Raw genomic sequence first — 61,247 nt, 5'->3', positions numbered from 1 at the left:
GCAGGTTTCTAATCCTGCTCCCTGATGTGTGCTTTTACTCAACATGTGGCTATGTCTGACTTTCCCCTGTTTGGGGAGTTTCAGGAGGGCAGGGACCAGGTCTTAACCATGACCTCCTTAGACCCTGCAGTGACAGTCCATTACATTTGGATGAAATTCAAAATCCTTGCTATCTTTGTGATCTTAGGCAAGTTGCTTGGCCTCTCTGGCACTTAGTTTCCTTCTATTAATGGGAGATAATAACAGTACCCACAACACAGAGCTGTGCTCAGCTTTCGATGAGATAATAATTGATATAAAGCATTTCTCACGATACCTGGTGCAGAATGAATGTTAACTGCTATTGTCATCATCGTTATTGACACCATGGCATTGTCCCATCTCGCCTCAGCCTCTCTCCTGCCACCACTTTCCCTTGCTCACCAGGCCCAGAACCCACTGGTGTTCTATTCTTCCAACACACTAAGCACTTCCCAGCATCAGGACCTGTTTCCTCCCCATGAAATCTCCCTCCCCATGCTCGTCACCTGGTCGAGTCCTCCTAATCCTTCATGTCTCAGCTGATACATCACTCCCTTAGAGATGCCTTCTTTAACACACCAGTTTAAATTAGGTCTCTCTCTGGGACTTCCCTGGCAGTCCAGTGGTTAAGACTCTGCGCTTCCATTGCAGGGGGCATGGGTTTGATCCCTGGTTGGGGAACCAAGATCCCCGCATGCTGTGTGGCACAGCCAAAAAAAAAAAAAAAAAATAGGTCTCTATTATATATCTAACCTGCATTATTCAGTTATATATAATTTGTAATTGCATATATATGTAACTGTTTAATATCTATTTCCCCACCCAACTCTATAAGTCATGTTTTCTTATCTACTGTTCCATCTCCAGTTCCTGGCATGTTGTAGATGCTCACTAAATGTAGCTTGACTAGCTGAATGAATGAATAGACAGAGTACTTTATATAGCAGGTACTCAATAAATGTTTGGACTTTTTTTTTTCTTTTGGCTGCGTGGCTTGCGGGATCTTAGTTTCCTTGATCAGGTATAGAACCTGGACCCTTCACAGCGAAAGTGCTAAGTCCTAACCATTGGACCACCAGGGAATTCCCAGTAAATGTTTGAACTTTAATTCAAGTTAACCCTAGATCCTCTGCCATAGTAAACGCACTCAGACCTGGGCGTCAGAGGTGGGAACATGAGTTTGCAGAGATCACACCAAAATATAAAACCAAGAAAAACTCTGCACACGTAAAATAGGAGAAAGGAATAAAAATGTTCATAGGAAGGCTCTTCATGAGAGCAGAAACCATGATAGAAACAACCCAGATGTCCAGTGACAGGAGAATGAAGAACTGTGGTATAGTCACATATGGAATACTACACAGCCGTCAAAATGCATGAACTGCAGCAATATGAATCTTAGTAATATTAAGTAAAAATAATAAGCAGCCGAAAACTACATACAGCAGTATTCCTCTATAATAAGGTTAAAAAAAACTAAAAAAAAAAAAAAAATTGGAAATACATAAAGCTAAAGCTAAGATAAACTTGTAAAAAGAAAGAAGAATGGGGGATACCACCGGAGGAGGATGCATTTCAGTTACTGCCAAGGTCCTAGCTTTCATGTGGTAAGTTCTTATGACAGTACTATAATTAAATAAATGTGTCCTGTGCATAGGGCAATGAAAAGACTGTGCCATGAAACAAGGGTATGATTAATCTAATTCTGTGCACCTGACATCCATTAAAGGCAAGGGAGAGAAATTATGCCTACTTCCTCCAGGTAGCCTTATTTGTTGGGGGAGAGGGGGAAAAGTTTCTTCCTTCCTAACCCTCTCTGGGACTTTTCTCTAGGGACTGTCTCTAGGTTCTCCTCCTGGAGAGGTGAGCTGGTGGCACAGAGGTGGGGCAGCAGGGAGAGGAGTAATCCAGGGTTTAGCTACTTCAGGAAAAGGGCTCGAATTGGTGGAGTAGGAACCTGGAGGTGGGTCAGCTTCCATTACCATTCAGCTCCCCCCATTCCCTAGGCTAAGAACTACAGGGTGTGTAGTCTGTCGTTCATTTCCTGTTCTTCATTGAAGACCTCCGGATGGAGTGGAAAGAAGCCTAAGAGGTGGGTCCTGAGAGAATGGGACTGTGGCCACATGGTAGAGTGCTGTAAGCATTCTGGGTACTGGGGAGCTGGGTCCAGTGGAGGCCAAAACCACCATCTTCAAAATTCAGTTTGGGGACTTCCCTGGTGACGCAGTGGTTAAGAATCCACCTGCCAGTGCAGGGGACACGGGTTCGAGCCCTGGTCCGGGAAGATCCCACATGTCGCGGAGCAAATAAGCCCGTGCGCCACAACTACTGAGCCTGCAGTCTAGAGCCCACGAGCCACAACTACTGAAGCAGGTGCGCCGAGAGCCCGTGCTCCGCAACAAGAGAAGCCACTGCAATGAGTAGCCCCCGCTCGCCTCAACTAGAGAAAGCCCGCACACAGCAACAAAGACCCAATGCAGCCAAAAATAAATGAATTAATTTAAAAAAAAAAAATTCAGTTTGGAACTAGGGGGCCGCTGACTCACAACTTTTTACACTTTCCCTCTTTTCAGCCTGGCCCAGAACACGCCTGGGCCATCCTAAGCACCCCGTGCCCCTCATCTCCCAGTCTTCCCTGCCCTTTCCTTCTTCATCCTAACTATAACTCCTAATCCTGTACTCTCACCTCTACTTCCACCAATCCCCAAAATGAGACCCTACTTTGTGAAAAAAGGGACTGGGGGGAAGCTCTGGGAGGGCAGCTTCAAACTTTCCACCTTAGGGGAAGGGGCTTAAGGTCAGATTGAACTGGGCTGGGCTGGCTGGGCTGGCCTCTTACCTTTAAAAGGGGTTAGAGGTCAGGCTGGACTGGGCTACTGGTATAAAAGGGGCTGGAGATTGTGCTGGACTAGACTAGCAGTCCTAAGAAAGGGGCTGGAGGGCTTCCCTCCTGGCGCAGTGGTTAAGAATCTGCCTGCTAATGCAGGGGACACGGGTTCAAGCCCTGGTCCAGGAAGATCCCACAGGCCACGGAGCAACTAAGCCCGTGTGCCACAATTACTGAGCCTGAGCTCTAGAGCCCGAGAGCCACAACTACTGAAGCCCGTGCACCTAGAGCCCGTGCTCCGCAAGAAGAGAAGCCACCACAATGAGAAGCCCTCGCACCGCAATGAAGAGTAGCCCCTGCTCACCGCAACTAGAGAAAGCCCACATGCAGCAATGAAGACCCAATGCGGCCAAAAATAAATAAATAAAATAAATTAATTTAAAAAAAAAAAAAGAAAGGGGCTGGAGACCAGGCTGGATTGGACTGGGTTAGGAAACATGGGGAAGGAGCTGGGTTCAGGCTGAGCTGGGGGCCTGGGGATCAAGGCCTGGGCCTCTGCAGTGGGGCCCAGCCGGCATACACAGTTGGGCTGAAACAAGTTTTTCAGCATCATGCTGGGCCTGGGACTGGGCCCTCCCCTGCACCCTGAAACAGAGGACATGAGGGCTTTGAAGGGCTTACTTCCCCCACCCCAGAAATTCCTCCTGAACAAGGGCCTTCCCCAGAGGGGCCACTGGGGCAAACAGGGAGGAGCCAGATCTGGGGCTTCAGAGGAAGTCACTGGCCACCAGGTTTCCTGAGTTCAAAAAGTGGGTTCCCCTGTCTCTCTGGCCCATTCCTTTCCCCCAAGCAGGGCAGAGTCCAGGCCTAGCAATCTACCTCTCCCGTTGACCACCACCTCCCTTTCAGAAACATACACACACACACAATGTGAACCTGCAAATGCTGAAACCCAGTCACATGCCCGCCCTGGCAGCCCCATAACCCAACACAATCGTACTGCCAAGCCATGCATTCAACAACACATCCTCATTTATGTACTTTTTGCTGCCAACTCACACCCAGTGGTCATGCCCCCTCTGCCTTGTTCAGCACCACATCCCTAGCACCTGGAATTGGGGCTGGCACCTGGAATTGGGGCTGGCACCTGGAGAGGGCTCAATGAGTATTAGCTGAATGAATGAATCCACCAAGACATACATCATAAACAAATGCATATACAAGCCCACATGCCTATTAATACGTGTATACGTCCTTTACATACACATATCCAAGCCCTCTCTGAGGTCAGAAATCACTACATACACAAGCTCACACTCAGGCAAAAAGGCCAGATGTACACCTAGCGCCAGACACAAACACACTGCAGATAGGTGTTACCTAGGACTTCCAGGGCGAATTAGTGGTCACAGCTGGCTGGTAAATGTCCTTCAGTCAGATCAGGCCTGCAGAGGGGTGGGAAATGTGTGTGTGTACAAATGCAGGCCTTGGAGTTCTGAGGTCCTGGAGCAACGAGGAGCTGGGCTGGCAGCAGGGCAGGGCTGAGGTAACTGCATGGACTGGAAAGGGGGTGGGGTGGGCCATGCAGTCCTTTCCTCTGGTTTCCTCCTGCTAGCTTGGGAGGTGGGGGCAGAGGTGCAGGTCTATGAGGCCTTACTTGAGATCCAGAGACCTTAGTGAGGGAACAGTCTGAGGCCTCAGATTCCCCTGTCTGGGATGAAAATGAGGGAGACTTGGAATTCCCTGGCGCTTTTACTGCCGTGGCCCGGGGTTCAATCCCTGGTCAGGGAACTAAGATCCTGAAAGATGCGCAGCACAACCAAAAAACAAAAAGAAAAAGAAAAGGAGGGAGACTGGGTAGGGGGTTTTGCGGGTGCTAATACCCCTCCCCAACCCACTGCAGTGTCTCCCTATCTTGCCAATCTTCTATAATAGTGGGGAAGGAGGGGGAATCGGGGAGAATAACTACCTGGAAAGGAGTCTGAAAAGTGCCCTATTCCTCCTACCATCTCTCTGTGGAGCTTCAGGCTGTCCCCTAGCAATAGTGCTTAAGCATCCTCCTCTCTCTGTGCCTCAGCCCAAAGTCAGCAAGGAGACAACCCCACTACTCTCCCGCTTCCCCACCCAGGGACCTAACACCAGAGGAGACTAGTTCAGATCTCAGCTGGTCTGGTAAGCTAGAGGCCAGGTAGGGGTAGGAATCTGACAAAAACAGGACTGAGTCTCCCAAGCATTCTAACCACCCAAAGCTCCTCCAATCCAAACCCCCTCCTAGGCAAGGACCCCTTCCTCCACCCCTCCCCCAACAGCCTAATCCAGGGCTATCTATCCCAGGAACCCAGCCTCCAGAGGACCACCACCTGTCTGGCAGCCCCGTGACAGTTAGGGGTGAGGAACAATAGTCCTGGGAGGGGCTGGGAAGTCAACTTTTGAGGAATACAGAGCAGCCTGGGACACATCAAGAACACCACCAGAAGAGTGAGGGGAAATGTGAGATGGGAGTGAGGGGGAATTCACAAGCCCAATTCATGCCTCTTCCCCAATGACTGGTGTTAGGGACTGCAGGAAGGAGGGGGAAAAAGACTGCCTTGGACTGAGTCATTATAGGCATCAATGACCAACCAAGACACTCTCAAACCAAAAAGTCTCTTTATTGATCGGTACCATACATGACTCAAATGGCCCAAAAAAAAAAAAAGGCATTACAGCAGGCAGGGTGGGACATCCACCTTCCCTACCCCTTCCCTCAGCTCCTGACACAATATCCTTCCAAAAGTGGCAGCTGGAGTAGAGGAAACAGGATGTGGGGGACCCCAGAATCCAGAAGGAAGAGTGGGGAGAGAGGTGGTGCTAACACTTCTGGAACTGGCCACAGGAGAAGGCAGCGAAGCCACAGAGCTGGGCCCAGACTCATGGGACCCTGCTCTCGGCCTCACCCTGGGCCTGGAGCCTCCACATGCCCAATTGTGAAACAGAGCTGAGGATCCTGGCTGCCTCCCCTGTCCTTCTATGAAGAAGGGGAGAGAGGAGATATTGGGAAATGAAGAGCCTTTACTTCAGCTGGAGGACAAAAGCCTATTGCTCCCTGGTGGGCTCAGAGCTGGGGCACCCTCAGTGGCTTCTACCCATCCTTGAAGGGCAGGGGAGGACTAGATATGCAGTCTGAGGGGTTGGGGAAAGAGACTACTGGAGAGTGGATGAACCCCTCCTCCACCCATGCCTGCCCAACTGAGACAAAACAAAAAACACAGTGACAAACAAGGCTGCTCCCTTCCCTCCACACTCCCTAAGGGAGGGAGCCTCCCCCTCCCCCCATCCAAGACAGCTGCTCTAGTGGAGGACTTGTAAAGAATATACACACCGTGGAGGGAGGGGGTTGGGGGCTGGGATAGAAGGAGTCACAAGCACTAGGAGGGCAGGCCAGAGTCCTAGAGGATGGGGAGACAGAGACAACAGCAGGGGGCTGTCACAAAAGTGAGGCCATCAATGGCGTCCTACCCTCATGGCATGCCTTCCCCAACTCCAGTCACCCCAGAGGAAAAGGGAAGAGAGATGGCAAAGTCTCCTTGGTCTGAAGCTCTCAAACTGTATAAAATGGTAATGCATACCCCCCTACCTCCACATGGGCCCTAAGCTCCCCATCTGCCAGGCGTAGGGAGGTAGCTGGACCTTTAATAAGGGGAAATAGGGGACATGAGTGATTTTTTTTTTAAACTTACATTTTTAATAATATTATTTTTTAAAAAACTTGGAGCTGGGATAGGTGGCAGAAGGGAGGAGCCCAGAGCTTTACCCCTCTACTACCAGCCATCTAAGGGGAGGGTTTGGAGGAGGGGCATTCAACCAAGCCCCATAACTTTTAAGTCCCTAAGGGCTGTGGGCATAGACAACCCCAGGCTTGAAGAGGGTGGAGTCAGGAGGATGGGGGAACCCAGAACCTGGGGTGAGGATGGAGGCAAATGCCCTGGGAGGTGGTCAGGACATTTCTCAGAGGCTCAGGGCCCACACAGGCATCCACATGAGTACCCCCTTCCCCCAAAAGGCTCTGCAGAGGCCAGCCCCAGCCCAGGGCCACTGGGGGGCAAATCTTGGCACCTGCCCCCAGTGAGTCCAGTTCCTCCCTGAAGCAGGTGGATGAGGCTGCCCATCTTAGATGCTCAGTCTCTTCATTCTGTCTTCTGCTCCCTGGGGCTTCGAGGGGTGGGGCAGACAGGCAGAGCGCTGGGTGGCGGTGGCCGTGGCAAGGCCTTTACTGGGAGGCCTGTGACGTGGGGTTCTCCGATTTGCTCTCTTGGCTGGACGGAGGCTTGCTGTTCCAGGGGCTGTTGGCGCCCAGGGCAGGGGAGTTGTTAAAGCTGTCCTCGTCGTCAATGCCGTTGGCCGCGTCAAACTGGGTGTTCTCCAGCCGGGTGATGAGCCTCTCGTCCTCGTCCCCGAACTCCCCGCCCATCAGGGTGGGCTCCCCCACCACCATCACATCCTGAGAGTGGCGGAGGTCCCCAAACATAATCGGGGCAGGGGCTCGCCCAGCCCAGGGCAGCAGATACCCCCAGAGCCCCAACACCCACCCGGGAAACTCAACCCCACACCCCCCCACTCATACCCCAATTTAAAACCCCAACTCCTCTGATACCCTCCGCCCCTGGAATACTTCCCACTGAAGGACTGCAAAGCATCACAGCCTTTAACCTATATCCACTGGATTCTGGGAGAAGTCAGTCTACTCCTCTAGCTCCCTAGTCCATCTCTCCAAAATTTTAGGGGGCTCCTGAACTTCTGTCCAATGTAAGAGAGAGGGAGCAGATCAAAAACACCAGTGGGGAAATGTATGTGCGTGTGTATGTATTCTAGATTTGCACACATTCAAGTCTGTGTGTCCCTCTGTCAGTGTGTGTGTCTCTCTGGTGGTCTGTGTGCCCCTAAGCTGTCTGTCCTTTATGTCCATACGTTCCCATGGCTGTCTCCGTCCCTTGATGTCATACGTTGCTACGTCTGAGTCTGTGTGATCACAATCATGCATGTGACTGACAAGGACTGTCATCAGGGACAAGAGTCAGCCCACGATGGCAAAGTACACTGGGAAAAACTGTCTTTGTTTCTACGTCTGCTAGTGAGCTCAGGATGGGACAGGGTCAAGGGTCAGGGGCCAGCAGTGGGGCAGCCCAGAAGAGAGAAGAAAGCCGAGATGCTTACAGGTACCTGGCTGGAGAGGGCGAAGGTGCTGGCTGGGCTTTTCTTCTTGCTGTTGCTGTTGTTGGTGTTGCCGCCCCCCGAGCTCATGGTGCTGCCCCCTGACATCTTCCTTTTCCGCCGTTTGCTGGGCTGCTGCCGTGCAGGCTCCGCTGTGCCAGGGAAAGGAGACTCAGGTGGGGTAGGGCCCTGGGACCCTTATTCCCCATTCTGGCTCCTAAGGAGCCTGAGCCTACCCTGATCCCAATCTCGCAGACCCAGGAAAGAGGAAAGGGCTTTGTGAGGAGACAGCGATACAGCCTTGGGGAAGCAGCATCAGATACTGGTAAGAGCAGGTGCAGGTGCAAGGCACTCACCAGGGGGTGCTACCATGCGCTGCCACTTCTGGAAGAGGCAGGTCTTGAGACAGTCACGGGGGCTGAGGCTGTAGGTCTTGTGGCGGGACATGAGCTCCTGCATGGGCTCGAGTATCACACAGAGCTGGGGGGAGACCAGTTAGTGGCTTGTCAGGGGACAGACATGGAGTGGAGACCAAATGGGATGGGGCAGAAATTGGGTGACCAGGGACTCACTCGGAGGTAGTTGAGAGTGGAATTGGACAGCCCACACCGGGTGATGTTTTTGGAGAGCTGATCCAACATCTGGGGGTCCTGGGCCTAGAGGAGGAGAAAGGTAAGAATACTAGCACCTGGGTTGCATCTGCTCACCTGCCCTGTCATCTTAGCCTCGTGACACCCCTGAGAGAGAAGAGGGGCTACTATATAAAAACCCATTTTTCAGATGGATAAACTTCAACCCTGTGTCTAGGGCCACTGGCGGGTAATGGCAGACCTCGTTCCACCCTTCCCGCTGCCTGCCCTCAGCCTTGTGGCTTGGGTCCTGTGCACAACTCACATGCATGGCAAGGATGCTGCGGGGGATGAGCTCTCGGTGCTGTCGGATGCTGAAGTGCCACGTCTTTATCCGCATCATGTCGTCAAACATGAACTCCAGGTACAACCGGCCCTCCACACAAACCTGGAAACAAGCTTGTCACAAGTCTGCCCACCTCCCCACATACCCAAAAGTATACCGGTTCCCCTGTTTCCTCATGATTCTCCCACTGCATACACTCCTGCCACCTGAACAGAAATCTGGGCGCATAACTGACATGGACCATCTCCTCATATACCCACCACACTGGCCCTCACACACTCACATGCACACACACACACACAGTAGAAACGCTTAATAGATTCTTGTCCTCTCCTCTTGTAGCTAGTGATACACTCGTCGGCCATAAGCTCCATGAGGACAGGCTCTTGTTCACTGGTGTCTCCCTGTGGCCCAGAAAACTGTCATGTACAAACTCGATACATGCCTGCTGAATACTGCAGCATGCCTGCCCTCCCTGTGTATCTTGCCACTTCCCATTATGCCTCCCTGGGGAAAAGCCAAGTACATTTCTGGGAGCCAGAAGGGGAATCAAACCCAGGTACTTCAGTGTTCCACATCCAGCTGGGTGCTGACCTGGGTAAACATAGGTTTGCCATGCTGGGTCACCATGCTGCCCTGGTCACAGTCGAGGGAAACAAAGTTGCTGTGGAATGCCTCCTTGGGGTGCTTAAGTACATAGTAGAGCTCTGTAGCACCCCCCTCAAAGATGCTGCGGAAGTAGCGTGGGATCAGGGTCCGGCCAATGGCTGCAGAGATGGGACAAACTCTTCAGAACAGAAGGATCTCAAAAGTGGTCAGGCAGATACCACCCCTGCCAAGACAGACCCCCTGGGACAAATACCCACGCCCAGATCTTAGAAGGACACAGGAGATGTACGCTCTTACAGCAGCACTGGCAGGACCCCCAGAGGTCACTCACTATATCTCTTTGGTCCATCTTCCAGGCAGAAAGTGATGGTTAACATGGCATCATCCTCAAAGAACTCAGTTGTGAAAGCATCCCACCAGAGATTGTCACACTCCTAAGAAGCACAGGAAGGGGTGTGTGTGTCAGAAGACATGCCACAGGGGTGCCCAGATGGCCCTCTCCCTCCAAGCTCCTTTCCCCTGGCTATACCTCTGTCCAGTTTTGAAGCCGTTTGTTAAGCTCGAATATCCTGTAGTCAGTTTGGTTGCCATATGGTGTGTGCCTCCTGGGGGAAGTGAAGAAGGGAGATCAGTAGGAGCAGAGCCTCCCCACACCACCTCCGCCTTCACCCCTGTAATGGAAAGCACCAACCTCCCCACTGGGCTCCACTTACCCAATCCCAGGCTCCAGGTAGGTAGGCGGGTACATGGGAGTTGGGCTGTGTAAGGGAAGAGGCTATGAGAATGGGGGTGGAAGACAGGAATTATTGGGGGGTGTCACTCCCTCCCCTTTTCAGGCAGGATGCCATCTGGGGAAGGAACAGGAAGTGGACAAGAAACTCACCCCACATCCCGATCTAGCATGGTGCCGGGATGGAAGGGAGGAAAGGCGTTGCCGTTCGGAGGCTCCTTGGGCGAGTACAGCTTGAATGACTTTGAGGAACAACCTAGAAGGGAAAGAAAGAAGGGGTCTCCTGAGTCCCTCTTGGCAGTGCTCCTGGAAGTCTGCTAGACTGTATGCACAGGGACTGGTCTTCTGGAGCCCCCGAGTGCACTAGGGGAGGGAGACTACCCTAGGGAGCACCTATCCCAGCTTCTAAATCTGGCTCCAATCTTGTTTTATTAAGAAACTAGAAGTTCTCAGCCCTAATACCCAAGACCCCATTTCTTCATGTGGCTGAGCCCTGGATGACAGAATTGAACCTGGGAAGAAATGTCAATACCATAGGATAAATAAATATCTAAACATTAGAATCTAAAATTTTGATAAACTCCCTTTCCATCTACATTATTTTGTTTAATCACTATCACAACCTTGTGAGGTAGCAGAGTCGGGTGTAACATTCCCATTTTATAAATGAAGCAACTAAAAGTCCAAAGGGACTTATCAAGATCGTACAGCTACTAACTGGCAGAGTTAGGACTTGAGCCTAGTCTTCTGATTCCCATATCCTATAGTATTTCTACCCCTCTATTGCCCTCTGGAGACCAGGTTGGGGGAGGGTAAAGGGGGATTTTGCCAACTCCCTGCTCCTTCTCCACCCCCAGGGTCTCAGGAGGGCAGGGGATAGAAAGATAAAGGGGGGGGGGAGTGTTTGCTGGGTGCCGACCACCAGATAACCAGTTGGGCCTTCTGCCTCTCCCACCAACGGCCACTCCCTTATCAGCCCAGCCCCTCACACACACACCCACCGTGGGTCTAGTATTGTCTCCAAACCAGAAACCCAAAGCCTCAACCCCTTTTCTCTCCTTAGACTTGCAGTGGGGGAGGGAGGTAGACGGGCCTCCAATGGATCCCACTCTAGTTACAAAAAGAAAATACGAAGCCCCAGGGAAGGAGCCTAGGTTTCAGAGGCTCAGTCTAGGAGGCAAATGGTAACTAGACAGGGTCTCTGCTTGTGTGTATCTGTGCATGTGCTCATGTGTCCCCTCTCCACCTCACTCAGAAGCACTACACAGTTCTACTCCTGCTCTACTATTACCTGACTGGAAGAAGTGTTACATTCATAGCTAGGTAAGGGCCAGGTACCCCCACAATGCCACTTTTCCCCTCCCCACCAGACAGGAGGAGAACGTGAAGCAGAGTCCTAGTCACAGCTGCTTCCTCATGTCCCCCAAACTTGACTGCATTTGGAAGGGTAGCTGTATCAGCTGTGTCTGAGCCCCCTCTCCAATTTAGATACAAAATCTGTTTTGTTCCTTGGGAGGAAGAGACAAAGGAAGACCCTGTGCCAACATGTACCATTTAATTCTCTCCCCTGGGTCCCCTCCTCACAATATGGGCCAAAGGAGGGTCCCAGAGAGGCCTACCCTCCACTGTCCCCGAAGGTGCCAAGACTCAGAGCCTGTGTGTACCTGCACACGCGTGTGCCTCATCCTGCCTAGCAGGCTTGCACCCTCAGCTCGCCCCAACATGCCTACCAAGGGCTGGAACCCAGCAGCCCCAGGCAGGATCAGGGTGCCTGCAACAGGCCCTTGCCCCATGCATGAGCTCTCACAGGCCACATCCACATGCTCCCAGCACGACATACACAGCCTTCACATGCCAGTCAGGGCTGAATGAGGAGCATGTGTCTTCAGGAAAGAGACAGTCCCACCCAACCCCAAGTCCCCCAACTCCACAAACAGGTGGACAAGGCCATGTAGGAAGTCAAAGCTCACACTAGCAACCAGAAGCCAGGCCTGGGCAATGCACCCAGTAGTCTAGATTATTAGACCTGGCCCTCATCCCCTACCTAGGCCCTCCTTTCCCCAAAAGCATTACTGCCCCTGCCCCTCAGTTTCAGGGCCACTTGAAATGTATCAGCTCAAGACCCTAAAGAGAAGGGAGGCAAGACACCAGGGTTCCTAACTCTGAAAAAAGTTTCAGAGCTTCAATTTCTCACTTGAGAAATGACAGGCATTGCCTGGGGCTAGGTAACAGTACTGAGGAGCTAAAGCCCAAAGCTTTGGGACCTCTATTTACACGACCAGTAAATGGACACAAATAAACTCAGCATCTCTCCAGAGCCATAGCAACTCCCAGTAGCCCCAGCACAAGGGCTGGGGAGTGAGAAGAGAAGGGGAGGGAACATCACCCAGACCATCTGTCCCTGCTGCTGCCTGTCCCCAGCAGCAGGGGTAGAGGGAGCAACGTGGGGGTGGGGGTGAGGGGATGGATGTGTCATCCAGTCTTGGAGTCAGGCAGAGTCCCGTCTCCCACCTCTAGCAACCTGGGAGCCCTTAGGAAGGGGGAGGAGAGAGGAAGAGCCCTGAACTAGTAAAGTTTTCTCAGAATGGAAGCTGCATCCTGTGGCCTAGGGGGGCACCTCCAGCTGGGTATTTCCATGGTAACCAGCCTGACCCGAGGGCAGGCCCCCTCCCTTCGGGGGCTGACCAGAGGTCAGCAGGCCCGAGAGCTCTCTCCTCTATGAGCTGGGGCACCTCTCTCACAGCCAGCATACCAGGCCCGGGCCAGATGGAGGACCTTCCACCCACCCCCAACAGGCTTGCAGGGTGCCCAGACTTACTTACCTGGGAGAACTGAGGGGGCCAGGAGAGGTGCGGGGAGCGGCTGGGCGCCCAGAGGGGCCCTGGCAGGGGTGAGGCCTGAGGGGGGGCCAACTTCAGCCGCTCATGTCCCGAGTGGGACAGGCAGGCCTGGCTGGGAGTTCCACTCCGCGGGCTGCACAAAGACTCGCACGCACGGCCTCGGCCCGCCCCACGGCGGCCACAGCCCCGGGGGAAAGTTACAATGGCCACTGGGCTGGGGACCCGGGGCCAGGGGGCCGGCCTGGGGGGCGGGGGGGCCGCGGGGAGTCCGGAGCCTTCTTTGTTTGCAAGGTTTCCCTCAACAATGGCTGCTCCGCTCTTTCCTCTCCTCCTCCTCCTCCTCCTCTCCTCTCCCCGCCGCCGCCTCTGCCTCTGCCTCCAAGCAGCCCACCCGCCCTCCCCAGGCCAGCAGGCCCCTCCGCCGGGGCACCAGCAGAGGCAGGGCCCGGCACTCACACTCACTCACACTCGCACACGCACAGACACACGCAGCGCCCGCCGGCTCCCTTCCTTTTCTCCCTTTCTCTCCCTCCCTCCCCGCTGGCTCTCTCCGAGCCTCTCTCAGAATGAGGCCCCAGGGCGGGCGGAGGGTGGAGCTGCCCCCACCGGCCCCGCCCCCTCCCTGCGTGGAAAGAGGAAGAGGGAGAGAGGGGAGGGAGGGAGCTTGAGAGAGGGAGGCAGGCAGGGAGGACTGCTGAGAAAAACAAAAGAGAGACAGAGACTAGGAGAGACAGGGGACTGGCCGGAGAGAGGGAGACAGAAGACACTGGGTCTGGAGAGACCGGGATGGAGGGAAGGGCCGTGGGAGCCAGGAACTGGAATGCCGCTCCCAAGCCCCAAGCGGGGTGCTCAGGGGTGAGTTGGGGAGCCCAAGCCACAGGCAGGGATGGAGGAGGGCACTCTTCCTCTCTGGAGACTCCCAGTATCTTCTAACGGCCTCCCAAACATCCCCCAAATCTCTCTTCCTCTCCCTAGTGATCTCTCGGGTTGAAGGCTGGCCTGGGCAGCCACCCTTGGCTGGTGAAATCCCAGAGCAGCTGGGGGGAGGCTCCAGGGGGTTATTTTTGACAGAGACACACTCAGACTTCAGCCTGTAAACACTGATTGGAAGGAGGGGGACACTCCAGGTTCCCTGCCCCCAACGCAGGTTAGTTCCAAATGCTGACTGCCTTTGCAGGAAGCCCCCTTCCCCCCACCCCCCCATCACCACCACCACCACCACCACCGGAGGCACGTGGGTGCAAGGGAAAGGGGCTCTGTTAGAACTCAGGAAGGCAAACTTGCCCATCTGAGAGTCCCCAGAAGGGGTCTAGTCTGCTGCTGAATCCTCCCCCAAACCCTAGGAAAAAAAGGTATATGGTTACCAGGGTAGGAACCTGTTCTCCAATGCGAGGAGGGAAGCCCAAGAGAGGGAGTTTTTCTAAAACTTGGATAGTGGTCCAGGCCCTATACTACCTGGACAGAAACACACACACACACACTCACATGGGAAGTGGGGGACAGTAAGGACTTCCTCCTTCTTTGCAATTTGAGTCTCAGCTTTCTATTCCCGCCCCCCCAACCAGATTCACACACAGCCCCACAACAGGATGGCATACACACCAGCTGACTGTGCAATAATAATACTATTGCATCTGGCTCTGTGATACATCCTCCACACAATTAACACAGCTCACTCTCACACAAATCTGTACCTGATACACCCTTCAACTTGTGATATACCTCAAACCCCAAATAAACCCAACCCAGGACACACACACATACACAGTGGGACCTGTGACGCACATGCCCCAAGCCCCAAGACAACACCCCAAAAACTCATTATACCTCCTGAACCTTTGACAGACTGCTACACACATACCCTGACCATTTGTTACCCAGGGACTAACCCCACCCTCTCTGAAATCTGCACACCATTCTCCATCATGGCCTGGCCATATGATACACCCTGGCTTTCATAAACCTATCGAAATCTATACTATTCAGCCAGAATGCCTATCATCATACTTGCCTACCACCAGGACTTGAGATACTTGTCCTGACTCCCAAATTTACAGCCCAACTCTGGGAAAACTACATTCCTCCCCCACTGACAGGACAATTCCTGTCATTTGTTTTGTGCCTTTAAACTTTCCAAAGCGCATTCACAGGCAGTACCTCAAGAGATCCTAATAGCATCCAGGGCCTATTATCCTAACTTGCACAGGTTACAGTGAGACAGGAGGGCCTGAGGCTGGAACCCTGGTTCTAACCCCACTCACACAAGCCCAGCCCTGGGGCACTGCAGGCGTTCCTACTGCCTGCCCCCTCCAAGGAATGGTCACTCCAGGCCCCAAATGACTATCTACTTGGGGAGGGGAGATGGTTGTGTGCTCTGGCTTCAGCGTCCAGTTCAGAGCTCAGAACCCCCACCCAGTCTGTCTCCTCAAATTTCAGGGAGAAGGGCCCCTAAATACCAAGATGTATCCAGACTCTGGCATATCATTCAAAACGGGCCCTCTCTTAGTTCCCCTTCTCCAGCAAGTCTGCTCCTCTCTCAGTTCGGACTTAATTCTCCCACTTGCACAGGGGCAGATGAGGTCCAACTAAAGAGAGCAACTCAGAGTTAGAAGGCTCTAAAATTGGTGGGGGGGGGGGGGGGGAGAAAGCAGGGAGCAGCAAAGACTGACAAAGGTGATGAGGGAGGGAAGAGCAAGAGCACCCCTCCTGGAGGTGGGAATTCTGAAGGGGAGCAACCCGCCCCAGCCCACAGGATAAGGTACCAGCACTGCCCCCTGCCCGGGCCCCTGGGGCTCCCTGACCCAGGCCTCCAGTGTGCCTGCCCCCCTTCCTTTGTCTGTGCCCGGCCTCCCGTTGGCCTGGCGCTCTGCCATCCTCCTCTCCTGGCTCCCAGCCGCCACCACTGCTGCCTCCTCCCCTCCCCCTACTCCTCCCTACCTTAACCCTTCTGAGCCACATGCTGCCCCAGACAGGCCCTGGCCCCCTCAGCAACCTGCCCTGCCCAGGATGATGTCCCTTAGCAGAGGTTCTCCCTGCTCCTGACCAAAGCCCCAGAAGCTACTACACACCCCAGGAGCACTATGGGAGCCAGATGTGTGTATGCGTGTGTATCTTGTAGTGTTTCCTTCTGCATGTGCATGTGTGTGGGTCTGCGTGTGCTCTGGCTTCCCTCAGTCACATGTGTGGGGCATGTGCTGTCTCTGCCGGGCTGGGGGAGGAGGAGCCGGGAGACAGCAGAGCACAAAGGAGAGACTCAGGCAGGGAGGCAGGCAGGCAGCAGGCAGGCAGCCTGCCAGGGCGCCTGGGCCCCCACCCCAGGGCTGCTCAGGTTGCGGGGGGTGGTCTTTAGGCCTGGACTGGACATGCTGCCATGGGGTCCCTGTGTTCAGCCATGTGCTCACACACACCCATGCAAGCCTGGTGCCCTCCCTTACCCCAAATCCTACCATTTCTCACCCCCAGGCCACTCTCATGCCCCTCCCTAAGTGGTTCTCCTTGAAGACTAACCTCCATCCATCCTCTGTGGCATCAATCCGTAAGACTTCCTCACATTCAGAAAAAAGATTCCCCACTCTCGGCCATCTTAGGCCCCCTCTCCCCCAACCAGATCACCAGACACAAAAAAGGAACATACCTTTTAGGGCACTGCCTTAAGTTGTCCCCCCTCACACATACAGGTCCTCTTCTGTCCCCATGCTGCTCCCAGAGAGACTGAGAGGGAAACTTTCTCCCTTCTCCTACAGGACCAGGCACCCTATCTCAACTTCAAGATCAACCTCCCATCTACCTCCAGCCTGACAACCCTTCCATACTCACCTCCTGCTCACTATTTGTAGGCACTAACAATCATATTTAAGACTCAGCCCTTTAGCTATGCTTATGTATGGTGATGGAGGATCAAGGCCATGGGATGGACTCAGAGAATGGATGGATCTGAACAGGGTACTCAGCATGGGGCAATTATAAAGAAAATACACAAAGACACACACCAAGCTGGTAGGAGGAGGAATGATGGGGCCAGGCAGGATTCCAGCTTGGCAGGCTCTTCCCTCTCCTCCTCTCCCCGACCCTCTGCAGCAGGAGCCAGGGGTTCCCACACCTGGATATTCCAGGATTCTTAGGCTCTACTAGCCCTCCCTCTGGGCCCCATGCTCCTTAAACGTCAGCCTCAGCAGGCACTTTAAGTGTGTGCCCAGCCCAGCAGAGCTTTGGCCTGGGTCACATGATTTTCAAGGAAGCTTCCGCACTGGCAGCTTCCCTTGGGTTTGTGTGTTGGGGGGAGGGGGGTTTCCAGTTGTGGGGTATGGGCCTCCCAGAGAACAGGGCCTTTGGAGGGGCAAAGGATCCAAACCAGGCTAGATTCAGGAATACCTGACTTTCCAAAGAAAGCTAACTCCTGCCTGGGACAGGAGGGGGTCCTGCAGATAATTCAAGAACCCAGAGTCCTGGGGATGGATATAAACCGTGTTCTGAGGCCCTCTGAAGACCACCTCTCCAGTCACACGGCCTCTCTCCTTCTTCCTGGCAGCAGGAAAGAACTCAGACCCTGGCCTTCCTCCTCCCTAGTAAAGAACTCAGACCCAGGCTGTCACTGGCAAGAGCTGATGTGTTTTGGGGGAGGCAGGGATCTGAACCAAGTCTTCTCATTGGGGTCAAGCATCGCTCCCCTCAATTCAACTCTCACAAGTCACTCTTATTTCCTAGCTTGCCTTGGGGCTGCCACATTCCCCCTCCCACTAGGGCGAAGATGCCAGACCCAAGGGGCCAATTATCTGCCCCCCGCCCCAGGAGGACCTCGTGTCCCTCAGGAGGACCAACCTTCCCTGGCAACAGGCAGGATAATCTGGAGGGGGGCAAGATGGCCCCCAATCAATCCCTCCCCCCAAACAGGGTCCTCAGAAACAGCCTGGAGGGAGGTGTCACAGAATAGGTAAGAGGGAATAGGCAGCAGGGAAGGGGGGGCAACCCAAACCAGCCAATCACAACTGTATGATGACCTGAGGGGGGGGGGGTCAAAAGTCCAGACTCACTTCTGATTGGCTAACACCCTGGAATTCTGGGAATTTCAGCCCCCCCAAAACCCCTCCCTAAGTAGCCTCCCCCACCAAAAAACACACACAAGCTAACCCCAGCGCCCCTTACCCGTGCCTCTGGGCTGCTGCGCATTTACACGGTTGGGGAAAACCTTCCACCGACTGAGGCCCCACACACCCCTCAAGCCTCCGACTACAGCCATGCCATCGACGCCCCCCATACAAGTTCTCACCAAACAAGGGGTGAAGGATCGGCAGGGAGGGTTCGGGGAGGGGCCGGGCGGCCGCGCGCCCCACTCACCAGGACAGGCACAGCCCACTGACATCTTCACATCGCCCGCCGCTGAGGGCCCAGCCAAGTCACGGTGCCCGCCCCGCGTGGGGACAGGCCGGGCATGAGCCGCCGCCGCCGCCCGCGGCCCCCGCTGTCCTCGCCGCCGGCCCGGCCCGGCCTCGGCCCGGTGCGGGCGGCCCCTGGCTGCAGTGAGGGGCCTGTCAGGCACGGAGCAGACAGGAAGGAAGCCAGGCAGGAAGGCGAGCTGTCTCTGCGTGTGTGCGCGCGGGTGTGCGTCCCTAGAGTGTGTGTCTGTGTGTGCGCGTGTGCGTGTGCGTGTCTGTGCGCTCCAGCCGCCCTACCCGCCGCCAACGCTGCCGCCGCCGCCGCCGCTCGCCCCCTCTAGCTCTCGCCCTCCCTCTCGCTCTTGCTCTCCCTGTCGTAGGCGCCCGCTCACCAGCCCTAGTCGGGCTGGGCCGGGCTTTATTAATATGCTAATTGCCTGCTAGTGGGCGGGGAGAGCAGTGTCAAAGTGACCCGGGCGAGGGCGCAGCGGGCGGCGACTTGCGTGCGCCGCGCGGCGGCGGGCGGCGTGAGGCCGGCAACGCTCCGGGTTCGGCGTGCTTGTGACGCAGCTTTTAAAAAAGGAGACCGAGGCAGAGACCCGGGAGAGGGCGGGCGAGGGGAAGGGAGAGGAAGCGAAGCCTCACGCTGGGTGTCCGTCCTCCGGGCGCCGCTGGGTTGGGAGCTTAGAAGAGCCGAAGCGGGAGCCGGGACTGGGGGAGGCGGGGCCAGGGTGGGCTTTGAGATGTAGCTCTCTCTCCACCCCCGGCCGCGCTCTGGGAGGGAAACGCGACTGCCGACCCCCCCGCCCAGGCTCTTTGCTGAAACCCCAATCTTAATCTGGAGGCCCCTGGTTATGCGCTCCCACCCCAACGTGGGTGGGGAAAGCAGCGCTATCTTAATTCTAGTAGCAACCCCTGAATTCACCTCCCCCCTAAATTAATTACCCCTCCCTTGCCTGCTAAACCAGTTGGGACTGGACCTAAAAGGGTTAATTAGGTGAGGTCCCGGCCCTCCCTCGCTTAATTGCCTGGAATCTGTGTTTTGCTGGGAGAAGGGGAGGCAGCGAAATGACCGCCAGGTTGGTCTGGGGAGGGGGAATCCGTAGGCTGTCCTTTACCCTTGCAGACTCTGACTCATCAGTCAAGATGCTCTTCTCCCTTCCCCCTTTCTCCATCCAGTCTCAGCCTCCCTCCCCCCGCCCCCCCAATCGCCTGGAAGCTGCTTTCCTTTGAGGGCCTCTGAGACTGGGAAGAACAGGAAGCAAACCCCTCCAGTGCCCCCTACCCGCAGGGGCTGGGGCCTCAGTTGGAGGGGGTGGGGTGGAAGGGAGGATGATGCGGATGGTCAACGTAAGGAACACTCCTTCCCCAGGGAGGAGCTTCCCAACCTTCAGGCGCTCCTCAAGGATTCCCTAACCCAGCCCGGGTGGGGGGCAACATCTCCATCTCCATCCCTTCCCAAAAGCCCAGCCTTAGTGCCTCATAAACAGGAAATACCTATTAGCTGGGAGGAGGGAGGGGAGGGGAGTGGTCTGGAAGAGAAAGTTGGCCCCCTCCTTTCTGGGGGGTCCCCAGCTGCTAGCTTCTCTTCTTTAAGCTTCAGGGTGGGCTCCAGGAGTAGATGCTGGGGACCTGGCCTGGTGTCCCCTTACTAGGGCGTCTGGCCCAGACTGGGTGGAGGGTCCTCCTTCCCTTTGTTACTTAGGTGGGGATTGATTGTGAAGGTTCCCTCACCCCTGCCCAGAGTCTGCACAGCTGGCTTGACTGGCTGGGGGAGGGTTACAGATGTGGAAGCTTAAGTGTTTATGAGACCCCTTAGCTTTTGCTGAGGGAGCAAGAAACGAAGGGCAGATGCAGAGTCTGGGAGTTGAAGAGAAGGCCTGCCCAGGGATGGGCATCCCCTCCCTTGTGCTCAGGAGAGGGTGGGGGAAGGGAACTGTAAGCACAGCCTCTCACTAACTCCAGCATTCCATCCACATTGTGGATTCCCCCACCCCTAGCTTTCCCTATCTCCACCCCCTGGGGGGCAAGGGAGGGCGAGATAGACGCCTGCAGAGGGATGTGACTGAAGCCATCCACACTTACCCAGTTATTTCCTTGGCAGCATCCCCTGCCTGTGTCCACCTCCTCCCCACATTCCCCAGGGCAGAGGTCAGCCCTACAGGGAGTAAAGGGAACCTAAAGCAACAGAAACTTAGCCTGGAATTTTGGATACCTCAGTTTGAATTCCAGCTTTGCCCCTCACTAGCAAATTACCTGGGACAACTGACTTCCCCATTCTGAACTCTAGCTTTACCCTCTGTAATTGGTACCTGCAGCTTGATAAGAATCAAATGAGACAATGTATGCCCAGTTGCCTAGCCCAGTGCCAGCCATGTAGTCAGTACTCAATATACATTAGCTCCTTTCTGCTTTCTTTGAGGTTATCGGTTATTTTAAAAGTTTCAGGAGTGGGCTGAATTGGCTGGACCCCTTTCACTCTCTACTGTCTATGAATTTGCCTTCCCCCAATCCTGTAATCACTCACCCCTAAGGCCACTCATTCCAAATAACTAGCTTGGCCAGATTCCATGGTGATCACCAATCACTTGAGTGGACAAAGGGGCTTATAACCCACCCTATAGGGGACTTTGCCTCCTCTCAATCTAAGGTTCCCTTCTCCTAGATTACACATGTGGAAGGTGGAAGCTGGGAAGAAGAAAAACAGCACTTGTTGAGTATACACTGTGTGCCAGGTACTGCACTAGGTGTTTCACACCTGAGATCTCATTTACTTTTCATAATGACCTTTGGAAGAAGGTGTTGTTACCTCCATTAAACAAGCAAGAAAACAGATTCAGGAAGGTTAATAAATTCAAACTTTCTGTAAAACATTCTTCTCTGTCTTCTTTGCCTACTAACTAGTTAATGCCTTTTAAACCTCAGTTACACCTTCACCTCCTCTGGGAAGGTACTCCTCTCACTCCCACCCCAGCTGATCTATTGGTCCTGTTTCCTTTAAGGAAATATTATCTTAATACTGTTGAATGGGAGATTAAGTTAAGTGGATTCACCTCCCTGAGGAACCATGCTTAGGGACGTTAAGTAACTTGCCCAAGGTCACACAGCTAACAAGTACTTGACCCAGTGCTCTTTTCTGCCTTACTTCTAGTTTGGACTAGGCCTGGGGAAGAAGAGGAAACCATCATTGGAGCAGCTCTGGAAACTGTGCTGCAGGCAAAAATAGGAGAAGTCACAGATGCCTGGCAGATAGCCCTGGGGTGTGGTAGGGAGGCAATGAGTCTATGTGGAAGGTCTTTAATGACAAGGTCCTGGAGAGTGGCAGGCTTAGCTGATTTGGATGGATGGATTTGAGCACCCAGTATTTTCTTTTTTTTTGGCTGTGTTGGGTCTTCGTTGCTGTGCGCAGAGTTTCTCCAGTTGCGGCGAGCGGGGGCTACTCTTCGTTGCGGTGAGCAGGCTTCTTATTGGGGTGGCTTCTCTACCTGTGGAGCACGGGCTCCAGCAGTGTGGGTTTCAGTAGTTGCAGCGTGCAGGCTCAGTAGCTGTGGCTCGCAGGCTCTAGAGCGCAGGCTCAGTAGCTGTGGCGCACGGGCTTAGTTGCTCCACAGCATGTGGGATCCTCCCGGACTAGGGCTCGAACCCATGTCCCCTGCATTGGCAGGCGGATTCTTAACCACTGCGCCACCAGGGAAGTCCAGTATTTTCTTTTTTTGAGGTGAAATCACATGACATAAATTAACCATTTTAAAGTGAATAATTCAGGGACTTCCCTGGGGGTCCAGTGGTTAAGACTCTGCACTTCCACTGCAGGGGGTGTGGGTTCAATCCCCAGCCAGGGAACTAAGTTCCTGCATGCCATGTGAAGTGGCAAAAAAAAAAAGTGAATAATTCAGTGGCATTCCATTATTTTTAAATACAGTCATTAGTGCAAGATGGACTCTAGACATGGGGATGAAGCAAAGTGGGAAGTGAGAAGAGGTGAGGTGGTAAGGAAAGGAGAAGGGAAGAGGAGCCCCACGGAGAGGCAGACATCAGAAGCAATGGGCTAGATTGCTTTAGGACAGGTGGGTTCCCTGCTTCTTCCAGCTCCTAGAACCTGTCCCATCCAACTCCCCCTCCTGACCTTGACCCTGGCCTTCTCTATTTTCTCCCACATTTCTCTTACCCCTGAAACTCCCTCAAATACTCATTGGCATTGCTCTTTCTTTCAAGGACGAATCTTCTTTTTCCATCAAGATGACAAATATGTCTTACTGATGGCTCTGTCCCCAGCACCTAACAAGGTGCCTAGAACCTGATATGTGTCCTATAACATTTACTAAATGATTATAAGAATTCTGATAGGATTTATCTTTCGCTGCTCCAACACGTGACCCCTTCCCTTCTTGTCCATTTACCATCACCATCACCATCACCATTTACCATTACCATCCCTCTCTCTGCCAAATCAGTTTCTTAAAGTGTATAAGAAAGTCTTAGGAAACCTGTTAAATATGTAGAAGGCCCCATCCTCTTGTGGAGGAAACATTACCTCTGGAGGAAAGGGATCTAGGAATCTGCGTTTTAAAGAAGTGCCTCATTTGGTTCTTACTCATGCCAATATTTGGGAATAGTTCCTTCTAAAAGGGTCCATGCCCTTTCAGAGCATTGCCACCAAATGGGATGAAACCTATTCATTCATTCCATAAGCAACTGCTTAGTACAGTGGAGGATACACCACTAAGAACAGAGGAACCAAAGAAAACATAGTCTACTCTATTCACTGTGTGCCCCTGGGCATATTGTTTAACCCTCCCTTAGCCTCAATTTCTTCCTCAGTAGAATGTGGACAATAATCCCTACTTTTCTAATTCTTCCAGGGATATTGCAAGGAGACAGCAAGCTGCGGACTGTAAACCACTTCTCAAATGTGGGTTGTTTGGGGCTAAAAATAAAGCACTAAAAGGAATATTGCCTGAAAGTTTGCATCTCCCTGAAAGAATAACTGTAAACCAGGTATATTAATTATCTATTACTATGCAACAAGATACCCTCAAATTCAGCATCTTAGACAACAAACTTTTGTTATCTCCCTTGGTTTCTTTCTTTTTTTTTTTCTTTTTTTAATCTTTTTTCCCTCATTTTCTGAGCGTTAGGAATCCAGGAGTGGGTAAGCTGTTGGTTCTGCCTTAGGGTCTCTCACAAGGTTGTAGTCAAGCTGTTGTCCAGGTCTTCAGTCATCTTGACGTTTGACTGGGGCTAGAGAATATGCTTCCATGTTCACTCTAGTGGTTATTGGCAGGCCTTAGTTCTTCAATGGCTGTTGGACAGAGGCTTCAATTTTTTGCCACATGGGACTCTCCATGGGGCTGCTCACAACATGGCACGCTGCTGTTACTAGAGTAAGAGATCAGAGAGAGAGAGAAACAAAAACACCTGGGCTGAAGCCTAAGTCGTTTTATCATCTAATCTTGGAAGTGACATATCATCACTTCTGCCTTATCTTATTGGTCACACAGACCAACCCTGGTACAAATGTGGAGAGAACTACATAAGAGTGTGAATAACAGGAGGCAGAGGTTATTGGGAGCCATCCTGGGGGTTTTCAATGACAACAGGTCTGGTCCTTAGTGTTGCAGGTCTGGAGGTTTAATTTAGGAAGTTAATCAGAATTCATCAGATTCAGGAGACTGACTCACACAAATTAAATACACATGAAACATTATCTTGGTACTACTCTGCCTCTTTTCTAGAACTCCTTAGTTAAACTAGTCTTCCTTTTGAACACAAAAAAAGTGTTGTCGGACTTCCCTGGGGGCGCGGTGGTTAAGAATCCACCTGCCAATTCAGGGGACACAGGTTTGAGCCCTGGTCCGGGAAGATCTCACATGCTGTGGAGCAACTAAGCCCGTGCACCACAATTACTGAGCCTGCGAGCCACAACTACTGAGCCCGTGTGCCACAACTACTGAGCCCGCTCACCTAGAGCCCGTGCTCTACAACAAGAGGAGCCACCGCAGTGAGAAGCCCGCGCACTACAACAAAGAGTAGCCCCCGCTCACTGCAACTAGAGAAAGCCAGCAACGAAGACCCAACACCGCCAAAAAATAAATAATAAATAAATAAAATAAATTTATTTAAAAAAATGTGTTGTCACTTGAGAGCCCATGCACTGGCTGTTCTTCTTACCATAGAATGCTCTGTGAATGGCTAGGTCTTCCTTGTGATTCAGGTCTTACTTCAAATATCTCCTCCTCCTTACCTGATCACACCATATAAAATAAAATTGTCCCCTCTTACCTTTTACAGTCTCCATCCCATTTCTTTTCTCTTTTTCCCCATGCAGGATTTTAGTTCCCCAACCAGGGATTGAACCCATGCCCCCTGAATTGGGAGCAGAGAGTCTTAACCATTGGACAGCCAGGGAAGTCCCATCCCATTTCTCTTTTTTTAATTAATTAATTCATTTATTTTTGGCTGCGTTGGGTCTTCGTTGCTGCACGTGGGCTTTCTCTAGTTGCGGCGCGCAGACTTATTGCGGTGGCTTCTCGTTGCACAACACAGGCTCTAGGCGTGCGGCCTTCCATAGTTGCAGCACGCAGGCTCAGTAGTTGTGACATGCGGGCTCAGTAATTGTGGCACACGAGCAGGCAGATTCTTAACCCCTGTGCCACCAGGCAAGTCCCCCATTTATTTTCTGATAGCCCTTCTGGTGCTCTGAAATTATTTTGACTCTTTGTTTACTTGGAGATTGTCTCCCCACTAGAATGTGAGCTCTGTTAGGGAGGGTTTTTTTGTTTTTGTGTGTTCGTTGGTCTGTTTTGCCATTGCTGTATCTCCAGTGCCTAAAACATTGCCTGGTGCATAGTAGGCACTCAATAAATAAACCAGAATGTTGATTTGTTAATTCACACTGAGAAATATATGTCATGTGAACTGGGCATTTTGTCTCACTTGATCATCTCACTCTCCGCATAGAAAATGATATGGGAAATCAGTTATTATAATCAGATGAGTCTTTGGTGAATGTGGAGTCAGGCAAAGATGTGATTGACACCCAATGTTTGGTGGCCTGTGTCTCTGAGGTTTTCCTTCCTGGCCCTTAGGAATGCACCAGCCAAGGAGACTAGTAGCCACAACACTCCTGTCTAGGTGGCAGTGGAGACCTAGAGATATATTCGTATCTTTTTTAGTAGATTCCATGCAGACACCACATGTAGGTGAATATTGTTTTATCATATGCTGAATAAAGAAAAAAGGGCACAGCTTTCTGCTTTCTTTAACATTAATCTTCTTCCCAGAGCCTAATCCTTATAATAATGACCATAATTAGTGCCCAAATCACCAGCATTTACAGAGCATCTCTTAGAGAATGTTTCTTCAACAGAGGAAGAATTGTGCCACCCTGTATTGGTTCTTACTGATTTCTCACTGGCAAATTATTTCTAAGTTTATTGGAAATAAACTTTATTGTTGCCCTCTCTATTTTATAGGGAAAATTGTGAACAGATTCACTTTACCCAAAAGGTTAGTAAGGGACTTCCCTGGTGGTCCAGAGGTTAACACCCTGTGCTTCCACTGCAAGGGGCATGGGTTTGATCCTTGGTCAGGGAACTAAGATCCCACATGCCTCGGGGCAACTAAGCCAGGGTGCCACAGCTACTGAGCTCACGGGCCTCAACTAGAGAGGCTGTGTGCCGCAAACCAGAGAGCCCATGCGCTCTGGAACCTGCACGCCACGACTACAGAGCCCATGCGTGCTGCGCCACAACTAGAGAGAAGCCCGCACACCGTAACGAAGGGCCAGGGTGCCGCAATGAAAGATCCCGCATGCCTCAACAAAGATCCCACATGCTGCAACTAAGACCCAACGCAGCCAAAGAAATAAAATAAATAATAAAATTTAAAAAAGTAACTAAAAGGAAGTTGTATTAGTCTTCCCAGGCTTCCATAACAGGATACCACAGACTAAGTGGCTTAAAGAACAGAAATTTATTTTCTCACAGCTCTGGAGGTTGGAAGATTAAGATCAAGGAGCTGGGGCTTCCCTGGTGGCGCAGTGGTTGAGAATCTGCCTGCCTAATGCAGGGAACATGGGTTCGAGCCCTGGTCTGGGAAGATCCCACATGCCGCGGAGCAACTAGACCCGTGAGCCACAATTACTGAGCCTGCGCGTCTGGAGCCTGTGCTCCGCAACAAGAGAGGCCGCGATAATGAGAGGCCCGCCCACCGCGATGAAGAGGGGCCCCCACTTGCCGCAACTAGAGAAAGCCCTCGCACAGAAACGAAGACCCAACACAGCCATAAATAAATAAATAAACCCAAAGTTAAAAAAAAAAAAAAAAAGAATTACCTCTTAAAAAAAAAAAAAGATCAAGGAGCTGGCACGGCTGGTTTCTAGTGAGACCTCTTTGCTTGGCTTGCAGGTGTCTCTTCCTCTTCTGCAACCAGTCCTAGTGGATTAGACCCCCTGCCTTTATTAGGTCATTTACCCTTAATTACCTTCTTAAAGGCTCTATCCCCAAATATAGTCATATTGGGTGTGGAGCCCTTCAACATATGAATTTTGCCCATGGTGAGGGGGGGACGACACACACAATTCAGTCCATAACAAGAGGTCCTCTCCTCTCATGAATTTTTTGTGGGAATATGTATTATTTTTTATTTTTTTAATACTTTGTGCCGCGCGGCATGTAAGATCTTATTTCCCTGACTGGGGATTGAACCTGTGTCCCCTGCAGTGGAAGCGCAGAGTCCCAACCACTGGCCCACCAAGGAATTCCCTGGGAATGTGTATTAATACAACCTTCCTGAAGGGCAGTTTGGCATTGTCCACAGAAATTTCAAATGTACATACATATATACCCTTTAACTCAGCAATCTCCTTTCGAGGAAACTATTCCATAGAAAGAGTGTACAAAAACGCAAAGATTAAAAAAAAAAAAAGGGAATTCCTTGGGAGTCCAGTGGTTAGGACTCAGTGTTTCCACTGCAGGGGCTGTGGGTTCCATTCCTGGTCAGGGAACTAAGATCCCACAGCAAAAAAAAGGAAAGATACATGTACAAGAATGTTCACTGTAACTTAATTTGTAGTAGTGAAAAACTAGAAATCACAAATATAATTTAAATAATGATAATGATATTAAATTACATATTCATTTAAATAATGATATATTCTTTTAATGGAACTGGTACTCACCAAGATCTCAGTATATATTGGTTAATGAATGGACAAACATATTGTTACATAAAAAAAAGCAAGTAATAGAACCATACAGGTGGAATGGTCCCATTTTTGAACAAAGGTCAATGTGTGTCCCTATACATTTTTTTTAAGGTTAAAAAAAACACATTTGGGAATTCCCTGGTGGTCCAGTGGTTAGGACTCCACGCTCTCACTGCCGAGGGCCTGGGTTAAATCCCTGCTCAGGGAACTAAAATCCCACAAGCCACGTGGAGCGGCCAAAACAAAAACAAAATAAAACAAAACAAAACCCTTTTATTTAGAGGGGCTGAAATGATTGTACGCTAATTAGAACAGCTAGGTTGTGTAACAAATAACTTGAAAATTCCCTATTGATATTCTCCAAGAGTTAGATTCCATTACACGTGACTTGTTCTTTCTTTGGGCCTGGAAAAAATATACACAACTGACTTTTGACAAATAATTTATTCCTCCCTTTCCCATGTTTAGAAATCCTTATGATCCCTCAGTTCCTTCTGGAACAAACTTTCCTCTTCTTCTCCAGCCAGCCCCAGTGGGTTCACCTTTACAGGCTCTGGGACTAGGACAGGAAGTAATGTTTGAATGTTTCTTCACTGGGACCTATACGTTTTTATATATATAGAAAAAGTGTGGCTGAATACACACCAAAGGTGACAAGGGTTAAATCTGGGGATTGGAATTTGTAGGCCAAGTATATTTCTTACTTAAATAGTTTTGTACTCTTTGAAGTGATTTTTAAACTTTTGTAATACAAAACTTTTTTAAAAAATAAGAAAACAGGGACTTCCCTGGTGGCACAGTGGTTAAGACTCTGCACTCCCAATTCAGGGGGCCTGGGTTCCATCCCTAGTCAGGGAACTAGATCCCACATGCATGCCGCAACCAAGAGTTCGCATGCCACAAATAAGAAGCCTGTGTGCCACAACTAAGGAGCCCACAAGCCGCAACTAAGGAGCCTGCCTGCTGCAACAGACCCGGCACAACCAAATAAATAAATAATATTTAAAAAAAAGAAAAAGAGACAGCGACTGCGATTCCAGCAAGAGGAGGAGAAGATGGACAAGGGGAAGGCCGGGCGACGGCGATCTTCATCCGAAATTGTCACAGAAGGGAAAAGGAAAAAGCCTTCATCTTTGGAGTTACATAAGATACATCAGAAATACATCTACATGTGGAACAACTCTTACAGAACACCTACTGAACGCTGGCAGAAGACTTCAGACCTCCCAAAAGGGTCTTGGTGCTCCGGCCGGGTGTCAGGCCTGAGCCTCTGAGGTGGGAGAGCCGAGTTCAGGATATTGGTCCACCAGAGACCTCCCGGACCCACGTAATATCAAACGGTGAAAGCTCTCCCAGAGATCTCCATCTCAACGCTACGAGCCAGCTCCACTCAACGACCAGCAAGCTACAGTGCTGGACACGCTGTGCCAAACAACTAGCAAGACAGGAACACAACCCCACCCATTAGCAGAGAGGCTGCCTAAAATCATAATAAAAAAGATGTTACCACTGTTCAAACTCAGAAGCTCAGAACGCTGGGATCTTTCTTTGCAGGGGGTTTTTAATTTATTTCTGGAAAATGTTGAAGTGATGCTCTGAGGTTAGGGTCTTTTTCAATTTAAATCTAAGAACATCTTATTATGCATGGTTGTTTCCTTCATGAATTTAAAACTCATTATTGGAATATATATTGTATTTTAAATTTATGAGAATACTAAGCTTATTAGAATCCTTTGCTCTTTTTCTCTGTTTTGTAAATTTGAGAGGGTACATCTTAAAGGGTGACACAACTATATGTGTTTGTATATATATATATATATGTTTTTTAAATATTTATTTTTTATTGGGGTACAGTTGCTTTACAATGTTGTGCTAGCTCGTGCTGCAAAGCAAAGTGAACATATCCCCTCCCTTTTGGATTTCCTCCCATCCAGGTCACCACAGAGCACCAAGTAGAGTTCCCTGTGCTATACAGCAGGTCCTCACTAGTTATCTATTTCATACGCAGCGGCGTATGAAATAGATTGACCCAGATGTCAATCTCAATCTCCCAATTCATCCCAGCCCGACACAACTATATCTTAAAAGATATCCTGATTATAAATCTGGACTAATTTTATCACTACTAAGTATTACTATAGAGTTCTAATGAATAAAGCTTAAGATAGCACTTAAAAAAAAAAGAAAAAAAAGAAAAAGGAAACAATATGAAGTAGCTTCTAAATGGCAAATGAGTAAATAATAGACATAGTGATGGACTGTAGAAATACAGAGAGGGATCAAGGTTGGCTGGGATGACCAAAAAGTCTTTCCAGGATAAAATAGGGCATCAAAGATGTTTTGAGGCTAAAGTTTTCCACAAGGCAGGAAAACACCTGTTGTATTTGGAAGATAGCAAGATGATCTGCAGTAGCAGGAAGTAAATTTGGTAATGAGGCACCAACGTGGGTTTCTGAGTAGCTCAGAGAGACACTGATAATGCTGTATTCTAAGATTGAACTCGCGGTAGTGCCGCAGTGTAGCGGGTGAGGCTTAGCTCCTGGAGTGCGGGTGCCCACGAGGGGGTGCTGTTTCAAAACACAGGCCCACTTGGACTAAGGAGAAAGGAACGTGCCGCAGGTAAAACGTCAGACAAAGAGGGAGTCTGACAGTTGGACAAATTGGGAAAATAAAAAGATACGCAAAAGGTAATTATCCCCTTATTACCTCGCGCTCCCCAACTAGGTCCCCCCGCGCAACACAAAATAATGCATTACAGTATGCCTATAGCACGTGCCACTCAGGCTCTGCTGAACGCGACTACTACTCCCAGGCTCCCTCGCGGGGCCAGTGCCCTCTTCCCGGGTGCAAATGGGTATCGCCGCTCAGTCTTCTGGGATCCGTAGTCTTGCAGTGTCTCTCGGGAGTTGTAGTTCCCTTCCCACAATCGGCTGGGCGAGGCGGCGCCGGCGATCAGAGCTGCGCCGGGTGTTCAGGGGCCAAGATGGCGGCGCGCCGGGGACTAAGAGACGGAGTCGCGCCGCCTCCGAGTGGGGGCCCCGGCCCCGACCCTGGCGGTGGAGTGCGCAGCAGCGGTTGGGGGAGTCGGAGCCAAGCGCCGTATGGCACTGTGGGCGCTGTGAGTGGCGGGGAGCAGGTGAGACTGGCGGGCGGCCCGCGGCTGGCAGCAAAGCGGCGTGTGCCGGGCGGTGACACGTGGACGCCACAGGAAAGGGAAGAAGCGTTCGGGAGTCGATGCCGGGTGGCTGCGGAAGACGGATTGAACCGAGCGGACCTGGGTCGTTTGCTGGGGGGATGCGGGCAGAGGCGGGTCCTTATGGCGATTCCTCCGGAACGCCGGAGGGGCAGAGCAGGGTGTAGGAAACCTGGCCCCTGTGTGTGGGGGACTCGGACCTAGAGTAATAGAGTAAGACCTCCCTCTAAGGATGCCGAGTGGGGGCTGCCTGTAGCCCAGCGCCGCAGTGCCTTTTCGGAGCCACGTGGGGTGGGGGGGAGCGATTTTCCCGGGATAATTTGTCTGCTTCCCCTCCCCCTCTAGGCGGCCCCGGCACCCACGTGGGTTGGGCGGGGGGGGGGGAGGCCCTCGGGTCCACGTGGGGGCGGGGAGGGGATGTCCACGTGGCTCCCGCTCCAGGCTGCCGGGCATCTCGTATCGGCGCTGGAGCCGCACTGCCGGGAACTGGGTGTGTCTCAGCCGGTCCCGCCATCTCCGATCGGCGCTGGGGGCCCCAGGCTGGGAAGGAAGGAAGGTAGGGGCTGTTAGAATCAACTTTGCCCAGAGCCTTGGAGGAGTTTTTTTCTTTTTGCTTTGGTCCGCGTCGCCCCTCGACAACGGATGGTAAAGGACTTTCCAGGTGTGCGGGTAGTCTGTTCCCTGCGGATGGCGGAGTGTGTTGGGGAGGGTAGAGGGCTGAGGTTGAAGGGCTGTGGAGTGGCAGCCTCTGTCCGACCGGCTTGGGGTGGGTTGTGAGTCATGGGCACTGGCGTTTTTGTTGCCTGCAGTCCTGCCTCGTTCGTAATTCAAGGGGCATGGGAGGTGTCATCATTTACATGGCACAAGCTTAAGGAAAGGGAATCCTCTCCTTCCCTCAGTTTTCCTCAAGCATCTCTTTTGAGGAGGCAGCTAAGGCCTGCTCCTGTGAATTGATACAGACAAATTTGAGATGGTCTGTGTTTAAGCTTCTCTGGAATTTTTGCTGGGGATGGCAAAAGTTGGAGGCGATCTGAGAACTACTCAACACTAGTTGAACGTTTACTAAATGGGGGGGGGGAACATTCTTTCTGTCATACTCTTTTTTTCCTGGTCTTCAGTTTCCATACTTAAAAGTGTTATCGTCCCACTCCTCACCAGGGCTTCTTAAAAGTTCCCACCCAGAGTGGAGGTCGGCAAGACTTAGTTTGAACTGTTATCTCTCTTAAGCAATTAAGCTGAGTCCTTGAAAGCTTTTTTTTTTTTTTTCTTTTTTGGTTTCTAGTTGGGAGTTGGGCTGCAGGCTGCCAGGTAATATCAGTTATAGCAGACCAATCCAGGCCCTTGGGGGTGGGGGTGGGGAGTTGCTTCTGGGGCTCTAACTTGGGAGCTGCCCACCCGCTCTTCCCTTATTTTCTCAGAGGCCACATCTTGTGGGGCTGGTGCTGCCCACCCAGCAGCAGTGGGGGAGAGGCAGGAAGTATCCATGATCCAGCTGTAGTCCAAGTTAGGTAGTCATTTGGAGTTGGAGAGGGTCTTATGGAGAGATTGTTCACCACAAACACACACACACAAAGATGAGTATGTGGAAGCTAGTCAATCAGCCAGCAACTTACTGAGATTCCACTATGTTTAGACATAGGGGATACTATGGTAAACCGCACATGGTCCCTGTCCTCCAGGATCTTATGTTTTTATCAGGTTAGACAGACAGTAAATAATGATGAGGGGGACAGAGGAAAGTGCAGCATATTATATAATCAGCAGTAGTAATCTACGTTGCAGGGTCTGGGAAGAGACATTTTAAGGTGAGATTGTGGGGGGCGGAGGGGAGGGGGAGCTTTCCTCAGAGGGAACAGTGTGTGAAGGCCTTGAGGTGGGAGAGAACATGGCTTATTGGAGAAACCCGTATGGCTGGTGTATACAGAGACAGACAGAGTGGTGAGAGAAGACACGCTGGAGGAGTCTGCTGGGGAATACCAGGACCACTGTAAGCCATTTAAGGACTTTAAACCTAGTGCTAAGAGCAGGAAGATGCCCTTGGAGGGATTAGAGAGTGTCTCAAGAGGTGATCAAATGTGTATTTTCACGTTTGTAGCTGGTTTTGAACCCTGCAGGGACAAGCCGGATATGGGAAAGCCAGTCGGGAGGTTGTTAAAGTTAAGAGATGTTGGTGGCTGGCACACTCTTAGCCTGGGCTTATCCTCTCCATGATCTTGGTACTCTGGGAGCTGTGCTGTTTGGGGTTTGAGGGGAGGGACGGGTGAGGTCAGGTAAAGAGGGGGTTCTGTGACTGGGGCTCCAGTACCTGCCTGATGGAAGTGGTGATAGGTGGTTCATAAAGCTGGACAGTGTCTTGAGATTCTGGCCTAGTAGCTGGGTCAAGTAGGTGGCAGGGCAAGAGATGCAGCCTCTTTGCTCACCTGGGAGTGTTTGCTGAGCGAGGTGCTATTCAGCTGCTAGTTGTAATTACAGGATTGTGAAGGCCTGGGAGGAGTTAGTGCCTAAAACCTGCCACCTTTTACTTCATCTCTGGGCCTGGCCTCCTAAAGTGTCCCTATCTATCCTCTTCTCTCATTAGGCATGGTTATTCTTCAGCTTGATTAGGAGGGGGGGGGGGGTGCAGTCACACCTGTTGCTTTTTTTTTTTTTTTGGAAGAGGTACAGAGTTTCCCTTTGCTGCCAAAGGAGAGGTAAGACTGGCTTGTCTGTGTTTGTTCCTGTTCTCTGGCCTTTGCATCATCTATAATTTCGTATAGTGGAGATACCCCTGCCTCTGGCCTCCGGCCTTGCCAGCCACTTCTGGCCCTGCCCACACCCACACTCTTGACAGGCCTGGGCGGATGGCTCCCTGCCTGACAAGGCTGAAGATGTTGTTGGTTCTCAGGGAAGAGGTGGGGTGGGGCGGGGCTTTTCCATCCACCAAATCAAGCTTTCTCCTCTTTTGCTCTAACCTGGTTGGGGTAGGGAAAGAGACTTTTCCCTTGGGACTACCTTTGAGAGGTTGGGTGGCACACTGTAGGGCCTTCAAAATAGAAGTTCGAAATAAGTGTGACTCTCAGCTGTGTATACTGCGATACACTGTGCCAGGCATGGTGGGTGACCAGGAAGTATAAGCACAGTTTAAACCCTTCCAAGAGCCAAGAAAAATATAAGCTAATAGAATACAAAGGGTTATTTGCCCCAAAGGAACTTGGAATATAGTTTTAGTAATGATGCAAGGAATGTCATGGGATAGGGAAGGGGGTAGGATGTGATTGCCAGAAAAGTGAGTGGTACAGGAACACGTATGAATTCGGGGTGTGAGGAGAGATGCGTTGGGGAAGCCTGAGGTGTCTTCTTGAAGAAGGTGAGATTTGAGCTAAGCAGAGAAGAGAGGCCTAAGTGGGATTTGAGGGAGGTAAGGTGGTTGTAGTTGGAATTGCCTGCTTGCTGACCTCCTCTCCTTTGGTGTGCTCCTCAGAATGTCTGTCTTCATCACTGCCAGCAGATAACTCTTCTGAACAATCTTGGTCTTTTTGATGTTTTTATTCCCCAGTTTATCAATCTCATGTGGTTCCAAGTGTTTCTGGATGGAGTCTAAACTTTTTTTTTCCCAGAAGGTTCTTGAACACTGCCATCTGGTTGTGGCTGTGGCTCATAGTTTGTACTTCTCTCTGCCCAGCAAGTCCAGAGTGTGTTGGGGCTCCTGCTGAGTCTGAGACCATTGGTGGAGGGCTGGGTACCTGGTTTACAGAGTGTATAAATCAGCTGCCCCCGAGGGCCCATGCCCTGCAGCCTTCACTGTGCCTTTCTGACCTTATCCCCTTTTGCCCCAGGTGCTGCTGCATGAGGAGGGGGATGATTCTGGCTTTGTCAGTCTATCTCGCCTGGGCCCCTGTTTGAGGGACAAGGACTTAGAGATGGAGGAGCTGATACTGCAGGATGGGACACTGCTGGGGACCATGCACAGCTATATGGATGCCTCCCTCATCTCCCTCATTGAAGATTTTGGTGGCCTTGGAGAGGTGAGCTGGGGCTGGGCTTGGACGTCTTCAGGCAGGAGCTTTGGCTCAGTGGCTCTGTTTTCCTAGCACCTTGGTTCCTAGATACTCAGCCTGAGTCCTTGAAGTGTGTTTTTGTTTCTCGGTGAGAGTTGGGCTGCATCCCATGTAAGAGGATGCCCTGGCAGACTTGGATTATCATCCAAGGCCTTTCACCCTGCCTGGGCCCCTGACTTGCATGTTCAGAGGGTTCTGATCGTTGTTTTGAGTCCAATTCCAGCTTAGCCAAGGGTTGTCTGCTGAGCATCCCACATCTTACCTGAGGGTGTAGGGAGTATGAAACATAAGTTCAAGACTCAATTTTGATAGGTCTCTGTTGACACTAGAGAGATGGTGGATGGTAGTAAATGAGATTGGAACCCATGCCTCCTGGTACTAACATCTCTCTCTGGCAAATTGAGCTGAACTGAGCCTGGGAGAGGGATTCTCTTGGCATCCAGTCCTTCTCAGTGGCCTGGTAGGTCATAGGGATGGTGGTGGGACCTTCCTGTTGTCTTTCCTGAGCAGAGCAGGTTATCTCTGGAGGACCAGAATGAAGTGTCACTGCTCACAGCTCTAACAGAGATCTTGGACAATGCAGATTCCGAGAACCTGTCTCCATTTGACAGCATTCCTGACTCAGAGCTGCTTGTGTCACCTCGGGAGGGCTCCTCTGTAAGTGTGGGATGAGGGGAAGGGGGTGTGTGGTTGGTGCAAAGGTTAGAACCACATCCACGAGCCTACTCATAAAGTTCTGAAGCACAAACACATTTCAGGTCTTTTTCTCCCTTTTAGCTGCACAGGCTGCTCAGCCTCTCTCGGACACCCCCAGAACGTGACCTCATCACACCGACTGACCCATTGGGGCCCAGCACAGGCAGCAGTAGAGTGAGTGGGGTAAGCCTGACCTAGGGAGCCTCATGGACTCCCAGGGGGAAGAATATATGGGGACAGGTCTGGGAAAAGATATTCCTGGAGAAAACTCTTATGTCTTATCTTCTCTCCTGTAGGTTGAGATGTCTCTCACAGATCCTCCTTGGGACTTCTCTCCACCCTCTTTCTTGGAGACCTCTTCCCCCAAGCTTCCTAGCTGGAGACCCCCAAGGTCAAGACCCCGCTGGGGCCAGTCCCCACCTCCCCAGCAGCGTAGTGATGGGGAAGAAGAGGAGGAGGTGGCCGGCTTCAGCAGCGAGATGCTTGCTGGGGAGCTCAACAACTCTGTGAGCAGCATCGCAGACTTCCCCATGCACCTGGCCTGTCCCGAGGAGGAAGATAAAACAGCAGTAGCAGCAGAGATGGCAGTGCAGGCAGCTGGCGATGAGAGCATCTCTTCCCTGAGTGAGCTGGTGCGGGCCATGCACCCGTACTGCCTGCCTAACCTCACCCACCTGACGGCACTTGAGGATGAGCTTCAAGAGCAGCCAGATGATTTGACACTGCCTGAGGATTGTGTGGTGCTGGAGATTGTGGGCCAGGCGGCCACAGCTGGCAACGACCTGGAGATCCCAGTTGTGGTGCGACAGATCCCTACTGGACCCCAGCCTGTCCTCCTGGATGACTCGCTAGAGGCCAGTCCAGCCTTGCAGCTGATCATGCCTGCACTAGAGGCAGAGACAGAGGCTGCTGTGCTCAGGGAAGCCCTCTGCCCTGAGAAAGAGGGGTTGCCACTGGACTCAAAGGAAAAGCTGGAGTCAGCCTGCTTGTTGGAGCCCAGGGAGGTCATGGAGCCAATGGCACCCAAGGGGCCTCAGAACCCACCAGCCAACGCAATGCTAAGTTCCCAGAGAGCTCGAAAGGGCAGGAGGAAGAAGATCAAGGAGCAGCCAGCTGCCTGTGCAGAAGGTTATGCCAGGAGGCTGAGGTCAGCCTCTCGTGGGCAGTCTACAGCAGTTACAGAGCTGACCTCTCAGGGAGGCAGCTTGTCTCAGGAGGACCTTCAAAGAGAGGTTGCACCTCCCCATGGTAGAGGGAAGCCCCGGGCTTGGGCTCGGGCCTGGGCAGCTGCCTTGGAGAAGCCTGGCTCTGGGAACTTGGAGAGTAGTGCTGGACAAGCTAGTCCTGCTAAAGAAGGTCCTCTAGACCTCTACCCCAGCCTGGTTGACCCCATCCAAGCCAACCCTGTTTCAACCCATCTCTCACTGGTTGACTCTGCTCAAGCTGACCCCATGCCACTTGACTCTGTTGAAGCTGATCCCACTGCGGTTGACCCTGATCCCACTGTGGCTGACCCTGTACCTGTTGACCCTAAACTGGTTGACCCTCTCCCAGCTGACCCAGTGCTGATTGACCCAGTTCTGCCTGACTCAGCAGCAGTTGACCGTGCAGTGGTTGTTCCCATCTCAGATGACTTGCCTCCAGTTGACCCTGTCCTAGCCAAGCCAGTACAAGTTGACTCTCTTCCCAATGACCTGGCTCCAGTTGACCCTGTACTAGTTAAGTCTAGGCCAACTGATCCCAGACGTGGTGCAGTGTCATCAGCCCAGGGGAGTCCAGCCCCCCAGCTCCTCCTGGAGTCAGAGTCCTCAGACCCCCCAAAAGCCATCAATCCTGAAGTCAAGGAGGTCATGGGTCCTCTGAAGGGGGAAAGTGGTACTAGTGCCACAACCCAGGAAGCCAGGCCTCGGCCTCTTAGCCTGTCTGAGTACCGGCGACGAAGACAGCAGCGCCAAGCAGAGGCAGAAGAGAGGAACCCCCAGCCCCCAGCTGGGAAGTGGCCCAGCCTCCCAGAAACTCCCACAGGGCTGGCAGACATCCCTTGTCTTGTCCCACCAGCCCCAGCCAAGAAGACAACTCTGCAGAGAAGCCCTGAGGCTCCTTCTGAGGCTTGCTTTGCACCTGTGGGTCCCAGCCCTGTCTCTCCTAGTCCTGAGCCACCTGCAGGCAAACCTATGACCTCAACTCCCACTGAGCAGGTGCCATCCCAAGAGATGCTACTGCCAGCAAGACCTCCACCTCCTGCTGTGCAGTCCATGCCCCCCACAATGCCCACTGCCCTGCCTTTTCCTACGGGTGGGCTGGGCATGACCCCCATGCTGCCCCTTCCCACAAATGGGCAAGGTGTCCCCAGTCTGCCCCCACCACCCTTGCAGCCTCCTAGTGTTCCGATGTCTGTGGGGCCAGTGCCACCTGATCCCTTTACTCACTATGCCCCTGTGCCACCCTGGCCTTGTTATCCCCCCTTGTCCCCTTCTGGCTATCCTTGCTTGCCCCCTCCACCAACGGTGCCCCTAGTGTCTGGTACTCCAGGTGCCTATGCTGTGCCCTCCACTTGCAATGTGCCTTGGGTACCTCCTCCTGCCCCTGTCCCACCTTATAGCTCCAGCTGTACCTATGGGCCCTTGGGATGGGGCCCAGGGCTGCAACACCCTCCATTCTGGCCTACTGTTCCCCCACCTTCTTTGCCTCTAACCTCTGTTGGAAGAGCTGTTCCCTCACCCAAGGTGGAGCCCAGTGGCATCCCACCTGGCCCTCCTGATAGTGTACTGACTGTGCCGATGGCTCCTCCCCTCAGTCTTGGGGCAGCTGGCCAGGGAGCTCCACAGATAGAGCCCACCAAGGTGGAGGTCAAGCCAGTGCCTGCATCTCCCCATCTGAAACACAAGGTGTCCTCCCCGGTGCACAGCCCTCGGATCAAGGCTCCACTGTGTCTGCCTGCTGAGAGTGTGGCTGTTGAGCCTGCATCAGAGAGGCTAAAGCCTGAGCCCCAGGAAGCTAGGCCCAGAGAGAAGGCACCCTCTCCTGTTGCCAAGGCTGTTCCCACATCTGCACCAAGGCAGAGCACTACCACCAAACTGCCTGCTGTCCACCCAGCCCGTCTAAGGACACTGTCCTTTCTGCCTACCCCACGTACCCAGGGTCCTGAGGATGTGGTACAGGCTTTCATCAGTGAGATTGGTGAGTGCCACACCATTCAGTTGGTGTGAAGAATGGCATGGGGGTTGTGTGAGGAGTGTCCTCCATAAAACAGGATAAACTACCTTGATGGGACTGACCTTTGTTGGATTTCTTTGGAGAGTTCTTGAGAGGTAGAAGTCTGGGTTGGTTTGATTCTTTCTGCTTTGTGTTGCTGCCTTGGTTTACTTAGTACAGTGGGCATGGGGAGCCTAGGGGAAGAAGTGAGGTGACTTGGGACTTCTGGGACCTGTGTACTCAGTTGATAGGGGCTGTGTTGTATGCTTCCACAGGAATTGAGGCATCGGACCTGTCCAGTCTGCTGGAGCAATTTGAGAAATCAGAAGGTGAGGAAACCTGGGTAGCTTTGCTCCAACCCTTTTTTGTTGATGTTTCCTTTGGGCCTAGCCCTGTAGTTGCTTAAACTGGGGGGAGGGAGAAGGGGAGTCTCAGCCACTAGAGCAGCCCCCTAATTGGAATGGGAAGATAAGATTTACCTGTGGCACAATCTAAGCCAGGGAGAGTGGTGAGTACAGCATGGCAAGAACTATAAAGAGTAGATGGATGGGGAGATTCAAGTGGGTTGGGTTATTTGGGGAGGTAGCTCTCCAGGTGAGCCTTGGAAGACAGGAATTCAGAGGCTGTGTGGTGAATAAAGGCAGAGGTATAGGAAAGATCGCATGTGGTGTATTTGAAAGGCAATGGATAGCTCAGCTTCTCAGTACAAGGCATGGATCTAGGTGCTGCGGGAGATATTACGTCCTGTTCTCAGATGAGCTTATGGTCTGACTGGGGAGAAGAATTTGCAGAAATGACTGCTGAATTGGTAACAGGTATCTGTAGTACAAGGCAAAATAGAAAATATAAGTGTAGATCAAGAGTAGGTTATAAGACTAGGAAGTTAGTTAGGTGGGTTATGTAGAGCCTGGAATGCTAGGCTTAGAAGTTTGGACTCCCCAGGTTCAGTGGGGAGTGTGCTTGTTTCTGAGCAGAGAAGGGACATGATTAAAAATATACCTGGGTACCCACTGGAGGAGAATGGATCTCTGGGGAGACCCAAATGGAGTATGTAGGCAAAATGGATTTTCCTCCTTTGGGTCTCAAAGCCAGCCCTTCTGCACCTCCTCAGTATGGAACATCTGGTTGGGCTTTTAACTAGTATGGTTTCTTTGCAGCCAAAAAGGAGTGCCCTCCCCCGGCTCCTGCTGACAGCCTGGCTGTAGGAAACTCAGGGTAAGTATGGGGACATGAGTGAGTTACCCTACAGCTGTTGGTCAGCAGCCGGCCGGCACTCCAGGGCTGTCAACTGGATGCCTCTGTTACAGGGACATTTAGTCCGCTCTAGTCTTTCCCTGTTCCCCACCCCCAGCTCAGCCCATCACTACAGGGTACTGTCTTGAGTGGTGAAGTAGGAGGATATATATGTACCATTCTCTGGCTGATTCCAGTCTGGGGTTCCAAATGGTGATGCCTTTTATCTTCTGGCAAGTCGTGCTTTTGGGGATTTCTTTCCTTTATTTAACAGGCGTTAAGGTTGCTCAACACTGGTAATGGTGTAAGAAAAACTGGGGGAGGATATTCATGGCTAGGGCTCCCCTGACTCCTTGGGGGGCACAGGCATCCTGGACCTCCTTGTTCCCCATTCTTCCAGCACCAAGAGGCCTTTTTTTTTTTTTTTCATGTTCATGATACCCCATCCTGTTTTGCCAAGCATATTTTCCTCCACATTGATTTTGGGTTGGTTTGAGCCGGGCACGAGAGGCTCCTGGCTTGGAGGAGGTGGGGGGTATTCAAGGTCATCCAGGAATAGGGCAGAGCTGAGTTGAGACCCAACCTACATAAAGTTCAGTCACTAAGACCCCTTTTGTGCTGGAGGAGAATGACTGGGGCAGTTTGTGCCCCCCATTCCTCTCTGCACGCACCCCTCTCCCATTGCTTTGTGAGCAAAGCAGATGTACAAGATGTCGAGGAGGCAATGAACCAGGCTTTCCCTTTTCCCCCCGCCAGCAGCGTTGACACTCCCCAGGAGAAGAGGCCCCTAGACCGGTTACAAGCCCCAGAACTGGCCAACGTGGCAGGTGGGTTCAGGTTGGGGAACTCTGCCTTTGATTAGTTTATGCAGTAAATGTTTTTAGAGCCTGCTCTGCACCAAGTGTGTGTAGGTGTTGGGGATACAGAGATCTGATCCTCGTCCTTGAGGTTCTCACAGTCCAGGGGGCAGATGTCAGATGTGTAAACAAATAAGCATGTTGAGTTTCAGATGTTGTGTGTTAAAGAAGCCTGTGTGGCTTATAGTGGGATCTGAAGAGGGACAGTCAGGGCAGGGTTACATAGAAGGTAATCCTCAAAGCGGAGGCTTGAGAAAATCACTGATACCAATCAGGTAGATTTATGGGCATTCTAGGTAGATGGAATGGCTTGAGTGAGCTGGAGAAGCAAAGCCAGCCCAGTATGTTTTGGGAAATTGTGAGTGGTTCATTTTGGCTGGAGTGTAGTGGTTGATCAGAGCTCAAGGAAGAGAGAAAGCTGGAGTGGAAAGCAGGAGGTCAGGTTATGGGAACTTTGAATGCCATGTTAAGCTGGTTGGACTTTATACTATACATTGAAGAAGCAATTGAAAAAACTTTACCACTTTGGTTTTTGGGTGCTCCCACCAGCAGGAATGTGGAAGACAGGTGGACAGGTGTGATGCCCGAGGTAGGAGGTTATTAGGAGACAATTACATGAGTTCAGGCAAGATGCAGCCCAGAAGTCAGGCAGTTCTGAGGGCAGGGAGTGAGTCTAAGAATGAAGAGGTAGGACAGACAGGACCTGGCCACCAGCTAGGTTTGGGCAGTGAGAGGTTGAACAGTTCAGGAGGACCGTAGCTGGTTGGGTTTCTACTGCTGGTCTCCAAGATGGGGAACTCAGGGGAAGGAGCTGTTGTAACAGTGGGAGAAGTTGGGCTGTTGATCATTGTTAGTATACTCTGTGAGATGAAGTGGGGATCTCTAGAGCCTATATTCACAGTGTTTAGAAGTGTAGAATCGGATCTCATCCTGCTATCTCCATCCTCCCTCCCCTCACAGGGCTCACCCCTCCAGCTACCCCTCCCCATCAGTTATGGAAGCCCCTGGCTGCTGTCTCACTGCTGGCCAAAGCCAAATCTCCTAAGTCCACCGCCCAGGAGGGAACCCTGAAGCCTGAAGGAGTTACAGAGGCCAAACATCCAGCTGCAGCCTGCCTCCAAGAAGGGGTCCATGGCCCTAGTCCAGTCCATGTGGGCTCTGGGGACCATGACTATTGTGTCCGGAGCAGGACCCCCCCAAAAAAGACGCCTGCCCTAGTCATTCCAGAGGTGGGCTCCCGATGGAATGTCAAACGCCATCAGGATATCACCATCAAACCTGTCTTGTCCCTGGGCCCAGCCACCCCGCTGCCCCCATGCACAGCTGCCTCCCAGAAGCCACTTGATCACAGGACTAGCAACGATCAGGCAGATCCCCCAGCCCCTTGCCTTGCCCCATCCACCTTGCTGTCCCCTGAGGCCTCACCCTGCCGGAATGACATGAACACTAGGACTCTCCCTGATCCCTCAGCCAAGCAGCAGTCAGTGCGCTGTTATCGAAAAGCCTGCAGGTCAGCCAGCCCCCCAAGCCGGGGCTGGCAAGGCCGCCGTGGCCGCAGCAGCCGTTCTGTCAGCTCTGGGTCCAACCGGACCAGTGAAGCATCTTCCTCCTCATCCTCATCGTCGTCTTCCTCATCCCGGTCCCGGTCCCGGTCCCGGTCCCGGTCCCTCTCCCCCCCACACAAGAGGTGGCGAAGGTGAGCTCTGATGGCCTGTTAGGTTCTCTCCACTTCGGAAGTTCTCTCCTCTGGTTTACTCTGAAAGCTTTAGCACATTGACTTTGATACTTTCAGGCACTAAGGCTTCTATTTCTGTCTTTGGCTTTTGTCTTCTCTCCCTTTCCTGGATTTGAAGGAGGCAAGCTGTGAGAAGATAGCTCCTATCCCCTGTTGGAGATTGGGATGTCTCTGAGGTCTCCTCCTTCCTGGAGACCTGCCTTGGGGAGACAGTTAGGGTTTGATCTTGACCACGTTGATTCCTTTGCATACTGTATCAGTCCTTATTTCTGCTATTTTCCTGGTAGTATGTGGGATGGTGGGCTGGTGGGTTGTTAATGGCAAACAGTCCTTCCTTTAATCATCTGTTGAGGAAACAGTCTGGGACAGTTCCTTTGGGTGTCACTGTGGCCTCAGCTATTTTCTGGCAGTACCTTTTTCTCAGTAATAGACCCAAATTTTTCCACTTAATCAATGAAGAATTCTTGGTTTTTGATGGTGAAGCTTATCTTCAGAAATGTCCCCTACTACAGGTCTAGCGCATCCCCTAAATGCCGTGGTCATAGTACTCCTATGAGACATATGAGGGGAGCAGGATCCCAGAGACCCAGGCCTGCCCCCCTCCCCACCCGCAGCGAATTGTAAGACCTAGGGCCCAGCCCTTTATCTCCGAGTCTCCATTATTTTTATTCTTTCTGATTTGTTAAATATTTTTCTATTTTTAATTGCATAATTGAAAATAAATATGATCTGTGCCCCAATACTCCAGAACATCTAAAGTTCATGAGGTTCTTAGTTTGGTCATCTGTGAAGAGTTCTTCTATATCTCCTCTGCTCTGCTTTGCCTTTGGTCCTGAGCTTCCTGACAGGGAGGCAGGGCTGGGGCCAAGGTGAGGTAAGTGGAATATACCTGCACCGCTCCCAGCATTCCTGTGTGCCCCTTTGTTCTCCAGGTCCAGTTGCAGTTCCTCTGGACGTTCCCGAAGATGCTCTTCCTCTTCCTCCTCCTCATCTTCCTCCTCGTCTTCCTCATCCTCATCATCTAGTTCCCGAAGTCGGTCCCGCTCTCTATCTCCTCGCCGGAGAAGTGACAGGAGGCGGCGGTGAGCATGTTTTCAGGGAGTCGGTGCATCTGGGGTGCAGGTGCCTAAGAGTTCTGAGACTTGAGCTGCCTAATGTCTGGGGCACTGATGGCACCTTCTTCTCTTGTCAGGTACAGTTCTTATCGTTCACACGACCATTACCAAAGGCAGAGAGTTCTGCAGAAGGAGCGTGCAATAGTGAGTAGAGGAACAGGTCCTGGGAGGAGAGGGCTTGTCCCTGAGCCATGACATGAGCTCAGAGAGCCATCTGCAGCTATGGCCTTGGCTCATGGTGTGTCAATTTTCCTTGACCTAACATAGGAAGAGAGAAGAGTGGTCTTCATTGGGAAGATACCTGGTCGCATGACTAGGTCAGAGCTGAAACAGAGGTTCTCTGTTTTTGGAGAGATTGAGGAGTGCACCATCCACTTCCGTGTCCAAGGGTGAGGTTGGGCCCTAAGGTCAGGATGTCCTGTCTCATTATCTATCTTGATGCTTCTTTGTCTTTCCCCCTTGCTCTGGTGTGTTAGGCAATATAGGCACCTTCATTTCTACAGTTAGAGGGCTGGCAATTTGGGGAATGAGAAGAACCACCCCAGTCCATTACTGTACCCTGGCGAGCTGTCTCTTCTCCATGGCATGTGCCCAAATAGCCATGTCAGCCTCTGTCTCACCCTCCCCACCAGTGACAACTATGGCTTCGTCACTTATCGCTATGCCGAGGAGGCATTTGCAGCCATCGAGAGTGGCCACAAGCTGAGGCAAGCAGATGAACAGCCCTTTGATCTCTGCTTTGGGGGCCGCAGGCAGTTCTGCAAGAGAAGCTATTCTGATCTTGGTGAGTGGAGGGAGGCCCTGAGCCTTTGGTATCATCTCCTCCCTCAAAAGGTCCCCAGCCTTTTGAGAGGGGCGCTAGCTAGGCAGACTTGTCTTCCTCTGACAACGTGAAGAGCCTAAGGGGTGGAATGAGAGGAGAAAGGGGTGCTCACCTGTCTTTTGACTTAATATCCAGGTGATTTTAGCTCCATCCATTATAGACATGAGAGGTAGCTGGCCATTTGAGGACGCTGTGGTTGGGAGGTGTACTCAGAGACCTTGATGTTTGTCTCTCTCTACCTTTATAGACTCCAACCGGGAAGACTTTGACCCTGCTCCTGTAAAGAGCAAATTTGATTCTCTTGACTTTGACACATTGTTGAAACAGGCCCAGAAGAACCTCAGGAGGTAACCCTGGGCCCTTCTCCCCCACCCCCTTTTCTTTGGAGGTGCCCAACCTCCTCCATTCCCTCCCCCAGTCTAGGGGAGACAGCTGCTAGTGAGGAGATGACTGTTTTATAAAGAAATGGAAAAAAGTGAAATAAAAATGTGTTAAATCAGATTTTTTTAAAGCGGTATTTGTTTTTTATAATAGGCATTGAAACACATTAACTTGCATTCCTATGTAAGATGGATGGGGTTGAGGGGTTCCCCCAGTGTTTGGAAAATCGAAGTCACTATGCAGACTAATAAACATGAACTAGAGGGAACTGCCAAGTGCTGTTGTGCTTCTTTCTATGGTGCTAGTGCCAGACAAGTCACTTTTCCTCTCTGAACACAACAGGGACATGCTTACTTCCGTTTATTTCCTAGGACCCCTCTTTGGTCAGGTGTAGAATCCTCTTGTACTTGAAACTGCTCCTCAAGAGTGTTGTCAGTGATATCAGTCATCTAGGAGTGCCTCTCAAACTTTAAAAGGGCAGTTGAATCATCTGGAGATCTTTTAAAAATGCAGATTCTGACTTCTGGGATGGGGCCTGAGATTCTGCATTTCCGACAAGGGTGGTGCTACTGGTCCAGGAAGGAATTTTAATATCAAGGACCCAGAGGAAGCTCACACTTGTTGCAAATAAAGGTTTTTGAAACTGAGGCTTGTGTGTATGTGGACCATAATAGCTTGAGCACAATGCTTGGCATTCAGCAGGTTCTCAGATGTTTAAAGAATGCATGCAGGTGGATAGACCTTTGGGGAAGAGGGAGATGTAGGAATTATACCAAGGACAGGGGAATGCCTGAGAAAGGCAAAGGAGAGGTGTGTCCCTTGAGAAAGTGGATCCTTACCTCCCTGAGGGGCATGAATGGGAAATAGTCAAGGGGTAGTGCATAGGACTGAAGGGATTGCTGTTTGCTAATATGAACTGACATAGAAGAACTTGGAATTAACTTGGCAGGCCTGGGCAGTGATTGATAAATTTGAGTAACTCATGACAAAGGAGAGGCAGTTGAGGGGTTTTCTAGTTCTTCCACAGGGAGGGTTCATAGTGTGGGCTGTGCCCCAGGTGGTAGAAGGGTTATTTTCAGGATTATAGGTTTGAAGAGATTGCTGCTGTCACTCAGGTTTGGTGCACAACCCCTTTTTCCCTTCATGGAGCTGACCTAAGGCTGTGTTATGTAAGAGAGGAAAGGGTTGTCTCATGGGCAAGTCATGATTGAGGTAGGGGCAGTTTTGAAGGTCAACGCCTCACCACTACCACAGATAACCTGAAGCGTCCTCTGTAATGGAGGTGGGAGTGCAGAGGTTGGGGTGGTATCTTGAGAAAGGGCCTCCCAGGGTGTTGGAGGCAGTGAAGATGAAGAGTGGGAATCCACGGGCAGCGCGAATAGGGTAGGTTGGGAGATCATGTGACCAAGTTTAGAGGAATTCAAGGTCAGTTCGGGCCCGCCGGCCCACTCATTACTCTGGCATCCAGATGCCAGGGGCGCGGGTAACCGCAGCACTGAGAAAAGGTGGCTCCATCAAAAAGGCAGGGCGCGGGAAGTCCGAAGTTTTCCCGCCGCGGCTGAGGGCGTGACCCCTGACGTCAGGGTTCCGCCTTCACAAAGCAGACCGGCGGGCTCCGCCTTACCAAGATGGCGACACTCGCGGGACCGGAAAGCGTTAGTAGGTTTCGCCTTTACCCTGTCTCCGAGGTGTGGGCGGGGCTGCTCTGCGGAGTGCGCCCGCCCCTTCCGCCGTGCCCCGCGAGGCGCTGTGGCGTCACGGGGGTCCGCCCCTACCCCTCCTCTTCCGGGTTCCTGAGTCGCGTGCGTCGGCAACGGTAGTGACGCGTATTGCCGAGAGGATGGCGGACGCCGGCTTGCGCCGCGTGGTTCCCAGCGATCTGTATCCCCTCGTGCTCGGCTTTCTGCGCGATAACCAGCTCTCGGACGTGGCCAATAAGTTCGCCAAGGCAACAGGCGCTGTGAGTCCCGGGCATGATTCATGGGCGGGGGTGGGATGACCACCGGGCTCCGGGCCCTGACATGCTTAGGTTTGCAGGTAGGGAGGTCTGTGGGGTCCGCCAGCCCAGTGTCTGCCAGGCCTTTGTGCCGAGCTCTCGGCGGTGGCCGGAAAGCCTGGAGTTTCGGCGTCTCTTCCACGATGTCTCACTACGTGGCGCTGAGCTTTGTTGCTTTTTTTCTGGTGAGAGGGGCGGCGGTGGCAGCGTGGGAACCTCGTGGCCTAGGTCACGTGGCTGGCGGAGTGCGGCGAGGCGGCAGCGTCGTGCCCCACCGGAGGCAGTGGAGGCTCCTGGTTCTTTCTTTGGGCCTTATGTTGGCTGTTGCCGACCGTGACTTGGCCTTAACTCTCAATCGAATTTACCCGGGACCCAAAAAATAAGTAAAATTGCTTTAGAAATAATGAAGGCTGGGATTTTTGTTATTAAAGAAGAAAATGAACGAGTAGAGGCAGGGTTCTGCTGAAGCAGGATTGAGCATCATAGCTCTCTCTGCCAAGCAGGCATAGCTGTTGGCTTGAATCTTTGACTTGTGGCATCAGACAAGTCTAGGTTTGGGAACAGCCTCTGCCACTTTTGAAATGTATGATCCAGGCAGCTTGCTTAACGTCCCTGAATCTGTTTCTACTTCTATGGGGATGTCATCAGCCACTTTATAGGATTTTTGTGAGTTTCAGTAACATTATATGTACATATACAAAGTGGCAATACCGGTGCCTGGTGCTCAGGAAGCATCAATGAGTGAAAGCTGTTATCTTAGTTATCGTACCTTAGGATGTTCTAAAAACAAGTAAAAGGAAGATGACCGGGAACGTGAAAGGTTTGGAATCTACATCTCAAGGAGAGCAGACATGACTGCATGAGAAAACACCTTGAGGGTAGAGTGGAGTGGTATGGTGGTCCTTAGCGGTCTTAGTCTTTGACTAAGAAGGTAAGCTTGTTCTTTGTGGTAGAATCAGGCTACGCAAGTTGAGAGTCAGATCGGCCTCAGAAAGGGCTGCCTTAAGCTGGGACAGCCTGCCATGTGATCTGATACAGCTGCTTTCATATTGGAACTGTTTTGACTGTTAGGGAGGCTGAAGAGAGTGGGCTGGATGAAATTGGGCCTTTCAGAATCAGAAATCTTTTTTTTTTTTTTAGGCAGAATAATTCTTTATTTATTTTATTTATTTTATTTTTGGCTGTGTTGGATCTTCGTTTCTGTGCGAGGGCTTTCTCCAGTTGCGGCAAGCGGGGGCCACTCTTCCTCGCGGTGCGCGGGCCTCTCACTATCGTGGCCTCTCTTGTTGCAGAGCACAGGCTCCAGACGCGCAGGCTCAGTAGTTGGGGCTCACGGGCCCAGTTGCTCCGCGGCATGTGGGATCCTCCCAGACCAGGGCTCGAACCCGTGTGCCCTGCATTGGCAGGCAGACTCTCAACCACTGCGCCACCAGGGAAGCCCAGAAATCTTTTTTATGTGACAAAAAACTAATCTCTGTGGAGGGTTTACTAAGGGCAAGATGCTATTTCCAGGTGCTAAGCCCCTTATATGCATTATTTCTTATCTTCTCAACAAGTTAATAAGATGTGTAGTGTCATCTATCTTATAGGGAAGGAAACAGTCTCAGAAAGATTAAATGATTTATTTTTCTCTTAATTTTTATTTATTTATTTATTTTTGGCTGCATTGGTTTGTTGCGGTGCGCGGGCTTCTCATTGTGGTGGCTTCTCTTGTGGAGCATGGGCTGTAGGTGTGCGGGCTTCAGTAGTTGTGGTACGCAGGCTCAGTAGTTGTGGCTCGAGGGCTCTAGAGCACAGGTTCAGTAGTTGTGGCACACGGGTTTAGTTGCTCTGCGGCATGTGGGATCTTCCTGGACCAGGGCTCGAACCCATGTCCCATGCATTGGCAGGTGGATTCTTAACCACTGCGCCACCAGGGAAGTCCCAGATTAAGTGATTTGCTCAGGGTCACACGTTAATAATTGGCAGAGGTGAGTTTCACATCTACTCATCTAACTTTGAGCCTGTATTTTTGTATATACTGTAATGCCTTGCTATTTTTTTGGACACCAACTTATAATCTATAATCAGTGTAATAGCTGAATGCAATTCTGTACTGAATATGTAACATAGATTTTTACTAATCTTCTTTTGGAGGATGGTTTCCAGTGATTTGGAATTATAAACCATGTTGCCGCAAACATCCTCCTGTGTAGATGTTTGTTTCATGGGTAAGGATAAATTCTTAGATAGTACACTGCTAGAGTAAAGGGAATGCATATTTTTAAAGGCTTTGATAAATAGGATTGACAGGTGGGGGAATAGATAGATGGTGCCAGAGACTACAGGGATAGCCCAAGTTTTTGATACCAAAAACTGGGAAATACATAAATAGAATATTTTTCTCCTAATTTATACAAGCAGGAGAAGTCTTACAGAGATGTAACATTTATATCAAATTAAAACTTTCTTACCCTGCTCTCTCTCTTTTCTCTTACAGACCCAGCAGGATGCCAACGCCTCTTCCCTCTTGGACATCTATAGTTTCTGGCTCAAGTAAGTCTTCTCTGTGCTAATGTGGCTGTTTTCTCCCCCCACGTAGGCTGGACTGTGTTCTTTGGTTTGGGAAGGTCCTGATTCCCCAGGAGTTAGCCTAATCTACCTCAACAGGTCCACCAAGGCCCCAAAGCGGAAGTTACAGGCAAATGGACCAGTGACTAAGAAGGCTAAGAAGAAGACTTCATCCAGTGACAGCAGTGAGGACAGCAGCGAGGAGGAAGAAGCCCAGGGGCCTCCTGCTAAGAAAGCTGGTAAGACCCAGCAGGGAGTTGTGGTTCCAGGAAAAGGATTTGGAGCCTGTCTGTGCTAAATGGCTGATTCTTACTGGGACCTGTACTTTTGTTCAGCTGTACCTGCCAAGCGAGCCAGTCTGCTTCAGCATCCTGGAAAGGCTGCAGTCAAGGCATCAGAGAGCAGCAGCAGCAGTGAAGAATCCAGTGATGATGAGGAAGAGGACAAAAAGAAAAAGCCTGTCCAGGTTTGCAACTTTGAGAAGGAAAAGGATTGCTAAGGGATTGGAAAGAAGAAACTAAAATCTTGGCTTTTAGCTTGATGGCGTTAGGTATATAACAGGTGATTACATGGTTTTTCAGGGAGGTTGTAGAAGTAGGAGGTTTGGGAAGGATTATGTGAGGTTGAAGTTGAGCCCTGAATCTAGAGGAAATTCAACCTGTTCTGCTTCCCTGGCAGTATTGGGTTTCTCTGGGATACTGTCAGCGACTCCAAGAGTAAGAGAATATGTTTTGTGGACAGGTACAGGGAACTCTAGACAGGAAATGGCAGGGACAAGGCCTAAAAAAGGAGGCACCTAGGAAGCTTTCTACCTTAGGATGTCCTTTGGGTGCCCTGAAACTCTTGCTGATTCTCTTGGTTGTGTGTTTTCTCACAGAAGGGAGTTAAACCCCAAGCCAAGACAGTCAAAGCTCCTCCTAAGAAGGCCAAGAGCTCTGATTCTGATTCTGACTCAAGCTCAGAGGATGAGGTGCCAAAGAACCAGAAGCCAAAGACAACACCCGTGGCAGCTAAAGCTCAGGCTAAAGCCCCAGCCAAACCAGGTATTGTTTATGTTCCTAGGAGGCTGGACTGGGGACCAGGTTGCCCTGGGGACTGATGTGAAAATTCCTTAATTCAGCACAGGAGTGAAATGGCACTGGTTGTTGAACTAGAGGTATTGACTGGTGTCATTTTTTTTAAAAAGAAACATTTTCCTAGTAAGTAAAAACTTTTATAGTTAGGGACTAGTAACTACAGAAATAGTCTGCAGTGAGGGAAAACATGTTTTAAAGACTTCAGAGGGCATATTCAAATAATTTGCATCATATCATTTTTTGGAAGACAGGTTTATTCCTGAAATTGGGCAAGAAATTCATCCTTTGATGTAGTAAACCACAGCATTCTCCTTCATGCTTCCTCCAAAGGCAAGAGAATTGACAGACTCCTAAGTTCCGCGCTAATAGTTCCATGCTAATAGTTCCGTGCAACATTTGCCACAATAGTGTCTGTCAAAGTGGCTGGCCATGGAAACTCCAGCACCGCATTCATCTGAAGGGCACTCCTGACGCAGACTACTGATTTTGCCATTTTCATCCACCTTACAGTATTTCAGGACAGCCAGCTTAGCCTTCTTTCTCTTATGCTTGTTCTTCTTGGGAGTGGTGTAAGACTTCTTCCTTTTCTTAGCACCACCACGAAGTCTCCACACAGATGAATGGACTCTTTTTTTCTTTTTTTTAAAATTTATTTAGTTTATTTTTGGCTGCGTTGGGTCTCCGTTGCTGCATGCAGGCTTTCTCTAGTTGTGGCGAGCGGGGGCTACTCTTCGTTGTTGTGTGCGGGCTTCTCATTGCAGTGGCTTCTCTTGTTGTGGAGCATGGGCTCTAGGTGAGCAGTCATAGTTGTGGCGCACGGGCTTAGTTGCTCTGCAGCATGTGGGATCTTCCCGGACCAGAGCTCGAACCCGTGTCCCCTGCATTGGCAGGCGGATTCTTAATCAATGCGCCACCAGGGAAGCCCTGGTGGACTCCTTTTGAATGTTGTAGTCAGACGAAGTATGGCCATCCTCCAGTTGCTTGCCAGCAAAGATCAGTCTTTGCTGGTTAGGAGGGATTCCTTCTTTATCCTGGATCTTGGCCTTTACATTTTCTATTGTATCTGAAGGTTCAGCCTTGAGAGTGATGGTCTTCCCTGTCAGGGTCTTCATGAAAATCTGCATCTTGACGGCAGCGCCACTGCAGATGGCGGATCCGAAAGCTGTCTGTATACTCGCTTACATTATTTCTTTTTTCTTAGGTACACCAGCTCGGCCAGCAGCTAAAGTAGTCAACGGCAAAGCAGCTGGTAGTAATAGCAGCAGCAGCAGTAGCAGCAGCAGCAGTGATGATGACTCAGAGGAGGAGAAGGCAGCAGCCGTATCTAAGAAGGTATGGGCCTTAATTTCTACCAGGGAAGAAGGAACTGGGGATGGAGGTGGTTGGGGGGTCTCCATTGCATGGCGGGATTGGTTGGGTCAGTATTTTCCTGTGGTAATTGATTTTCTCTGTGTGATGCAGACTGTACCTAAAAAGCAAGTTGTGGCCAAGGCCCCAGTGAAAGCAGCTGCCGCTCCTGCCCAAAAGAGTTCCAGCAGTGAGGACTCCTCCAGTGAGGAGGAGGAGGAGGAAGAGCAGAAGAAAAAACCCATGAAGAAAAAACCAGGTGACTGGACACGGGGAGTCAAGCTGCGCGACTGTGACCAGGGCCCAATGGCAGGAGGACCTCTGCAGTCACCACGTGGACCTTGGCATGTGTCAGCCAGCTTCTCCCAGAGAGAGGAGAAAGCCACGTTGCCTTTTATAACCTAGACTCAGAAATGGCATGCCATCATCTCTGCCGTAGTCTATTTGTTAGAAATGAGCCACTAATCCTAGCCCACCCTCGAGGGATAGGGAATTAAGCTCCATTTCTAGAAGGAAGCAGTATCAAAATTTGTGTACATATTTTAAAATCACCACACTGTCCCTTTTAAACAGGTCCCTATAGTTCAGTTCCCCCGCCTTCTGTTCCCCCACCCAAGAAGTCCCTGGGAATTCAGGCTCCCAAGAAAGCTGCAGAGAGGCAGCAGCCTGTGGAGAGCAGTGAGGACAGCAGCGACGAGTCTGGTGAGTCATCATCACCTGTGGTGAGTGGGTCTGGGGAGCGTATGAGGAGTAGGGAGGGAAATGCTTCTGTCCCTTCTGCTTTTTTTTTTTTGGCTGCGCCGTGTGGCTTTTGGGATCTCAGTTCCCTCGCCAGGGATTGAACCCGGGCCACAGCACTGAAAGCCTGGAATCCTGACCACTAGGCCACCAGGGAACTCCCTGCATCCTTCTTTTCATTGCCCCTGGTTGGGTTGGGACTCTGGACCCAGCCTAATGCCATAGGTTCTTTCCAGATTCAAGTGCTGAGGAAGAAAAGAGACCCCCAGCTAAGGCAGGCATCTCCAAAGCAACTACTAAACCAGCTCCAGCAAAGAAGGCAGCAGAGAGCTCTTCAGACAGCTCAGGTAAGGCATAGGAGGCCCTCAGGGCAGTGGGAGCTCCAAGGGCTCCCCTCAGTCTGATTTGGGGAGATACTCACTCCATTCTCTGTCTAGACTCCGACAGTTCTGAGGATGAAGCTCCTGCTAAGCCAGCCAGTACCACCAAGAATTCCTCAGGTAAGCCAGCTGCCACTCCCAAGCAGTCTGCGGTTAAGCCGGCTACAACTCCCAAGCAGCCTGCAGCCAGTGGCCAGAAGCCTCTGACCAGAAAGGCTGATAGCACCTCCAGTGAGGAGGAGAGCAGTTCTAGTGAGGAGGAGAAGACAAAGAAGAATGTAGCCACCCCTAAGTCCAAGGTGATGGCCAAAGCAGCTCCGTCTTTGCCTGCCAAGCAGGCCTCTCAGGGTGGTGGGGACAGCAGCTCTGATTCAGACAGCTCCAGCAGCGAGGAAGACGAGGAAGAGAAGACGCCTAAACCCCCAGCCAAAAAGAAGCCACAGAAGGCAGGGGGAACTGTAGCCCCTTCCAAACCAGCCTCTGTGAAGAAAGCAAAGGCCGAGAGCAGCAGCACTTCTTCCTCTGAGGACTCCAGTGAGGAGGAGGAAGAGGAGAAGCCCAAGGGCAAGGGCACTCCAAGACCACAAACCCCCAAGGCCAATGGCACCTCTGCACTGACTGCCCAGAATGGAAAAGCAGACAAGGACAGCAACGAGGAGGAGGAGGGCAAGAAAAAGGCAGCAGTGGCAGTTGCTAAGCCAGGTCTGTATCCAAAGAACCTGCCTCCTGGGTTTGTCCCCCATATCAGGATGGGCTCTACTCTTGGGGTGGGATAGGGAGCCGAGGCCCATGACTGGCTTCCAGTTAGTTGGAGGCCCTCAGTGTGGGACCCTGGGAGGAGGGACAGGAAACTGGTCTCCTGAGTCTGGCTTTTTGTTTTGTAGGTTCAGGAAAGAAGTGGAAGCAGAATGAGGCTGCTAAGGAGGCAGAGACTCCTCCAGCCAAGAAGATAAAGCCCCAGACCCCCAACACATTTCCTAAAAGGAAGAAAGTAAGTTGTCTTATTTTCCTCTCAGGAGCCAGCGTTTAGAGGAGAAAGAAAAATTGCAGAGCACCTTGACAGCTCTTTGCCTGGCCTGGCATACGTGCTGTGGGTGTAGCTCAGGAGGGCTTTCCTGTTACATGACCACTCCATCCTCAATTTCCTTCTTCATTCTTCTCTAGGGAGAACGAAGGGGATCCTCCCCATTCCGAAGGATCAGGGAGGAGGAGATCAAGGTGGATGCCCGAGTGGCAGACAATTCCTTTGACGCCAAGGTGAGGAGAGAGAGGGTCTTCACCATTCTTGAGGGGGTGGGGTGAGAGAGAGGATAGCTTTTGGTTCTGGTTGGTAGGAGGTTCTCTGGGTTCGGGTTGGCTGGAGCAGGGAGAAGAAACTGACAGGGCCCTGGCGTTGTCCTTCTGTGTGCTAACCACCTGTCTCTACTTACCAGCGGGGTGCAACTGGAGACTGGGGGGAGCGAGCCAATCAAGTTCTGAAGTTCACCAAAGGCAAATCCTTCCGGCATGAGAAAACCAAGAAGAAGCGGGGCAGCTACCGGGGAGGCTCCATCTCTGTCCAAGTCAATTCTGTTAAGTTTGACAGCGAGTGACCGTGGATCATCTGTAGCACAGCAGGGGTGATGATCTGAGACCACTCACTTTCCCCAGTGGACCTGGGAACCCTCAACTTTATCGGGGGAGGGTCTCGGTGAGGAGAGCAGTTTAGATTAGGTCTGAAGGCTTTGCATCGTAACATCCTCTAAGGTCCTTTTCTGTGTTTGTGGTTTTGTACAGATTTGTTTTTGAGTGTTGGGTAGCAAGGACAAGGTAAGGGGAGTGTTCTTTTTTAAGAAAAATTGTTTTAGTTGTCATTCTCCCTGTTTCGTGGAAGTTCTCATACTGAGAAATTTGTATATTTTACATTAAATCATTTCCTATTGATTTTTGTTGTGGTTTTCAGAGGTGGGTTCACAGATTAAAATCAGCTATCTTCCAAGATGTGGTAAAGGTCACATGTATGAATTTTTATAGTTGGATAATTCTGTCTATGGGAGTGCTTGCGTTCACGTTTCATCCTTCCTACCCCTCAGGGCCCTGGTGAGGGGCGGTTAAGAATGGTTAATGTATGTATCTGTTAAGCATGAGCTATGTACCTCATTCGTGGGGTCTAGGACTGAAGTTTTCAGCAGCATGGACTTACCTACTTTGGGGGATAAAATTTACTCTTTTGTTTCAGGCAAAATTCTGGTGTGGTGTGAATGCCGTGGGGTCAGTCTGAATATTTCGTTTGCTATAATTTTATTATTACATAATGTTTGTAATATATGTTTTTTAATTTAAAAGCATAAACTTTTTTATTGTTCAAAGACAATTTTTGATTGGCTTGACCCTTAAGAGTGTCGAATACTAAATTGAGGGCTACATCTTATTTTTTTACATTTTAGAGAACAAAATAGCATTAATTTAATCTGAAAAGCACATATCACTTGGTATTTCTGTCTTGGTAGCAGTGGTGACACAAAATTAGTTTCTTAGTTTCATTAACTCCTACATGGTTGGGAATCACTGATCAAGAAAGTGAAAGAAGAAAACCTATAATTAAAAACCTTAATCCTCAGTAGGAATTAGGTTACATTATTCAGGTGAATTTATAGGTAACCTGTAAATGGAGGATGAGAAGAATCGTTACAAAGCATTTTATCTGGTAATACTTGAGTTAGAGTGGTGTTGGGAGAGCATCCTAACAGGATTATTGTGTCTTGTAGTTGGTGCACGGGAGCAACTGATGTGCCCCCTTCAGAACGTTGACTCTCAGTAACAGTGGAGGTAACAGTAAAAAACAGTGAGCAGAGATATGACTCTTAGGCCAAGCAGGCTGATCATAAAGCTGTAGGAGATGACTGTTGGCAGCGCTCAGCCAGAGTAAGATTGGGAGGAAAGTCAACGAGTTCTCCGAGTTCTCTGGGGCTGGTCTGTCCCTGTGTTGGGAAAGTGTGCCCTCGCTTTATGGATGAGGTGTAACTTAAGGTTAGCTTCCCCTTGTTTGGGTTCCACAGATAACCTGGTTTTCTGTGTCACTGCCTCTAGGAAGAAAATGTGCTCTTCACGCTGACATACGTATTCAGTCTGCATGGTAAAAGTTCTACATCTTACTAAAAAATAATAAGCTGGCTGGTTTATAATGTATCTTGGGAGTTTTATTAATGTGAGTCCAAAGCTCTCCCACCTCCACTCGGAACAACTTGGGTGCCAGTTGGAGGGCTGGGGCCCAGACCTGTGGGTTCACTGTGGAGCCTTCTTGACTATTCCTTATCTCATGGTACCTTGTCTCATGGTGCCTTGTCCAGGCAATAGACCAGCCTGTGCGTAGTCTAAATTGGGGATTGGCAAAATGGCCCATGGGCCAGATCCAGTCCATGGCTTGTTTTTGTGTTGCTCAGGAGCTAAGAATGCTTTTACATTTTTTAAAGGGCTTTAAAAAAAAAAACGTGACAGACTTTATGTGACCACAAAGGATATAATGTTTACTATCTGGCCTTTTACAGTTTGCAAAACCCTGGCCTAAATCAGTGATTTCACAACACTGGCTGAAAATTAGAATTATCTGGGGATCTTTTAAAAACACTGATACCCAGGGACCCATCTGCTGATCGGTTGAATCAGATCCTGGTGCTCTCTGGTGGATTCTGGGAGTTAAGATTTTTTAAAGCTCCTAGGTGATTCTAAAGAGCAACCAGAGCTGAAAACCACTAATCTAAGAGTATCTGAAAAGAAATGAGTTGGTAATTTTTCTTTCCTCCCCTTATGCTTTCATTTTCAAATGTACTTGTTAAATCTAATAGTATAAAGTAAAAATTAAATTTCTGTTTTATCCCCATTTTCTGGGACTTGATTCTTTTGTCTCTTTCCAGGGAGTTCCTCTGTGTGTACTACTACATGCATCCTCTCCCCTTTCTCCTCACACATATGGAGTAGCTTGCTATATGCAGTGTTTCATAACTTTGTAGCTCATTTTTAATGACCCCATTGTATGGAAGTAGCATAGATTATTTTAAGTAGTACCTTATTGGTAGCTGTTCAGGTTGTTTTAGTGTTTTGTTATTATAAATAGTGCCATAGTGGATATTTTATACGTGAGACTGAGTATTCGTGTGGGTATTTTTATAGGGAATAGTTTAAGAGTGATTGTTGGGTCAAAGGATGTGTACGTTTAACGTTTGTTCATCATTGCTCTGCAAAACCATTGTACCAACTTGTAGTTCCAACAACACTTTATGAAAGTACCTCTTTGCTTGCCCTCTTGCCAACACTTAACCAAGTTGATCTTTGCCACTTGGATAAATGATAATGCTCAGTTTTTTAAAATTGTGGTATAAAACATTAAAGTTGCCATCTTAACCACTTTTAAGTGTATAGTTCATTAGTGTTAGTACTGACATTGTTTTGCAACAGATTGCTATGATTTTGACTACTTTAGATATTTCATATAAGTGGAATTAGACTGTATTTGTCCTTTTGTGACTGGCTTATTTCACTTAGCATAATGTCCTCAAGGTTTACTCATGTTGTAACATGTGGCAGGATTTCCTTTTTCAAGGCTGCATGATATTCCATTGTATGTATATACCACATTAAATTTACCCATTTCATTGTTTAGTTTCAGGGACCTGAATTCCTACCTATGCTGATGGGTTCTGGCAGTGTTGCTGAAATCCACACGTTAAGTGAATCACACACATGATGGCTCATGCCCATCTGCAGTGTACCTCATATGGACACAAAGCAGGAAACTTTCCAATATCCTTTTGTGGCTTTATGTTTCACAGGTTATATCCTCACTGCTGCCCAACCCTGTTAGGTGGATATTAACTAGATCATGGTGTCTCAACCTTAGTATTTGGGGGCTCTGAAATACTAAGAGTGTTTGAGTGCCTACTATGTACCAGCCATAGAACTCCCTGAGAGCTCAGTGTCTAATAGGGGAAGTCAGAGATGGGAACAGTTCTGTACACCATGCTGAGTCCTGTCACCAAGGGCCAGAGTAGCACCCCCAAGGGGACAGCAACAAAAGACTGACCTTGGCCCAGGATTCTGAGGAGAGTAGCAGCTGCCAGTATGAAGAAGGCACATACCATGCAAGGAAGAGGAAATGTTTCCACTGGGAGAAGAGAGCCTTTAGGGTGGATCAGGTAGGTGGAGGGTGTGTGGTAAGTAGGGGCAGGATAATACTGTCTGAGGATTCAATAGTAATGGCCTTTTGTACCCAAGTGAGGAGTTAATACTTTATTTTGTTCTCCTGAGTGTGTTAGGGGATTGCTAGTCCAATGCAGTGCTCCTGGCACTAAATACAGCTGCAGGGAAAGCAAAGCCCCTACTGACAACTGAGTTCTCATCCCTTCCCTCATACAAAGCTGGCTTAAGCTGTCTGCAATTACTGAAGAGGCCAGTAGGTGGGGTCCTTGCACACTGCAGGGAGCTGGACTCTAGTTGAAGCTTGGCATTCTTACCCCACTTAAATTAAACAAAATCGGAGCACCTGCTATGAGCCTTTGGATACAGAGATGAATAAGACATAGGCCCTCATTTGAGGACCCTTGGTTCTGGAGAGTGGAGAGGAGAGTCTGTCATCTATGAGAGGTCATCTGTTACCTGAAAACCAGCAACAGGCAACATGGCTCATAGAAGAACCCAGATGTTCATGTGGAACTCCCAACTTTCCCCTCAGGTCCAACAGGGCACTGGAGCTCCCATAAGGGGGGCCAACCACAGGTCCCACTGCTTATGGAAACTGCAGACCTGTGTCCTTCCTATGCCTGGGAGCTCAGAGGCCCTGGTGCTCTCTCTGTCTCCCCTCCTCTCCCAGCAGGATTGAGGAGAACATATGCCAGGCTTCCATCTTCGAAGTGTGTTGGAGGGTAGGTAGGGTACAGAGTATTTCAATAAATCAGCCTATCAGACACAAATTCATCCATTCAGCAAATATGAGTGCTTACTATATGCCAGGCACATAATTTGTGAGAGATGTTGAGGACACAATCATGAATGAACAAAAAACCAGACACAGTCCCAGCAACCAAAGTTTACCCAGTCTAATGAGGGGCAAAGATATTAATCCACACAAATGTATAAATATAAACTTCAGTACAATGAGGGCAAGGTACAAAGAACTATGAGCACATGTGACAGGGGAAAGTAGCCCACATAGTGGTGAGACTTCCTCACGGACTGGGTAGCCATGTAATTTATCATCTAAACTGGGATGCTTTTTTTTTTTTTTTAAAGATTTTTTTTTTTGATGTGGACCATTTTTAAAGTCTTTATTGAGGTTGTTAAAATATTGCTTTTGTTTTATGTTTTGGTTTTTTGGCCTCAAGGCATGTGGGATCTTAGCTCCCTGATCAGGGATTGAACCTGCACCCCCTGCATTGGAAGGCGAAGTCTTAACCACTGGACAGCCAGGGAAGTCCCTAAACTGGGATGTTTTTGAGAGTGAAGGGAGAGAGATTGATAATTAGGCTGAGAGGAGCAGGTGTGGATTGAGACTTTCCCAGGCAAGTCAGGACATAGGGTCACTGTGGTAATAGATGTCTTCACTGAGGAAGTGATGTTTCAGCCCAGACTTGAAGGTGAGAGTTAATTAGGTGAAGGTGTTGATGTTACTGACTTGGGTCCTTGGACTCTTTAATCAATAGAAATTGATAAGAGGCCATACGAGGTATTCAGGCAAGGCTTTATTGGGACTCACGCTGTAGCACAAGGGAGGGAAAACAAGTAACAGGTTCCCTTGCTCGCTCTCCGAGGAGGGTGGGCTGGTTCCTTAAGCGGTGTGAGGCTGGGGGCGGATGGGTGGCTTAGGCTGAAGGGGTGGCTTAGGTGGTCTGCCCACCCGCTTGGTGGTGCTGGGTGCGGGGATCACGAACAGTACCCTGCTTTTGCTCCTGGCACCTCAGAAGTGGCAGTTGGTTTGTCATCTTTTAGTATCTTATTGTTCATAGTCCCTTATAGTTTCTTGGTATTCTGTTGCTTGTCTAGGTGCAAGCACTCCAGTAAAGGGTCCCAGGTCCCAGCCTATCTCAGTGGTGCAAGATGAGCAGGGCTGTGTGTTTTTTTCAGTGAGAAGGCACAGCATGTGCAACGGCCTTTTGGTGAGAGGGAACATGATGGAGACCCCAGAGTGAAAGAAGGCCTATGCAGCTGAAAGGCAGAGGAAGGAGGAGAGCAATATAAGATGAGGCTTGAGAGGGAGGCAGGGACCGGGGCATGTAGAGCCTTGTAAGGCGTGTTTAAGGTTTTATTCTGAAGGCAATGGGAAGCTGTTGAAGAGTGTGTGCGTGTCTTAGTCAGCTGGGGCTGCCATAGCAAAATACCATAGCCTGGGTGCCTTAAACAACAGAAATGTGTTTCTCATAGTTCTCGAGACTGGGAAGTCCAAGATCAAGATGCAGGCCTGTTTGGTTCCTGGTAAGAACTCTCTTCCTGGCTTGCAGAAGGCTTCTTGCTGTGTCCTCACATGGCAGGGAGAGACAGAGCAAGCTCTCTGGTCTCTTTTTTACAAGGACACTAATCCTATCATGGGGCTGTACCCTCATTACCTCATCTAAACCCAATTACCTCCCAAAGGCCCTGCTTACTGATACCATCACATTGGGAGTTAGGGCTTCAACATATGAATTCTGGGGGGCAGAGGAACACAAACATTCAGTCCATAACCATGAGTGTATGTGTGGGTATCATTTTTTTTTATTAGGGAAAATTTCAAATATATAAAAGAATTACCAATACAGACAGTAATCAACTAACATTAAATATTCCATCAGTATCACTGAATGGTGTTAAAGGCTGGTGACAGTCAGATTTGCATGCTGAAAAGCCAAATGTGGCTAGCATGAGAATAGACTGAAGGGATTTGGAGCGGATATTTTGAGACCAGTTAGGCTACTACAATAGGCCAGGAGAGAGATCATTTTGGTGACCTGAATTAAAGGGGTGCCAAGATAGAGAAGATGGAGAGAGGTGGATAGATTTGAGAAATATTTAGGAAAAAAACTAGAACTTGGTTGGTGGGGTGGAGGTAGAGGAGCAGTGAGGAGGAGTAAGGCATTAAGAGTGACTCTCATACAAATAATAAATGCTGGAGAGGGTGTGGAGAAGATGGAACCCTCATACACTATTGTTAGGAATGTAAATTGGTATAGTCACTA

At 50.5% G+C, this 61,247-nt stretch overlaps 3 protein-coding genes and 1 non-coding gene across 16 annotated transcripts; 2 read left to right on the top strand and 2 right to left on the bottom strand.

Annotated features, from left to right (window-relative positions):
• Positions 1-5,478: 5,478 nt before the first annotated feature.
• LDB1 (LIM domain binding 1) lies at positions 5,479-18,791 on the bottom strand. Of its 6 annotated transcripts, none has more exons than XM_036828627.1 (11): positions 18,467-18,624; positions 10,446-10,548; positions 10,276-10,320; positions 10,092-10,167; positions 9,894-9,996; positions 9,548-9,720; positions 8,933-9,055; positions 8,611-8,694; positions 8,395-8,518; positions 8,042-8,190; positions 5,479-6,517 (listed from the first exon to the last, which is right to left on the bottom strand). In XM_036828627.1, the coding sequence occupies exons 1-11, from the start codon at positions 18,489-18,491 to the stop codon at positions 6,461-6,463; spliced, it is 1,062 nt and encodes a 353-aa protein (XP_036684522.1). In that variant the 5' UTR covers positions 18,492-18,624; the 3' UTR covers positions 5,479-6,460. The 6 variants fall into 6 exon arrangements, with proteins under 6 accessions (XP_036684522.1, XP_036684523.1, XP_036684520.1 ...); XM_036828628.1 differs by having other exon boundaries at positions 8,048-8,190; XM_036828625.1 differs by having other exon boundaries at positions 5,479-7,328; positions 18,467-18,491.
• A 9,400-nt stretch (positions 18,792-28,191) lies between these two features.
• Positions 28,192-28,311, bottom strand: LOC118883173. Its single transcript, XR_005016957.1, has one exon. It is a non-coding gene; the product is annotated as a small nucleolar RNA SNORD22 (small nucleolar RNA).
• A 2,361-nt stretch (positions 28,312-30,672) lies between these two features.
• Positions 30,673-45,238, top strand: PPRC1 (PPARG related coactivator 1). Of its 8 annotated transcripts, none has more exons than XM_036828900.1 (14): positions 30,673-30,848; positions 34,721-34,909; positions 35,453-35,599; positions 35,720-35,812; positions 35,935-38,818; positions 39,109-39,162; positions 39,991-40,048; positions 40,823-40,893; positions 41,884-42,619; positions 43,591-43,740; positions 43,851-43,917; positions 44,041-44,162; positions 44,406-44,557; positions 44,844-45,238. In XM_036828900.1, the coding sequence occupies exons 1-14, from the start codon at positions 30,696-30,698 to the stop codon at positions 44,945-44,947; spliced, it is 4,980 nt and encodes a 1,659-aa protein (XP_036684795.1). In that variant the 5' UTR covers positions 30,673-30,695; the 3' UTR covers positions 44,948-45,238. The 8 variants fall into 8 exon arrangements, with proteins under 8 accessions (XP_036684795.1, XP_036684792.1, XP_036684794.1 ...); XM_036828897.1 differs by having other exon boundaries at positions 35,720-35,821; XM_036828899.1 differs by having other exon boundaries at positions 35,720-35,821; positions 40,826-40,893; positions 44,844-45,220.
• A 1,524-nt stretch (positions 45,239-46,762) lies between these two features.
• NOLC1 (nucleolar and coiled-body phosphoprotein 1) lies at positions 46,763-57,449 on the top strand. The gene is made up of 13 exons (XM_036829082.1): positions 46,763-46,937; positions 49,453-49,508; positions 49,623-49,762; positions 49,859-49,989; positions 50,401-50,566; positions 51,801-51,931; positions 52,061-52,205; positions 52,520-52,648; positions 52,921-53,031; positions 53,122-53,766; positions 53,949-54,055; positions 54,229-54,321; positions 54,498-57,449. The coding sequence occupies exons 1-13, from the start codon at positions 46,818-46,820 to the stop codon at positions 54,654-54,656; spliced, it is 2,133 nt and encodes a 710-aa protein (XP_036684977.1). The 5' UTR covers positions 46,763-46,817; the 3' UTR covers positions 54,657-57,449.
• Positions 57,450-61,247: the final 3,798 nt, after the last annotated feature.

This window comes from Balaenoptera musculus, chromosome 16 (genome assembly GCF_009873245.2).
Source record: "Balaenoptera musculus isolate JJ_BM4_2016_0621 chromosome 16, mBalMus1.pri.v3, whole genome shotgun sequence".
In the NCBI taxonomy this organism is placed as follows: Eukaryota; Metazoa; Chordata; class Mammalia; order Artiodactyla; family Balaenopteridae; genus Balaenoptera; species Balaenoptera musculus.
The sequence above is the reverse complement of the archived record's forward strand: the minus strand, read 5'-3'. Positions and strand labels throughout refer to the sequence as shown.

Excerpts from the sequence above, each read along its gene's own strand:
- LDB1 (XM_036828625.1), bottom strand. The coding sequence starts at position 18,491 with ATGTCAGTGGGCTGTGCCTGTCCTG. Across the intron at positions 10,168-10,275 it reads TACCTGGAGCCTGGGATTGG|GAGGCACACACCATATGGCA; the intron begins GTAAGTGGAGCC and ends CACTTCCCCCAG. Across the intron at positions 9,721-9,893 it reads AGATGGACCAAAGAGATATA|CCATTGGCCGGACCCTGATC; the intron begins GTGAGTGACCTC and ends CCATCTCTGCAG.
- PPRC1 (XM_036828897.1), top strand. The coding sequence starts at position 30,696 with ATGGCGGCGCGCCGGGGACTAAGAGACGGAGTCGCGCCGCCTCCGAGT. Across the intron at positions 34,910-35,452 it reads ATTTTGGTGGCCTTGGAGAG|AGCAGGTTATCTCTGGAGGA; the intron begins GTGAGCTGGGGC and ends TTTCCTGAGCAG. Across the intron at positions 38,819-39,108 it reads GGCTTTCATCAGTGAGATTG|GAATTGAGGCATCGGACCTG; the intron begins GTGAGTGCCACA and ends ATGCTTCCACAG.
- NOLC1 (XM_036829082.1), top strand. The coding sequence starts at position 46,818 with ATGGCGGACGCCGGCTTGCGCCGCGTGGTTCCCAGCGATCTGTATCCC. Across the intron at positions 46,938-49,452 it reads TCGCCAAGGCAACAGGCGCT|ACCCAGCAGGATGCCAACGC; the intron begins GTGAGTCCCGGG and ends TTTCTCTTACAG. Across the intron at positions 50,567-51,800 it reads TAAAGCCCCAGCCAAACCAG|GTACACCAGCTCGGCCAGCA; the intron begins GTATTGTTTATG and ends CTTTTTTCTTAG.